Raw genomic sequence first — 72,089 nt, 5'->3', positions numbered from 1 at the left:
TAGAATTCCATGGTTCTAAAAGAATAGGTGGTCCAGACTGATGGCTTAACAGTTAAGAACACTTGATGTTCTTGCAGAGGACCAAGGTTTTCTTCCCCAGCACTCCTGTAGTGGGTCATAAGTCATCAGCCACTCCAGATCCACTGCTGACCTCTGGGAAGGCCATCACTCCTGTGCAGGAGCCACAGACTGTAAATATATGCTGTAGCTGCACAGCCTCAATACAAGCAGTGGAGTGATTCCTGATGTATGAAGTGGACCAGATCCACATATACACAGCAGGACAGACCTCAGATGTGGACAGTGTTGCAGACCCCAGACACGTATACAGGGAAAAACTCCTGACATGCACACCAGGACAGTACAGTGGACGGGCCTAAGACATGTGCAGTGGGGCAGACCCTGGATATGTTCAGTGGACCCAGGTGGTCTGTAATCCCAGCATTTCAGAGGCAGAAACAAAATACATCAGGGATGGACTGCTAACTAGACTAACCATGACTAACCTATTCTTCAGTGAGAGTTCTGCTGTCTGTCAATAAAATGAAATTGAGGAGGAAATCCAACATTAACTAGAGGCCTCCAGGCAGGTGAATACACACATACATGTGATTATGCAGTCATTTCTGTTCTCTCAATTAATAAGAGCCCACCAGGTTAACTGTAACAATTTTAGGGTATGGATCATTTCTTGGCCAAGATCTATGCTAAGTGTTTGATTTGGGAATACAATCCTTGCATTGAGAACTTAAATATTTTCATTGTTCCATGCTGTAAAGGAGGTGCTGATGACCACCGAGTGTCAGTGACAATTTGCATAGTCAGTTGCCGTAGGTGTCAGAGGCAGGCCTAAAGGCAAGCAGATGTACTCATCACCAGAACTTGAGTCTCCTCCATGCTGCTCACAGCTGAACAAGAAGAACATCAGAAAATTTGAACCAAGTATCTGCTCCATTCCCGTAAAGAGGGACAGGCTAGATTCAAGCCCAAGTGCCCAACTGCAGAACTCACAGTGCCTCCTGACTGCTGTGCTTTCTCGTTCTTAATCCTTTTGATGTACTGTTAATTCCTCCAAGTACAACTTTGAACACACTGCCTTCTAGGGACACTATGGGCTTCTACCTACAGGCAAAGTTTTCGAAAGTTCGTGGCTAGGAAGGTTATAGATAAACATTAAATTCAAACAATCTGGTAGGGTTTCAAGATTTTATTCATACTCTCAAGATATAATGTCTGAACAGTTATTTAAAAGTAATTGTACCTTACAAATATTAATTATTCTGGAAGTGGCATTTTTGTCTTGAATATAACATGGTAACCAACCCACAGTACTTTCTTCTTAAACAGGACTAATGAATGAGAAATACTAATCCTGGGAGATAAAAATCTATTAATTTAAAAAGTTATTTTCCCCCTGGACTGAGAACATAGGAACTTTAAGAAGATGTATTTAGTCAACTACAAGGAAAATAGCGTTGCTGACTTTTAAGGATCTGGGACAGGATGTTCATTTGGAATGATCTGCTGAAAAGCAGAGAAGAACAGGGTAACAGTTTCTTCAAAAAAAAAAAAAATGCTTAATGCGAGAACTGGCTCAAAACCATGATAATTGTGGCTCTTTTTTGAAGCCAGCAAATGCAAATCATAATCTCAGTATCAGCTTCTCAAACACATGTGGTTTTAGCTCGCTTTACCAGACCCCATCTGGTCCTTATTGCTATAAGGTATATTCAAGCACTACTGTTAACCACCCCAGCATTGTAAAAGTGGGGTAATATAAGCCTAACAAGAAAGGACTCTGCTCAAATTTTAAAAGTGATACATTACTACTTTCGGTATCCTCTGAGGCTCCCACTGAGAATCACTAATTCCTGAGAGATCACCAAGCCAAGCCAATGCTTTATAATATGTCCCGGCCAGATGTTAGCAATTAAGAGTGTCTCCCCATTGCAAATAAATGTCATTACTTCATCTTGTCTAAGTAAGATGATGTCTCTCCCTGTGATAAGAAATAGTGCCAACTATCTTAGTCCAGCAGATCAAATTCTATTACTAATCCATCAATTGAGATAATGGCGAACAAATCTGTGATTTGGATTTATAAAAGTTTGATGTACGTAACACTCACTGAATCACAGAGTCAAGATGTCATATCATATATGTTAAGGCAAGGCAAGTTTGCAGCAAGAGAGCCTTCTTATCAAGAATAATCAGCCTAACAGTGTGGAACTTACCCCAGTTACTCATATAATGCTGTGGGAAGATTGCAGTATCAGAAAGGGGTGGGGGGGAGGACTGGTACTCTCACGCATAGCATATAGATAGGCCATGCTTTAGTATAAACAGATCTTTCAATATTCCAAGGGTTACATAAACTTGTCTCTATTTTTCATCTTGAAGACAGGCAAAACTTGGTTCTACATTAAAGATTAATATTCCATCATCCCTAATTATTGTTGGAAATAATTCTATTGTAACTAGTTGGTAATTCAACACAGAATTTCTCTCCAGACCACCAGTCAGGAATTGGCATCAATGAGAAAGAATTCAGTTATTATCTATGTGATGGCTGCCCACCCAAATAAAATGGGTTAGGAAAATTGACTGTTTTGCACGTCAAGGTTCAGGACCATGTGTGTCAACTCTTATTAGTATTAAGTCTTTGTCATTTTTCTCTCTTCTATCTTATGGAGATTTAGGCAGCACTAAGTCCAAGAAACACATGGAGATAAAGCATTAGTTTTCTTCCTGTGTGGTCCTATTTTTCAGATAATCTCAATCCCAAGGGGGGAAAAGCCATTAAGAATTGCCATGGGTATATCATTCCCAAGGATATACCTTCACTGATCCAATGTGTTGGTACAAGAAGAGTCTAGTCTGGATCTTCAGAGGATAGAAGAACTGGAAATACTACAACACTGCCCACACCCATCAGCCATAATGCAACCAGACAGAATTATAAGCAATATCTATAATCAAAGTCCAAAACTACTTTCTAAATATACCCATACCCACTTCAAAATAGAGGCACTGTCATTATAAAGATAATAAAAAAAATTCTTTGATGTCATTTGGCACCTGTTTCACAGGAAGACTAAATGACTGAAAATCTAGGCAAACACCCACTGTGGGAGAGGTTATAGGTCCTAATGGGAGGGACACTGAATATTGTTGTTTAGATATTATGTCAATATTTCCTCGTATTTTGATTATATCTAGCACCTCTCAGCCTTAATCAGAGAAGTCTCTTTCTAGCACATCTAAGTAAGAATCTCACCCGCACATGGTGACGAAAATAAGTGCTGGATGGAGTCTCGGCCCTAAACAGGTCATTTATACCATCCTCCCAGGGGCTCAGAGAGAGGGAATCAAAAGAATTGACAAGCCAGAAAATAAGGAGAAGGGATGGGAAATAAAATCCTCAATCAAGACACATTCCAATCACAAACTCGCAGCAGCTGTTAATACTTATACTGGGTCTGTACAAGAATAGGTCTTTCAAAATTCATAAATGGATGGAGGAAGGGACTCCAGGTCCCTTACACTTTACTGTTAAATTATTTGTTACTGATAGATGCACAGCAGAGGAAATCATTATCTTCATCTGTGTACCCACTGATGCCTCCATTAGGTTCCAATACACAGTTCCACTCCAGTTGTCACACAGATGGCCCTGGTTAAGCCAAATGGATCACAAAATAAAAGCAAGTCATGAATCTGGGAAAAGGACTGGATAGTGTGAAGATGGAGACTGTGTTCAGGGCTGGGAGGGAGACAAGAGTTGGCAAGAGTAGGATAGTAATCAGAACACATTATATACATGCATGAAGCTATTGAGTAGCACAATTAATTAAATAAATTAAAGAAAGGAAAGACGAGAGAGGGGAAGGCAATGAGGAAGACAAATCTATTTTATAGAATTTCTAAACAGATTTTTCATAGATGGGAGATTTCTTTTTGCTAATAACCTTATCATAGATGTAGGCTTCAGACTGGATACAAGAAAAGTTTATAGACTCCATATGATAGTAAATTCCAAATATTTGGTTCAAAGTCTTGTTTTCAAGACTTAAACAGTAGGCCAGGAATAGGGGGTCCTTGGAAAAGTCTGTTACATTGTGCCTCATTTGCCATTCTTCCGCCGACTCTGGAAATATGATACAAGTTTTCATAAAGATAAGCTCTTTATGATGTAATATATAAATGTTAGGTCTAAAGATTTTAGGTATCATTAAGATTTAATCTTCTTTTTAAAGGTGTTGATCAAAAGATACAAACTGTCAAATAAGAAAAACAATCAAGAGAATTCTGATACAAAAGGCAATCCAGTTAATAATATATTGCAGCCTGAAAATTTTCTGGGAAAGTAGGTGTTAAATGTTCGCACAAAATAGTTGGATGATATGTATGTTAATTAGTTTAATATAGCCACACCATATATTTACATATGGTATAAATACACATGCATATATACATGTATATATGTATATATACATAATATATACATATGTTTTGCACAAAACATACACTTGTTTAAAAACATATTGTTGTGAAGCATATCTTTTAGATACACAATCATTTCAATGTCTTCTATTTGGTATTAATATCACCATTTTTAATAAGTGGGTAAACTGAGGCTCAGGGTGGATCAGAAGGGAAGCAATAGATACATAGCCAGCAAGTGTAAAGAAGGATTTAAACTGGGTTTTCTTGTTCCAGACTTTGTATGCATTACTCAAGTCTTCTAACCTTTACAAACATAAAAAGATTCAGGAGAGTGCTGTCATGTTCTTGTAATGTTTGCATTCATTTTCTCATTCTTTTAAATTTTGATATTTGTTTAATTTTATTTTATATGTATGAGTGTTTGCCTGCATGTATGTCTGTGTACCATATGTGTGCAGTGCCTGTGAAGGTCAGAAGAATGTGTCAGATCCCCATAGATGGAGTTACAGATAGCTGGGCACCAATGTGTGGATGCTAAGAACAAAACCTAGTTCCTCTGGAAGGTAAGGCAGTCCTCTTAACCACTGAGCCATCTCTCTAGGCCCTCATGTTCTCATTCTTGAAGTATAAACTGGTGACAGAGGTATACTGCTCTCTCTGGTGATGGAGTAGACAAAAACAGAAAGAAAAAACAAAAAAATGAGAGGCATGTGCTACTTGAAAGTTATCTGGTACAAAATGGTAGGAGTGACTCTCTAATGAGAAATTAGGTCTCTCTAATGACCCTCACTGAGAAAATAATCTTTGAACTGGCGTGGATATGTCCATAATGACATGTAACTTGAAGAGCTGGGCATTCTAGGCAAGGGAGCAACAAGAGCAAAAACTCAGAGATAAAAAATGAGCCTGAGAAATAATCTCCAGGGATAAGTTGATAAAGTAGGAAGGTTACAGATACAAGAAAAATCATACAAGCAAGGGAGTGATCTCAGGGTATGGCGATGAGAAATGTCCATGAATTTGAGGTAAACTTGGGCTTTACAGCAGGTTCAGGCCATTCTGGGCTACAGAGCTAGACCCTGACTCAAAATCCAATACAAGAAAGAGAAAGAGAGGAGGGTTGAAAGGCAGAGGGGGGATTCTGACACACAATAGTGAGAAGAAGCTAGGAAGAATGTTGAGGGAGATACAGCAGGACCTCAAAGATGGTGTACAGCACTCTCTGCCTCCATGGTGCCTTACGAAGTTGAGAGATGCACCAAGATACATTTGGCATATGTGGAAGCCTGTGTATTTTGCTGACAGAGGAAACAAATAAATAGAAATCATAAAAATGAGTGAGGAGAGAAGGCAGGATGCTGGGAAAGACAAAGCACAGAGACTGAAATGAGATGGATATGGGACAGATATATTATTGACAGGAGTGAACTACCAAAAAAGATAGTGACCTGAATAGTTTTTCAATTTCTGAGGTTTTTTTAAGAGTAGATATGTCATCCCCTGAAAGGATCAGATTATAGTAGATCTTTACATGCTCATTTGAACTTTTTGAGATCAAGAAATAAATACTGTTGATACATGTTAAAAAAAACTGCTTTAAAATCAAATGAGTTGATATATAATCTTTAAATTATTAAAAATAAACTCCATTTTAACTGGTCATGTAGATAGATAGTAAATGTATATAAACACAAAGTTTGATCTGGAGAAGTTGTCTATTAAACTAGAATTTATTGAACTCTGATTTCATTTGTGACATATGCTGGTGACTTCACTGAAGCTGTCAGCATTCCCCAGAATATGACAGTCTTTGGAATTTCTCTGCTCTCAAGCCATTGGTTCCTACTTCTGCCAGAGTTTTAGAGCAGATTTCATCCCTGAAATTAGAGAGAGGGAGAATGACAAATGTTAATTCCATTAAAGAGTCTCAATTTGTCCTGTCATTCTAACAGCTTGCTTATAACATATATTTCTGTATTGATTATCTTCCTGATTCAATCAATCAGAGTCATCATCTGTCTCCTCCTAGTCCTTTTGAGGTTATAGATTACTCAGTTGAACAAACAATTTTTCTAATATAAGAGCAGTCAGCAGATATTTTCTGTAGAAGATCAGAAATAAGAGCTTTGTGTCTATGAAGCCAAATGTTCCTGGCCACGAGTCAACTGTAGTATTGTAGAAGAAAGCATCCATAGACAGAACCTGGATACATGTGGCTATTTTATAATTGAATGTTATTTACAAAAATCAAGCAGAGGGTCATATTTCATACATGGGGTACAATTTTGCTAATAACTAAAATGGAACATTTGTCTGATTGTACATGGTTATGTATCTGAATGTTTTCAAATACTTGAATATATATAGAGAGAGAGTGTGAGAGAGAGACAGAGAGAGAGAGAGAGAGAGAGAGAGAGAGACAGAGACAGAGACAGAGAGAGACAGAGAGAGACAGAGAGAGACAGAGAGAGCAGAACTAGACAGCTAGGAGCCTCTTCTATCAATGTAAGCTGTGGCTCATTCACATGAATGCATAGTGGTTTGTTTCTGTCATTTCAAGATCAACGCATTCATTTGTCTGGGATGAGTCTCTGAGTTAGTGTTTGAGAAACCACTCTCGCTCATTACATGTACCCTACTGTGGCGCTCTCTCATCGTTTCCCTGAAATGACATCAGTGTGACCCACACAGGCCACAGTGTTCCATACCCCAGGCACAAACTGACTAGCTCACGGCTGGGACAGAGTTGACAAGAAATCTGATTATGCATATTGAGATAGATAAGCCTGCCCTTCTGAACGGCCAGGCCACAGAGATGATGTAACTTTGGACTCTTTAAAGTCATCTTCTGAGGACACATGATGTCATCTGCTATAGCCGTGAAGGAAACTGATGAAATGAGATCAAAGAAGGAACCACAGGAACATCCAGCGCTGTTATGCATCTCAGAGCAGGGTCAAGATTCCAGTTATAAAAGTGAAAATAACGTCCCCCCACCCCCTTTATTTATCTCCTTCAGCTGAAGAGGATTCTCAATGCTTGCAAGCAAAAAGGCTTGGAAAAATAAAATTTATTTATAAATACAAGAAATCCCTAATATAAGCAAACAATTTCAAACATTAAGAAATGCTATATTCATAATAGCCCAGCAACTAAGTTATTTGAGATAGGAGAAATGAGTAACTTGACACTCGGGCATGTCATTGAATATAAAGAATGCCAAACTCCTAGGAAAATGTTCAATGTGTCCTAATAAGGCATCCTGAGTTCATATGTTAAAACTCTTGGTAGACAAAAACAGCTCTATGTCACAGGAGGAGAGAGTGAAAGGTTTTAAGATGTCTTTGAAGTATATAAATTGTGTGTGTGTGTGTGTGTGTGTGTGTGTGTGTGTGTGTGTGCAGGTATAAGTATACACAACCATGTAACATGATATCTTGGAGACAGATGAGAAACAAAGATTTTAGTTGAATAGTAATGTATTTGTATGTCAAGTTGACAATGTGGGCAATTGTGCTAGCTAGTTTGAGGCCAATAGGACACAGTATAAGTTATCTAGGAGGAGGAAGTTCAGTTGAGGAAATGACTCTATCATATTGGCCTGAAAGCAAGTCTGAGGAATATTATCTTGACTGATAATTGATTTGGGCAGGCCCAGCCCACAGTGACAGTGCTCCTGCTGAGCAGGTGACCCTGAGCTATTCAAGAAAGCACACTGAACAAGCTACGGTGAGGAGGTCTGTAGGAAGCATTCCTCTATCGCTTCTGCTTCAGCTCCTACCTCTACATCCCTGCCCTGCTAGAGTTCCTGCCCTGCTTTCCCTCAGTAATGAACCATTACAAGTAAGTATAAGATAAACTCCTTTTTCTCCAAATTGTTTTTTGTCATAGTAGGCCCAAGGCCCTACAAATAATAGACTTCATTAGAACCTGGTTGACTTCACTGAGCCGTTTACAAGAAGATGGTGTCTTGCTCTGGGCAGGGCTCTTTCTGAGCCCTGAAAGCAAACCAATCAAGAGTTACAGGGGTGGCAGTGGTATAGACTACAGAAGTGTTGACAGTAATAGTCATGGAAACATGAGAAATAAAAAACTGTGTGAACATATGGGTTAGAAGTTTGCTTTAACCATCACCTGAAGAGGCTTCTTTTCTGACTTTTTTGAAAGCCTTTATCAGGCTCCCAAATGGCAAATGGAGAGAAATGGCAGTGGAGAGAAAAAGAATCCCAAGATCTATATTTGCCCTTTGTAAACAAAGTAGTTACTCATTTGTCATAAGCTTCCTCAGTGTTTCCCAATTGTTTTCACTGAACATGAAAGGTAAGTCTCACGTTAAAGTACTGAGGACCTATGGCTCTCTTGCCTCTAAAGTTCCATCATATTTGAAGGGACAAGAGCTTGGCCAAGGCTTCAGTCTCAGCTCTACCCTCTGATAAATAATGTCTGACTTCCAATTCTCTTTCCTCAGCCACTTGGTCCAAATGCCTACCCTACTCTCTGTTAGCTCTGCTTCAGAACCAGTCCTGTCTTTTCTTCATGCTGAGAAGGCAGTGATGCCGACTGGAAAGAAACCACAGGCAAATGAGAATTTGGCCACTAAAATTTAAAACTGCGTGTCTCTCTCAGAGATTTACTTCTGGAACTAGAATTCCAAATACTTTCCTTGCCATAACACTCTACTGGGGTTATTTTCCTCTCCATTGAACATCACATGCCTGAGATTACAAATGGCTTTTGTTTTATTCCCCTGCCAAAACTGAAGAACTTACAAACTAACCTAACAAAGGGTTCTAGACAAATATCCTAGCTAAGTTCATAAGTTCAAGGAGCATTTCAGCACAAACAAACCAGAAAGAGATGCTTAAGAATACATTACAACCCAAACACAAAGCTAATAACCTTACAAATGCATGCAGTAGATCAAAAGCATTCTTACCATTAAGCTAATTTAAATAATCTTTTCTCTGCTGGGAAACTAGCAAATGTTTCTGTCCTAGAAGTCTCATTGCAAATTTTCTTAAGAAAATGATCATCATGTCTCTAAGATGCTCTGTTATTTTTATAATGTGAATGTCCTTGTATGAATAGCAATTGCTCACTGGAGTAGATATCATTGTGAAGAAAAGGTAGTCAAGAATGTACTAAAATTCACAGCACACTATGAGAGCCAGTCCACCTGATACTGCATCTTTAAACCCATATTGATATAAAAACTGTGTTGTGAGCAGTATTTTTTTCATGGCTGTTTTAGGAGTACTATGCTCCCAGCTCCAATTCTATTCTAGCATTTACTTGAAAGTAATTCTGAATGTATATTTTCATTGTATCAATAAAATGGATACAAGTAAGAAGTAATATCACGTACCTACTAGTCCTGGCATAGAAACAACGAAAGTGAAACAGGCTTGTCAACCAGAAAACAAGCATTTAAAGACACGCATTTAGAGGCAGTGAGCCGTAAGATAGATGCCAGGAGCTCCTTAAAAACAGGAAGTTTTGAAAGGCCAGAGTAAATTAATGAGTTAATAAACTGCTTTCAAATGCACTACTAAGACTGTTGGACAGTGGTCTTGTCACCACTTCCATGACTTCTTGCCTCCTCTGGGCCCTTCTTGCCATCCATAGGACCTACAGAATAGCTGGTATCTGTATGGTGTTCACCCTGAACTGGAGAGCATTCACTCTGCCTGCACTCTCCATGTCATTTGTCCATGTCAGAGAAAATGGGGCCAGTGGCACACCAGCCACTGACCTAGTAAACCAGATCCCTGGCTAGTTGTGCTCTACACTAGAGGACCTTGTGAAGACCCCTAAACCATTCTACCGTTGTTTATATCTCTCCCCAACCATCCAGTGTTGACTATACAAGCTAATCAGAGATCTCTGATCCATTTTGCCTCCTAGAAGATGCTGATAGTAAAATTACCCAAAAGACATAACACCGAGAAAAGAAGAAGCTGAGGCCTGAACTGAAAAGGTGACCCAGCTCTTGGATTGCTGTAACAGGGTGGTTTCAAATGTTACTCCAAGGAACAAGTACTTATAGATAAAAATCTGGGTATTGTTGGTTGGCAGAGGTTCTCAGTATAATGTATTGGCTGTGCTCTGAATTTATTGTGTGTGAATGGGAGCCTTGGGTTATCAGAATTGCTCAGCAAAGACATGTTGGTCACTGGCTGATCAAATCAAGTGGCTCTTAAGGGGAGATGCTTTTTCCCCAAACCTTTTACAGGTTGATAACATATAAAAAACATCTGAAGGCCCATACACACCATTTATCACATACTAAGTACTAAATTCAGTTACAGAAAACAAAGACCAGTAGCTATGAGGCACTCTCTTACGCATCATACATGCAGGCTGCCTAGTTCTGAGGTACTGCTTTCATCCTTCCACAGTCCTCAATTTGGAGCTTTCCTTCCCATTGTCCTTATGGTAGCACTGCCTAAAAAAACAACACATTGCCAGCCTTGCTCATCAGGAATTCATATCGTGTCCATCAGTTTTCCTCTGCATCTTCTGCTAGACAAGCTGGGAAATGACTGGTCATTTATACCCAGGGTCATGTGTAGAAAACCTGCCTAAGACTAAAGCTAACCAAAGGAGATAGGAGAAAGAGAAGGATACCAGTGGCTTGAGCTGATCCCATACTCAAGCCTCACCTGAATCCTGAGCAACATTTTTATTTTTCTTAAACAGTATGCATCACTTGCAGTCCTAAGTAGATACTACATAATAAAAAATCACTTTAAGCCATACTTATTGTCATTCTTTATTGTCTGTTGTGATATAAAATGGCTTGCTGTAGAATAAGTATGAGCCTAAATATTTAATGTTTCAATTAGTCCTTAAAATAGTAAATGAATATTACAGTGGTAGCCCTCATTTCCTCACATGGTGAGATTTACAGAACTGTGCAATATCACACAACTAATCATTTTCAGAGCTACAATCTCTCCACACTCTTCATCACTGTGCAGTTTCCTTGTAGAGGCCCTTCTAAATGCTGGACTCTTTCCAAAACTTCACAGCTAAATCTCAGCAATAAGAAAGTGTGGTTGCTTCAGTCCTTCTTAGAAGGGGAAACAAAATACTCACAGGAGGTAGAGAGTAGAGGGACTTGGGAGAAAAAGAGGAAGGCAGGGGAAAAGGGGGCAGTATCAGGTATGGAAGGAAAAGGAGATGATAGACAGAGGGTTGGGAAATTGAACAGAGGTGTGTAGCAATGGGGGATGGGGAACTGGGGGTAGCCATCAGAAAAGCAACAGGGATCCAACAGGGATGACATTAGCTGAAATACCCAACAAACGGGGATGGAGAACCTGTAGAGACCATATCGAGAGGATAAGGGATGGGGCCACCCACTCGTCTCCAAATTTTTAACCCAGAATTGCTCCTGTCTAAAGGAAATACAGGGACAAAGTGTGGAGCAGAGACTGAAGGAAAGGCTATCCAGAGACTACCCCAATCTACCCCATATACAGACACCAAACCTAGACACTATTGCTGATGTAAAAAAGTGCTTGCTGACAGGAGCCTGGTAGAGCTGTCTCCTGAGAGGCTCTGCCAGAGCCTGACAAATACAGATGTGGATACTCACAACCAACCATTGGACTGAGCAAGAATGTGAACCCCAATGGAGGAGATAGGGAAAGGACTGAAGGAACTGAAGGAGTTTGCAACCCCATAGAAAGAACAACAATATCAACCAACCATATCCCCCAGAATTCCCAGTGACTAAACCACCAACCAAAGAGTACACATGGAGGGAACCATGGCTCCAGCTGCATATGTAGCAGAAGATGGCCTTGTTGGACATCAAAGAGAGGAGAAGCACTTGGTCCTCTGAAGGCTTCATGCCCCAGTGTAGGGGAGTGTGAGGGAGGGGAAGTGGGAGTGGGAGTGGGTGAGGAAGTGGGGGAGCATCTTCATAGAAGCAGGGGGAGGGAAAATGGGATAGGAGGGTTGTGGAGGAGGAACCAGGAAAGGTGATAACATTTGAAATGTAAATAAAGAAAATATCCAATAAAAAATAAATTAGAAACTTTTTTAAAAGTAAAAAAAGAATTTTCTATCTTCTGATACACATATTCCACAAAGCTCTCCTATGGTGTCTGTAGGAAAGTAAAGGGCACAGACACGTGCACTGTAAGCCTTCCTTAGGGTCAGGTTGGAATCCTGACTTTATCCTTTGTTGACTTTATTGACCTGAAAGCACATCACTGTTTTCTTTTCTGGAAAAAAAAGACGGTTTTCAGAGTACTGTGCATCTCGAAAGTTGTGGTTCAGGTGAGATGATGTGCATGAAGAAGCAAACATCAGCCAGTGCTACTGGGAAACCCACCACGATCTTCAGAGCATTCAGTTCCACAGGAGTCCGTGGTGTCTGCTCATACATCTGGGGCTGTCTATAATTATTCAGGACAAGCACTAGATCAGCCCTCGCTGAAGCCCCTACCCATCTCAGTCTCCAGTCACTGTGTGCTGGCATGCTGGCACAAAGGCCTAGTGACCACACTCCCAGTTCCCCCTACATAAATCCTGAGATGCTAATCCACCTCTGGGAAACCAACATGCCTCCTCATCTCATGAGCAATGTCTTGTCTGTCTGTTGGTTGCTTCTATAACTGACTACACAACAGGCTTGGGGAGTTCTGAGGAAAATAAATTTATTTTGCTCATGGCTCTGCTTGTCCTCTCATGAGGACCTTTCTTCTGGGTCATGCCTCCTGAGATGGGGCAAGAGAGCTCTATTTCATAACAAAGCTGCTCCCGAGAAAAGCTATTAATCTACCACAACATTAATTTCTGTGTGAGTTAATTAATTCATAAGAGCAAAATCTTCATCTCCCAAAGGTCCTGACTCACCCCACCTCCTCATAGAAGGGGGATCAAATGTCAATGTTAGTCTTAGTTGAAACATCAAAATTGTAATATTATTATCCAAGTCACCACTTCTATTTGCATTTTCCAAGTCCTTTGCACTGTAAAAAAGGCAATGTTACATGGGCTATACAGTCTCTAGAATTTGCTTAGGATACAGGATATTAATGAAAACATAAAGCATTATAATTTAACAGAATAAAGTGATGTAACCTCAGATAGGTCTTTAACTCCTAGATAGAACCATAAGGAACAAATATCATATGCCAATCATCTTCTATAACTATTTTCATCCTGGCTGACATCCAAGATGCCTCTACCTTTATTCTTACATGAGTTATTCACAGTTCAGTCTTTAGCCATTGAATTACTCTTTTTGATGAATCTCTTCCTGAAAATGCAGGACCTGAATGCTTTCATAGTAAATACCCTCTAAGAATGTACTGTACAAACCTCATTCCATTCCATACTAGAGGATTCTGGAATTAATTACCAACTACTCTTAGCTTTCTTTGGTTGCTAGGACCACCCTGTCACTGTCTTAAGTGAAGTTCTGCTGAAACCACGTCATCTCTTTCTATGTGCTCTAATACATATTAATAGCTGTGGGTTTGAAGAATCCAACTTGCATTAAATCTTGGTAGAATTTGGACTAAGAGTAAAAGGTCTGGATTTACCAACATATAACATATTAATTTTGTAATATTAAAGGTATTGACCATTATGTAGTTAGATATGTACATAATAATTGCATATAATTGTGAACAAATGACTAAATTACTGTTGCTTAAACAAATAGTTGGAAATATCATCTCTATGGTCTATGACACATCTTAGATGTTATTCCAATGTACCTTATACCAGCCCTATGGGAGAATTTAGCCTATTCAGGTTACCTATAGGATGCTATTCAGTTAGTAAGTGAGGACTGCCCACAATACTTACTTGAATCAAAATCTTCTTTTCCACCTTGATGGCCCTTTCTGTCGTATCAGTAAAGCTACAAGCCCATGTACTCCAATAGAAAGGGAATGTGTGCTATAGAGGCCCTGGGAAAAAAAGCCCAAACAAACCAACCAGTGACTGGGCAATTTCACTGAAAACCTTCTATCTTACTTAAAAGTCCATGACATTTTCCCTTTGTAGGAGTCCAAAATATAATTACATTTCATGGATGTGTATTATTTGGTTCTGTGATTGCAACTATTATTTACCTCTAGGTGTTCTAATAAAAATCTGGTAAGAAGAGTCATAGTTAGACTGTGTCTCAGCCTCTATCTCCATCATAAACTCAAGGTACATTCCAGGTCAGGAAGCATTTTCTGCATCTGGCATTTTCAGTGTGGGCCATTGAACATGGAGGTATTTTCCAGGAATCATCAGCTCCAGTATGATGATACATTTAAGAACCCCAGACCTCCAAGACTGCACCCCCACAATTAAACCTCCTTTAAAACAAAAAAGAGGTGGTTTTATATATAGGTTTAAAACTAAAAGCTGGTATGAAATACAGATTGTAGAATACTTCTGTTTCATTGACTTATTTTGCTCTTAGTGGGGAGTCAATGGAAGTGGCTCGCAGGGATCTCTTCCTCCCAATGCCTGAGGGAAATTACCTTGCAGAAGAGACTCTGCTGTGTGAGGAGACTCCATCCATCCCTGCCCTAGAGTGGGAAAACTTACAGGAGGCGGTTAAGAGGAGAACCAGGTTCACCTAACATCTCTACGTCCTTTGTTCACTGTACTCCTCAGAGCTACCTGCACAGAAGCACCAGTGTCCCTTCCCTGCCTTATTCTAAAGCCTCACACAGACATTGACTATGAGTCCCAGATCACCTACGACAAAGGTGCTTGGAATTCTTTGGTTCCATTTGAGAAACCACCAGGCATATTTGACATTCTTCAAAACACGAATTATTGTAAATTAAGATGGTATTTGGTCTCTTGTACTTCACAGTTCAGTTCTCAGCGGTGAGGGGAGGACTGATGTTTAGATTTCTATCAAATCCTACTCATCCCCTAGGGGAGTGAAATCTGTGGACCAAACAGTACTTGGAGACATGTTGGGGAGCTTGAGATTTGTGACTTTCATAATTTTGAACCTGCTGTATTTGAACAAACCTAGGGACTTTGAGTGAACCAGGAGATGAGGGGAATCCTGAGTTGTTAATAGACCTTTGACACCTAGTTAGGTGAATTAGGTCTGTTTGTTTGTCACCTGGAATTCTTGGGTTGGTAAGTCACTGCAGCTGGTGGGGTCTGTGTCTACAGATAAATTAGCTGGTGCAAGGGTCAGGGCTGTGCACACAGGCATAATATAAACAAATTGTAGGCTTATTTGTGTAAAAGTCAGTAGAGGCACAGGCCTTGGGGACCTGGGTTAGAAAGATTGCCTTTGCAAAGACTAGGCCCATAGGCTTATTTAAAGATACATATATATTCTCTTAAGCTTTTCCTGGGACAACTTACTTTAGACAGGGATCAATTACAAGGCAAAGAATATATCTCCATATACTTTTTGTTTTGCTTTTGGTTTTTCAAAACAGGATTTCTTTGTGTAGCCCTGGCTGTCCTGGAACTCACTCTGTAGACCAGGCTGACCTTGAACTCAGAAATCCGCCTGCCTCTGCCTCCCAAGTGCTGGGATTAAAGGCATGTGCCACTACTGCCTGGCTCCATATCCTTAACTTATTCATTGGTGAACAGAAAAATTCCACTACCTTCAGAAGGGAGGTTACAAATTTTATGATCTATGAAGACTTAGTGCAGCTCAAGCCTCATATTTATAGCTCTGGGCTAAGAAGTTGGTGTCCTATCATGCTTCCCAAATCCCATTCTGCTTTAAAGGCAGAGGAAGAGTTATTACACTACCAATCTTATTTATGGTGTTTCTGTACAGGTTCAGGAGTTGGGGGCGGGGGGAGGAAAAAAACTCCAATCAAAGAAAAGGTTTAAGAGGAGAAATGCTCAATACAGTAGAGTACACCAGCACTGGAGAAGACCGAAGTCTGCCCAGGCATGAAAGCACAGTTGCTGACATTTGAGTATTTGAAGACAATGTAGACAGGGTAGACTTTAAAGGCACACAGTCCACTTCTGCTCAAGAAGAACATTAAAAGATATACATGGTGCCTCTCGTCCATGTATAAGGTGGCCGAGAGGCACCTTAAGAAGTGCTCAACATCATTAGTCATTAGGGAAATGCAGATCAAAACAACCCTGAGTTTTCACCTTATACCAGTCAGAATGGCTAAGGTTAAAAACTCAGGAGACAGCAGGTGTTGGTGATGATGTGGAGAAAGAGGAACACTCCTCCACTGCTGGTGGGGCTGTAAGATGGTACAACCACTTTGGAAATCAGTCTGGAGGTTCCTCAGAAAACTGGACATGAGACTTCCGAAGGACCCTGCTATACCTCTCCTGGGCATATACCCAAAGGATTCCCCAGCATGCAATAAAGACACATGCTCCATTATGTTCATAGCAGCCTTATTTATAATAGCCAGAAGCTGGAAAGAACCCAGATGCCCCTCAAAGGAGGAATGGATACAGAAAATGTGGTATATATACACAATGGAATACTACTCAGCAATTAGAAACAATGAATTCACAAAATTTTTAGGCAAATGGTTTGATCTGGAAAATATCATCCTAAGTGAGGTAACCCAATCACAAAAGAATACACATGGAATGCAATCTCTGATGAGTGGATATTAATTAGCCCAGAAGCCCTGAATACCCAAGGCACAAATTGCATAACAAATGACGCCCATGAAGAAATATGAAGAGGGTCCTGATCCTGGAAAGGATTGATCTAGCATTGGAAGGGAATGTAAGGACAGAGAAAAAGGAGGAAGGTGATTGGAGAAGGGATGGAGAGAAGAAGGTTTATGGGACATATGGGGAGGGGGGATCCGGGAAAGGGGAAATGTAAACAAAGAATATAGAAAAAAAAGATATACATGGGCTCTTAGGAAGCACAGATTCCACTGTGTGTAGAGACTCAGAAACATCAACAGCAGTTTGCATTTAAAATTCAGGAAGTAGCTGTAGATTACAAAGACAAATGAGCCCGCAGAATCAAGTGACTTGTCCATCAAACAACCCTATTCATTCCCAATATTTTAAAATAAAGGGAACAATGAAAATTAAGACCAGTGGCACCTTTCTTTCCATGTGTACTAGAAGACTACCAGGTTCCTGACCATAAGCTATGTCAGTTACTCCATGGAATGTTGGTCATATAAGAACAAATGAAGGTAGGCTAAGCACGGTATTCCTTATGTAGTGTAACCTCTAAAGCTCTTCTCCCTGGGGGAAGCACCATCATAATGGAACTGAGTAGAGAGACCAAGAAGGTATCTTGGTCCAGCCACCTTCCTATCCACTCCTCCTGAACTCTCTGTTATTTAGGCCACCACTGAATATCTGATGTTATCAGTAAGCTTCTACTATTACCTGTTAGCTTATTTCCTGTTGATGAGTTTCAATAATCTTTATGTCACCTGGGCTCTCTTTGAATGTTTCCTTCTGTTTCTGAGCAACTCAGCTCACTGTCCTAGGGCAGCCAGACTATGGTTGGTGCCCAACAATTCCCATCTAAATCACTGGTCTATATAAGAACTTCTACTGGGAGATGTTTTCATTTAACATAAGAGAAACCTAGAATGGAAGCTGCTAACTGCATTGGGCTGATTTCTATCCTTCCCATGAAATTTGCTGGTTGAAATTCTAAGCTCCAGCACCTCCGTATATAACTTGATTTGAAGATAAGGTAACAGAGTTTTCACTGTAGCCCTTAGAGTCTGCTGGAAAATTGTCTTAATTCTATTCAAGGTCATCAGTGAAATATCGTAGATGGTCAGGAGCCAAGACTAAATACCTCCATTAAAAGTCAAAAATCAAGAAAGCAGGGTTCTTCTTCTCTTTGTATTACCCAGTATTTGTAACTTCAGCTGCAATGTGGATTAGGATTTGCAGGAGAAATTAATAACAGACAAGGATTTATAATTCAAGCTCTGGACACTCAATGTTGAGATTTTGATGTTAGAAAATTCTCACAACCCATGTTATTCTCTGGTAAGCTAATTTGTAGGTGACTAGGTGCCATTTAGGAACACAATATTGCAGACAGTTAAATTTTAGCCTTGGGTAGAGCTGGACATGGTGGGAGACAGCTGTAATTTCAGCAGTTGTAAAGGAGAGACAAGAGGATTGGGAACTTGCAGTAAATTTCAGCTGTATAAGAGCCTTTAAAGAAGGGGAGGGGGACAAGGAAAAATGGGGAATCATAAAATTTGGCTTTATGGATATAGCTGTCACCTGAGAGGCCCTGCTAGTGTATGACAAATAGAGGGGGCCACTCTCAGCCAGCCATTGAACTGAGCACCAGGTCCCCAACGGAGGAGCTAGAGAAAGGACCCAAGGAGCTAAAGGGGTTTACAGCACCATAGGAGGAACAACAATATGAGCCACCCAGTACTCCCAGAGCTCCCAGGGACAAAACTATCAACCAAAGAGTACACATGGAGTTACCCATGGCTCCAGATGCATAGGCAGCAGAGGATGGCCTTGTTGGGCATCAAAGGGAGGAGAGGCCCCTGGTTCAGGGAAAGCTCAATGCTGAGGTGTGGGGGAATACCAGGACTTGGATATGGGAGAGGGCTGATTGGGGAACAGGGGGAGGGGAGTTGGGTTATGAAACTTTTGGTGGGGGCCAGAACCAGGGAAGGGGACAAGATTTGAAATGCAAATAAAGAATATATCTAACAAAAAATCAGATCATAAAAAAATAAATAAATAAAATTTGGCTTTAATAATAAGCCATCTTGACCCACATCCAAATACTCTATGCCAATCTACACAAAGTCTAGAGTTTACCCAAGGACAGATATTGAGAAGTGAAAGAGCACTATCACAATTTAGACATCACAGCATCATGCTAAGCCACTCTCTAGATTATCTAAAGGGTACCATTTTTAAAAGCCAAGAGCGATCCCACTAGACCAGAATGTTTTAAGGGACTGCATTACTGAGAGACAATTTGATTAGACATGCTTCTCTAATCCTCTCTACGAACAGTAGTAACACTCTTCCTAGGAAGCCAAATTGACTCTGTCATCCCCTGCACATGCAGCAGCTGTTTAAATTCACAGCCAGCCTTTGAGGAAGAGTTATAAGTCATTCAGAATTGCCTGTGATCGATAAATGTGGAGATGTGCCCCATCTCTGGAATTGCTTTGTCCAAATTGAAGTACATCTCAAAGAAACATCAATGACCTCATTTCATGCAAGTCAAGTGTTGCCCTACCCACTGAGCACATTTTACTCTCCTTGCAAATGTTCCCCCGTTAAGGAGCCAGATGGAGGTCTGCAGGAGCTGGCCTGCTATAAAGGTGAAGAATCCTCTGGGTGCATCAGCTGACACAGAGCAGAGTGACAATCCACCTGAAGTAAATTTGCAAGTGACACAGAACTGTCCCTGGATGTATGTTTGGCCAGTACTGACTAGCTGAGCTGTCCAGGTACCTGGTTGAAAGCCTCATAAAAGCTGGCTCTCTCTAGAAAGAAGTGGCCAAGGCTGCACAGCCACAAACTTCAGTCCCATCATTTCCCAAAGCAAGACAGAAACAAAAGCCAAGCCATGTTTGTAAAACACCCAGTGTGAATATTTTGTGTCTGAACATTCAAGAATCTTCAGTAGGACTGAATGTGAGTGTAAAGGAGAAAGGTGACACAAACAGGGTTAGCCATTATCTAGTGGGGGCCATTGTGATACAAAGCAGGGCCACCATCTTCCAGTGGGGCCAGAAAAACTCCTCTCCTAAGAGTGAAGGCAAAATCATTTGGAAATAAGAAGGGGATAGGGAAGAAATAGACTTTAAATATGCATCAGTAGTTGTGTGTGACACATGCCTATAACCCTAGCACCTGGAGCTAAGGCTGCAGAATGCAAAGTTGCAGATGATCTTTGATTATCATCTATGGAAGCAGGCACTTGTAATCCCAGCACTTAGGAGGTTAAATCAGGATTTCCAGTGGAAGACAAGATCTCCCATATGCTGGGAGAGCCTTGAACTTCCCATGTAGCTGAGAATGACTTTGAACTTATCTTCTGAGTATCACCACGCCTTGTTATTCTGATTATCTTGTAGTTGTATAAAGTGCTAGGTCTCAAAATTGGGACTATACAAATGGTAGGCAAGCCATCTAGTAACTGAGTTATAACTCTTATCTTACAAATACTGAGATGATGGGTTATGAGAGGATAACTCTTTTAAAATGTCATATTTTAAATTTCTTCTTTGATACTAAATTTTACTTATTTGATATGATATCATTAGAATTATTTTAATCACCCATTGTGTTGGAATCTTTTCTAAGGTTTCAAGATGAGTAGAAATTATAAAATATTTTAGAGTCTTAGCTAATTTGATCCTTTTGTATTTTCATAGCTTAATATAGAAACAAATTTTACAAGATTTCAGATACTAAAGAAAATTTTCTATGTGTGTGTTTATGTTACCAATCCAACAATTTAGTCAAAAATTACCCATATGATGTCATTTATATTTAAGCAACTTCGTTTTCAACTGAAAATTTTGAGTGAATTATAAAAATTTACCATGTTGTGCTAGAGAGATGGTCATCCACTAAGGTCACTGATCTTTTTTGGCCTTCTCAGACAACTTCACTCATATGTGTGTGTGCATACACACACATACACACACACACACAAAAATACACACTCATGTATACATAGAAGTAAAATAAACCTTTAAAAGATATCTCATGTTTATGATGTTTTAGTAAATTCCATATTAATTTTAAGCAAATATTTATTTATGTGTATTTGATTAGAATTTTTGCCAAAAAATGTATAGTAATTTTATTGAATTTTGAATCATTTCCTATTGTAAGGGTTTTTAAATATTACTTGAATGAAATTTTCCTGTAGCTCTTCATTCTATATGTTAAATCACTAATATTCATAAGGTAGAATTTTTTCTTTTAAGATTCTGAATTATAGTATTCTTCCTATTTTTGCACTAAACCTTTATCTCTTTTAATTTAAATTCATCTTTTCTTACTAATTCCTATACTTTGAGACTTTGACTTTCAGTTAGGAGGTTTAATTAATTTGCTCATTATTATAATCACTTAGTTACAAGCTGACATCTTTTCTTCTAATTACTCATTTATATATTTTGTTATAGGAACATGATGTATTGTTTTTATACATCATGTTTTGCTAAAAATCAAGCTAAAAAGGTCTATATGTGTTCTATATATGGATGATAATTTTAATAGTTCCCCTGCATGTTTTTCCAGAACACTCCTTAACCTACAGTTATCTATTAAAGGTCATAAGTTGATGCTCATCTTTGATCTTCTTTGCATGATGTAGATTAGTGTACTTTTTTTCTCCTACATCTATTAATCTACTTGAAATTTTAGATCAAGGATGTTCTACTTGTCTCCTGGCATGGAACTGTGCCATGAGTTTTCAGACTTTTTTCTTAATCCACATTTTTCTTCCTTAAAATGAGTGTCACGCCTTCTCATCCCAACCTTCAGCCTCATCTGTAACATTGCTATTTCATTTTCCTATCTGATCCAGGATCCTAAAAGAAATCAGCACTGAGAACTGCTAATGAGTGTCTATTTCAAATCTGATAGCTGTGTGGGGCTATTTCAGATGACCCAGTTCTTCTGGCTACCGCCACGCTCATAGTACTATTCCCTCTCAGCAGATAAACTTCTCCCCTACTTCTCTGGCATTCCAGCTTGCTTCGGTTGTTGTGATAAACACCATGATCAAAACCACCCTGGAGCGAAAAGGGCTTATTTCATCTTACTGGTTTATCATCAAGGGAAAACAAGGCAGGCACTCAAAGTAGAAATTTATAGCAAAGGCCACAGAAGAATGCTCTTACTGACTTGCTTTCATATTCAGCTGCCTCTCGGGCTGACCTGGCTAGAGATGGTGCTGCCCACAGTGGGCAAGGCTCTCTTTCATTAATCAACAATCAAGAAAATGCCCACGGACATGTGCACAGGCCAATCTGCTGGAGCCAGTTCTTCAGTTGCGATTTCTTTCCCTCTGATGTATTAAGTTGAAAACCAAGGGTAGCCATTGCATAGGAAAAGAGAGAAACAGCAGAAATGTTTTCTAAAGGCCTTGTGATTGTTTTACTTTCTTATAATTCTTTGGTGTGTAACTTCATACTTGTCTCACATTATTTATCAAAACTGTAATTATATATGCATATATAGATATGCATATATAATTACATGTAACTGTAATTATAACTGTAATACATGTATGCATATATGTGACAAACCACTGAATTTTAATATTCACTCTCAAATAAAAAAGATTACATTTAGAAAACATTCTACCTTATATGTAATATCAAAAATAATAAAATAATATAGTATTATTTTGTTTGAGATATTCTTTGTTATTTTCTAGAAATAGGGATCAGATGGCCTTGAATGTCATATAATCACATACATCCTTGCAATGTCTCTCCCTGTGCCTCCATCTCCCAAGTACTGTGATTGCCAACATGAGCCATCATATCAAACTATAGCACTTGATATTTGTGACAGCCACTTATATAATTATATGACTTTCTGAATAAACTGTTTCTATCAAAGTTTAGGTAAAGCTACTTACTTACTTTCAACTACTTGTACTGTGATCATCCTATGATGATCTTTCTTGCCTGAAAGTCCTTATGTTTTTATGTATATGCTTTGAAATACTTCCTAATGAAATACATTGACTGGAACTTGCTTGTAAGCAATGCAGCACAGGAGCAATTGGCTTGGATTCCCAATGAAGCTAAGCTGAATGTTGAACTATAATTGTAGAAGCTGAGGGAGGACCATGTGGGAATCCATTATGTAGTTTTGAAATTATCATCTTAATAACATATTAAGCTTCTAACAATTTCATAAATGCAGATGAAACCAATTGAATAAGCAATCTCTGTCTGTTCTAATGTCTAAGATAATTTCTTCTAGAGCACTTGAATGGACCAGCGTCCATCTTTGAATAATCTTTATCAGGTGCTGCTCTGAGAAGTAGACATTCAGAGAAGATGAACATCAGCTCATAAAAGCTGGTCCTGAGAACGTGACTACCATGCTCCTTTGCTTGAGTGTTTCTAGATACGGGGACATTTTACATGGCTATGTGGATTACTTGTAAAAAATGCTTGGAATGCCATAGAAGTTCTTTCCGACTTACATACAGATAATCAGGCCCACTTCAGTTCTGCTGACAACTGCTCTAAACTATAGAGAGCAGTGGGACTTGCTGAATCAAGTCTTATGACTGAGAATCATTGGAGGAGTTGTAAGAGGCCATTTATTTCTGTTACTGTCATATGCCACTTTGGTTGCTATACTGAAGGTATTTGACATACCCCCTTTCATCTAGCAAAGACTTTCTTCTGTAGCCCACAGGCCTCAGATCTTTAGTTGACTGAACCAATACATGGTACACAGTGCTGTGAGAAATAATGCCAGATGATATTTCTTTATCATCTCATCCCTCCCAAAATCTTAAATTTGTAGAGTTTGTGTTTTTCTCACACTCCTACTATTAATTTGATTTTTAGAAATAGTATTAGATTATCCCGGCAAACTATATTCTATCTAGAGGTGGGAGTAAGAATCTGTATTTCTTCTATTTTCAAAAAGGATGCTTTGAAAAATGAAAACACAAAGTTTGGAGTATCTAAGGAGTCATCTTAGTTTTTTAACACTTAATACAACAAATATTAAGTAGTTATGGCCTTTAATAACTCAACATTATTCCTGACACCATTTGTACCAGGAAGCTGGGAAACTCCACAGCCTTCTGTGCATAGCCCACCAGGAGAGAGTGATCTCCCAGCAGCTTTTTCACTTCTGAGCACAGAGGTGAGATCTCCACCTTCTCTCTGGAGGGGACCTGTTAGGAGCACACAGGGTCTAAGATCAGTGGAGCAGCTGGGAAGGATGTCTTCCCGCTGCCATTGGCACCAGTGAGCTGGGAGAGAGAGATGTTCAAACGACCTGCTCTTCAGTGTGTGCTAATCCCCAAGATTTCCTGGCTTTTGACTCTTTAGGCAGATGTGACCATGTTTTTTCCTCCTTGCATACTTGGAATACTCTCACTTGTTCTCTGTGAAAACTTCCCGTTAGTAAATCTATATAATTTTGTACATAGAAAGCTGTATAATCACAATACTAAAAATATGCAAGCTATATTATACAGATACAGAAATGTTGATACAATAACAAGACTTTTCATCATCAACAGCTTTCTGATATGAAATGTACACATCAGTTTAGAAATCCCAGTATCCTTTTGATGGTGTCCTTTGCCTTACAGAAGCTTTATAATTTTATGAGGTCCCATTTGTCAATTCTTGATCTTAGAGCATAAGCTATTGGTGTTCTGTTCAGGAACTTTTCTCCTGTGCCCATGTCCTCAAGGGTCTTCCCCAGCTTCTTTTCAATTAGTTGCATTTTATGTGGTTTTATGTGGAGGTCCTTAATCCACTTGGAGTTGAGCTTAGTACATGGAGATAGGAATGGATCAATTTGCATTCTTCTGCATGCTGACCTCCAATTGAACCAGCACCATTTGTTGAAAAGGCTATCTTTTTTCCACTGGATGTTTTCAGCTCCTTTGTCAAAGATCAAGTGACCATAGGTGTGTGGGTTCATTTCTGAGTCTTCAATTCTATTCCATTGGTCCACCTGCCTGTCACTGTACCAATACCATGCAGTTTTTAACACTATTGCTCTGTAGTATTGCTTGAAGTCAGGGATACTAATTCCCCCAGAAGTTCTTTTACTGTTGAGAAAGAACAAAACAGCAACCAATGAACTGGGAAAAGATCTTCACCAACCCTACATCTGACAGAGGGCTAATTTCCAATATATACAAAGAACTCAAGAAGTTAGACCCCAGGGAACCAAATAACCCTATTAAAAATGGGATACAGAGCTAAACAAAGAATTTTCACCTGAAGAAATTCGGATGGCTGAGAAGCACCTTCAGAAATGTTCAACATCATTAGTCACTAGGGAAATGCAAATCAAAACAATCTGAGATTTCAACTCACACCAGTCAGAATGGCTAAGGTTAAAAACTCAGGAGACCTCGCAGGTGCTGGCGAGGATGCGGAGAAAGAGGAATACTCCTCCACTGCTGGTGGGATTGTAAGATGGTAAAACAACTCTGGAAATCAGTCTGGCGGTTCCTCAGAAAACTGGGCATGACACTTCCAGAGGACCCTGCTATACCACTCTTGGGCATATACCCAGAGGATTCCCTGGCATGCAGTAAGGACAAATGCTCCACTATGTTCATAGCAGCCTTATTTATAATAGCCAGAAGCTGGAAATAACCCAGATGTCCCTCAGTGGAGGAATGGATAAAGAAATTGTGGTGTATTTACACAATGGAATACTACTCAGCAATTATAAACAAAGAATTCATGAAATTTTTAGGCAAATGGTTGGAACTGGAAAATAATATCCTAAGTGAGAACCCAATCACAAAAGAATACACATGGAATGCAATCATTGATAAGTAGATATTAATTAGCCCAGAAGCTCTGAATACTGAAGACACAATTAGCATATCAAATGATTACCATGAAGAAGGAAGGAGAGGTCCCTGATCCTGGAAAGGATTGATCCAGCATTGTAGGGGAGTACCAGGACAGAGAAAAGGGAAGGGGGTGATTGGAGAATGGATGGAGAGAAGAGGACTTATGGGACATATGAGGAGGGGGGAACTGGGAAAGGGAAAAGCATTTGGAATGTAAACAAAGACTATAGAAAATAAAATATATATATATATACCAAAAAAAGAAATCCCAGTATCTTTTAGATAGTGTTGTATTGAGACAAATGAATTTTAGAATACATTGGTGAGAAAAAGTTTAAGTATAATCTGCTCAACATTAGATTATTTTCCACAGCATTTATATTTATATAGCTATACAAATGTATATAGTAAATGATGGCATATGGGATTCCAAATAATTTACATAAATACTGGACCATCAAGAAGGTAAAGTATGTATTCTGCATGGTGACTTCCTTCCAAGAAAGGCGGTGTGGGACAGGGAGGCAGATGTGAACACTGTGTTGCCATGGAGAAGCCTAAGGACCACTTCCTTCAGTGGGTGCTCAAAGTCAACATGAGCAGTGACTGGTCATGCCTTCCCTTGGTCTGATGCATGTGAACTGTGGGCTAGAGAGATGGCTCAGCCTCTGAGTGTTCACTGCTCTTCCAAAGGACCCAAGCTCAGTTCTCTGTGCCCACCTCTAGAGGCTCACTGTTGTGTGTAACTCCAGATTCAGGAGATCTGATGACCCTTTTTACTTCCCATACATGCCTGCACTGTTGTATGCACATATCTTCAAAAAGCATACACATAAAAATAAAACTCATGAGATCTTCTCAATTCTCACAACCTAAGCCTAAAGATGATTAACGCATCAAATTGCAGTTGAGATTATTTTTGTACATATGCAATGAATATAGATCATAATAGAAGTCACCAAAATTACATAACTCTCTCATCAAAGACAAATCCAAGAATGTATGCTGTGTAAATACTGTAGGATCCTAAATTGGACTGTAGAAATTAAAAGGGACACAAAAAACCCACCCTTATTTAAAAACTGTATAAATGAGAATCATTCATAGATTTCAGTTGATAATAATCTGCCAATATGACTGAACTCATCAACTATGATGTATGCACCCTATCAGTATAATAGAGGATATCAATAGCAAATTGCTTATAATAAAAAAAGACTCATTCTTATGAAGAGAAATTGGGATGAGGATATAAGAGATCCCTTTATAGTAAAATTGTAGTATTTCTTTAAAGCAATTTCAAAGTATAAGCTTTATTTTTCATGATGTCATTTTCCAAAATAGTTTGCTCTTTATTTTTGAGAATGTATTTTAATTACATGTTTCTCTTCCCCTTCTTCCATCCAAGCCCTCCTTTGTATCCCTCTCTACTCTCCTTCAAATTCTTGGCCCTTTTTTCATTTATTTTTATTGGTTCATGTATGTGTTTGTATACACACATTTGCTCCCAAAACAACCTGTTGAGTACGTATAAAGTAACTTTGCTGTGTGCAGTCTGGAGCAGGAATTTGGCACACATACAGTCAGAGCACCTGTCAGACTCTAGATCTCATCAATACATTTCTTCACAAGTCAGTGATGCTTTAAATTTGTTCTCAGTCTTACCTTTCTCTGTCTCTTCTTCAGTATCAAATCATTGTTCACTATGTCATTTCAATTATAAATAAAAGTTATTCTGATACCTATAAAATACTTTTACACTTCTTGTAGATTTCTAACATATTTCTAAGTAGAAGGTCACATGGCAAGTTCATAGCCATGCTCATCAACCCCAAGTCTCATTTCTGACACTGGTATCTACTCATCCAACTCTGTGTGAACCCACCCATCATCTCCTCACACCAGCACTGTTGGAAGACTGGCAACTCACTCTGTGTGATTTGTCAACCGTGTGTTTACTAATGGAACAAGGACATTCACTGAACAGGCCCTGGGTATGAGCAATCCTGACATTTATGTAAATTTCATTATCTCCAAACTATTTTTTCCAGAAAGGATAAAGCAGGTGATCATCAAAAGAAGCCTCCTGAGGAGGCATTAAGAGATTAAAATTGAATGTGACAGCCAGAACTTCTTAGTAGGATTTTCTCCATACTTGCTCAGAAAGATTTTTTTTTAAATTTATAATAAGAATGTTATGTTGGAGAGATGGCTCAGTGGTTAAGAGCACTGACTGCTCTTCTGAAGGTCCTGAGTTCAAATCCCAGTAACCACATGGTGGCTCACAACCATCTGTAATGAGATCTGACTCACTCTTCTGGAGTGTCTGAAGTCAGCTACAGTGTACATAGATGCTGAAAGGTATCTGCACAGTATACAAGTTTACTAGTATGTTAGAATGCTTACTGAAGTAGATGAGTCAGCTTCAACATAGCATTAATACCTCCATAGTCTATGACCAGATCTCAAGGAAAACAAGGTTTTGGTTTTGGTTTTTCATTGCTTATCCAAGAGATAATACATTTTAGTTTTGTTTGTTTGCTTTTGTTTATTATTTTTTGTTTAAGATAGGATCTCTGATAGCCCAGGCTAGCCTCAAATATGCTATGGATATTCTTGCATCCAAGTATATCCATACATACATAGCAAGGATATACTTGCTATGGTAGCAGAGGATAAACTTGAACTTCTTATCTTCTTGCCTATACTTCCTAACTGCTACATTACCAATCTGTATTACCATGCGTGGTCTATGCAGTGCTGGAATCAAACCCAGGGTTTTGTACAGACCAAGGACTCTCTCAACTGAGCCACATCCAGAGCCCAAAGATAGCAATTCTTTATAAACTGAAGGGGTCATTCTCATAAAAGTTCAATAAGACAAGTATCTACTACACACTACCTATAATGCATTTTCTGTAACATATGAGGCTGCAAAGTCTAGAGGTTGGGTTTGAATTCCTCCACAAGTGGCAATTACGAAGATAAAAACAGTCTTTTGTAAATATAAAGCCTAAGTCACTACTAAGACTTTAATTGTATCTGTTTACTAATGCTGCTTTTGTTCTTCAATATTATTTCATATTGAAGAAAAATCTCCTTCTGCAATATCATATAATTATGAAGCAATGGTTATGAGAGTTCATTAGGTTGTGAACCTCTGTTTCTTGATTTACAAAGTTCTCTTGTTTGGTTCATTTTCAACAGTATCCCCCCCAATCACATCTTGTAGTTTCCAAACTTGGTATATGGACCAAAAGACAAACTCTCACAACTTAAAATATAAAGAGTAAAACTTTTATTTTATCTTTATTAGTCATTGAAAGAGAAAAAAATGAGATTCAGAAATAGAGATGTGGGGAAGGTGGAGGGAGGGAGGACAGGAAATTGGGGGGATCTAAGAGGGATTAAGAAGAGACAGCAGAAATGACGGTTTGCAAATGGGAAGAGTCAAATCACTCCAGAAATATGAGTGCCTGGACCCACGAGTGGTACTGTGTTAGCTTCAGGAACTCCAGAGTTTTGGTTACACAGACATCATGAACTCTTCTTTAGTGAGTCTGTATAATCTTGGAATAAAAGCCAATATCATTCAGATTTCAAACAGCTGTACTTCTACAGAGCCTGATCACTTATTTAATTGCTACTGTATTTTGTGACCTTTTAACATATGGGGGTGTACACAGGCAGAGAATTATTGCCTATAAAATTACTTTTAGTGGTAAAGAAGATAGTTATGTTGGTAAGGGGTTTGTCCTTCAAGAATGAGGACAAAAGCTTGATCCCTATATCTCTTATACAAAAGGTAAGAGTTTGCACTTGTAACCCCAGTACTGGGAGAGGATGGGGAGGGAGGGAAAGAGAGAGAGAACTATTTCTGGGGCTTTCTGGCAGCTTAGTCAAAGCAGTGAGCTCTAGGTTCAATAAAGCAATGACTCAGAGATTAAGGGCACTGACTGCTCGTCCAGAGGACCTGGGTTCAATTCCCAGCAGCCACATGGCAACTTACAACTGACTGGAACTTTGAGATCTGACACCCTCACACAAATGCAAGCAAAACACCAATGCCTATAGAATAAAAATAAATTGAACAGAGAGAGAGAGAGAGAGAGAGAGAGAGAGAGAGACCTTGTGTCAAAAGAATAAAGAACTCTTCAGTCCTATTCCATTGATCCGCTTGCCTGACATTGTACCAATACCATGCAGTTTTTATCACTATTGCTCTGTAGTAAAGTTTAAGGTCTGGGATACTGAATCCCCCAGTTCTTTTACTGTTGAGAATAGTTTTAGCTATCCTGGGTTTTTGTTATTCCAGATGAATTTTATAATTACTCTTTCTAGCTCTATGAAGAGCAAATCAAAACAACCCTGAGATTTCACTTCACACCAGTCAGAATGACTAAGGTCAAAAACTCAGGAGACAGCAGATGTTGGCAAGGATGTGGAGAAAGAGGAACATTCCTCCACTGCTGGTGGGATTGCAAGATGGTGCAACCACTTTGGAAATCAGTCTGGTGGTTCCTCAGAAATTTGAGCATGACACTTCCGGAGGACCCTGCTATACCATTCCTGGGCATATACCCAGAGGATTCTTCAGCATGCAATAAGGACACATGCTCCACTATGTTCATAGCAGCCCTATTTGTAGTAGCCAGAAGCTGGAAAGAACCCAGGTGTCCCTCAACAGAGGAATGGATACAAAAAATGTGGTATATTTACACAATGGAGTACTATTCAGCCATTAGAAACAATGAATTCATGAAATTTAGACAAATGGATGGAGCTGGAGAACATCATATTAAGTGAAGTAACCCAGCCTCAAAAGATCAATCATGGTATGTACTCACTGATATGTGGATATTAGCCTAGAAACTTTGAATACCCAAGACATAATCCACATATTAAATGAGGTCCAAAAAGAATGGAGGAGTGGGCCCTGGTTCTGGAAAGACTCAGTGCAACAGTATAGGGGAATTCCAGAACAGGGAAGTGGGAAGGGGTGCATGGGGGAACAGGGGGAGTGAAGAGGCACAGGGAGTGGGGACCCAAAAAAAGGAAATCATTTGAAATGCAAATAAAAAATATATCAATAAAGAAAAAATTTTAAAAAATTTAAAAAAAGAGTAAAGAACTCAAAGTTGGGTGGGCATGGAAGTGAGAGAAGAGAACAGGCGTGAGAGTAGTTGCAAGAGGAAGGATCAAAACCTCAAAGAATTAATTAAAATATTATTAAAAATTCAAAGTAGAATGTGTTTAAGAAAGGCATGTAATGTCAACCTCTGGCTCCCCCACACAGGAGCACACAGCTATACATGTGTTTTCATATACAAAGTACTTATAAACATACAGTTAGTTTGGGGATTTAGAGAATTAAATCAGGTAATATATGACTGAAATGGAAGTCAGATTTAACAAAAATCACATAGAATCTTCTGGCTCTCCTTTATTCAATATTTCCAACAACAAGTTTGGCCAAAGCCCACTTCTACCAAAATTTCAGATTCTATAAAGTTAAATAATGAGAGCAAGTGAGAGTTTATAGATGACAAGTTGTAAGAATCTAAAATTCTAAGCTCTTTGCGGCACTCCTTATGCATATAAACATGAACACTTCTTCGAGAAGAACTATTTCCTGACTATTCTCTGCAAAATTCAAGGGTGCAGCTCTCTACCCTAGAAGAGCATTTCCATTTTATTATCATTCAAAGAAAAGTGAATGCATCCATGTTCCCTCACCCTTGTCTGGTTTAAAAAAAATGCCATGTTATATTGGGTAGACTTCCATTTTTAAACGTTCATTTATTCATTGAGTTTTTTATTTTACATATATACTGTGTGTTTTGATTATTTCTAAGCTTTCCAGTCACTCCAGTTTCTCCAAGATTCCCATCCCCCAAGTCTTTTCCTCCCTCTCAAGATCATGTCCTCCTTAAACACACACACACATACACACACACACACACACACACACATACACACATACACACACACACACACACACACACACACACACACACACACACACAAAACTCATCATGCACCCTCTGAGTCTAAAACTGGTTCTACCCAACTGAGCACAGGGAGCTGAACTCAGCTCCTCATGTTTGCAGAACAAGCAATTTATCTGAGGAAACATCTCCCCAAACCATGGAATTAATCAATCAAATCAAGGAAAAAGTAGGATAAAATATATTATTTTCTTTCCATCTTCATAATTCTTTTAACAGCTGAATGGACCCCTCAATGTGTTTTCTATGGTCAAGCAATGCCTGTGTGCACAGAGCTCCATATTTGCTCAGGTTTCTTATTCCAGCTTGCTCATAGGTTCTTCAGTGTGTGTGTGTGTGTGTGTGTGTGTGTGTGTGTGTGTGTGTGTTGGGGGGGCGGAAACAAGAAAGAGAAGGGACTGACAGGTCAGGTTAGTGTTACAGTAGAGTATCAAATAACTCAAAGGCTTTTTAAAAACAAATGTCTCAAGTAAGCCTTTTAATTTTAATTGTTATATAAATATTTCCCCAGCTCTCTCAGTTTTAGTGACATGGAAATGTTTTAGTTATCTGCGGTGGGTGAGTAGCTGACTTATTGTACTTCTCTAATCCAGCCTTATTTTTTCTGAAACACGCAAACATACATGCATAAACACACGCACACATGCATGCACCCACTGCTACCCTGTGAGCATCAGAGTATATCTTTGTGATTAACTGTGCACAAGTGTATATCTCTGTGTCCATTTGCATTAGATTTCTGATTTTACAATGCCATCCTCAATGCCATTCCTTCATCGATTTTGTCTTGCATTTTTCTCTTCTTGGGTAAATGATTTTTGGCTTTAATATAATTGGGTTTTATTTTTTTAATTTTGAGCCACTGCAAGCCCTCAGGGAGGAAGTATCTTAAGTTAATGTCCTTTGTGTGTAAGCAAATGGTTGCAGGCAGTGAAGAACAAAGAATATTTTGAGTTTAAAACAATCCTTTATGTAAGCAAGTCTAGTTTCATCTTCTTTAATTTATTATAGAATCTAGTAACTCTGTGTGAAGTGCAAATTCTTTCCTACACAATTGTAATATGAGAAAACCAAACTTAAATTTTAAAAAAATGGGGCCAGAATTCAAATGCGTCAGGGATATTGAAAAATCGAAGGAGGGACTAGGGGAGACTTACATATTAATCACTACTCACTAGAAACACAGCCTGTGGCTTTAGATATTTGCAAAGAGGGTTACATAAAGTTAATGCAGTTATAATGACTCAGTACTGTCCAGGGATTTGAAGTTGGAAGAACACATATGTAACAACAGTTTTAATTAGCAGCATCCCTGATTAAACTTGCAGTTATCCATGGGCTATGAAAAGCCAATCCATCTTCCCTGATGGCCAAACTGATAAGTGAATGGGCATAGACAGGGGTTATAATTATCACCCAAGTATCATTCAAGACGTGTACCACACGGATGCCTTTGTCACTGCAAGCTATTTTTCCTTATAAAAATAACTTGCTAATTTTTTTCTATTTTGACACTTTTTAAACTCATAAAAACTGAAAGAATAGCACAAAATATCCTGATACTCTTCCTTCATGGCTCTTTTAACTTTCTTTCTTTTTTTTGTTCATTAGCCTTCACTTTCCCCTCCACTTCCCCATCTCTCCTCTCTTCCTCTCTTTCATTCTCTTCTTCCTTAATCACTTAGAGCAAGTTATGCATGTGATGTTTCTTTATCCTAAACATAGTATTTATTTAAAAATTAGAATACATATTAAAATCATCAATATCAGGAAATTAATATGGATGGCATATACCATAATTCCACAGAGCTTGTTAGATATCACCGGCTCTATAATACAAGCTTCTGAGCATTGACCAAAAAGTCCAAGATGATTCATCGCATCCACTTCTCTGATCTTTTTAATCATATTTGATTTGCAATGGTTTAACAGGGACTTTGTTTTCTTTGTATTTTCATGATATTAATATTGAAAAATTCACATGAGCAATTTTATAGCCTGTCTGGCAGTCTGTGTTTACAGGATGGTAGGTCTTTGTAGTTAGACTCCAGTCAGATTTTGTTGGCACAAATACAATAAAAATAGGACCAGCTCTCTACAGTGCTTAGTATTTGGAGATACTGGCTTTCATTACTGCCACTGTTTTTGTTTTTGGGTTTGTTTTTTTTTTTTTTTTTTTTTTTTGGTATTTTTCGAGACAGGGTTTCTCTGTGTAGCCCTGGCTGTCCTGGAACTCACTTTGTAGACCAGGCTGGCCTCGAACTCAGAAATCCGCCTGCCTCTGCCTCCCAAGTGCTAGGATTAAAGGCGTGAGCCACCACCGCCCGACCATTACTGCCACTGTTAATTTACCATTTGATTAAGGTTTGTTTCTACTGAAAAAAAAAATACCAGCTTGTCTCTCTATCATTCTTTTATTTATTTTGTATTTTAAAGTTTTATTGCTTACTTTGGTTTTCGAAATGCAGCCTTGCGAGTGTTACCCAGACTAGTCTTACTCTCGTATCTTCCAGTCATCCACCTGTATCACTCAGAGGGAACTGTGGCTGTTTATAGCCAGGTATAACTAAGCAAGATTGCTTTCTGGTGCAAATAATAATTTGTATCTATCACTTTTAATCGTCCTTACTCTAATTCCATTTCTTAATGTTCATATTCTCCTCTGTAGCTTTTAAGGATACTCCCAATAGGTTGTTTATAAAACAATAGTTTTATTAAATTCATTTTTCTTCTAGATTTTTTTCCATCCCATTTTTATGCTTTCACTCCACTATGTTCATGAAACATGAAGTACATATTATGCAGTGTATGTGTGTCTTCACATTGAGTCTCTTTTCAGTAGCTCTTTGGTTCTGGCTGTCATTTTGCTGTTTTCAAAAGTCATCTCTCACGTTCTTGAAAGATAGCCTACAGCAGATTCTTAAGGATGGAATCATGAGTGTAAAATGCCTTGACCTCTGAATGTGCAGAGCCACGTTTCTGCAGAGTTGATATTTGAGAGATGATACTGCCAAGTTTACCATTCTTGGTTTCATTTTCAACTCTCAGTCCTGGCAACGGCTCTTCGATTATTGGGACACCTAATAAGAATCTCAATTTTTCACCATGAAGTCACTGTACATTTTATCCATTTATCTTCTTTAATCTTAATAATCTTTAATCATTCTTCCAAGAAATGGCTCCAAATTGATCACTTTGTTCAATTTTCCTGGTAATAGGAATTTGAAATGTACATTCTGGTCTTCTTTCTAAAAGTAATATTGGATAATAGTTTTCTCTCAGCACATAAAAGATGCTGCTCTTTCCAGCTCCATAATTTCTGAGACATCGCCTTCTGTTTGATCTATCACACACTTTTATGCAATTTGTTCTTTTTTCTTGATGAGACTAAGAGTTCTTCTTTGTGTTGGCCTGTCTAAGAGCCGATGTCTCCAGCCTATATGGACATACCTTTCATCATAATCCTGAAAGTTCTAACCCTTATGATCTTCTCATCCTTCCACCTGCCCCAGCATCCTTTCTTCACATCAAAGCACTCTACTTATACGTGTTATCTTCCTTTGTAATGTTCCCTGTCAAGTCTATGGCATGCTATTTGCTACTTACATTGTTTTCCTTTTTTGTGTTCAAAATGAACTCTCTCTGCTCATGTATCTCCTCACCAGGGCTTTTCTTCTGCCATCTCCATTCTGTAACCTTGGAAACCAGTTTTTCTTTTATTGATTGGTAATACCATACATGAGGTTTGATCAGATCCACTGCCATCACTATGGCCTCTAAGTTCATCTTTATCCTCCGTCACCACCACATACACACACTACTTTTCTATTCCAACTTCATGTCCTTTTATTAAAACCACTGAGTCCTCTTCAATGCAATGTATACATGCCTGGGCAACCATCTACTGGAGCTTGTCAGTGGTTATATCCACAAAACAGACTATCCCAGAAAACATCAATTGCAATATCCCTGGTGGTTGAGAGACTGTGAGCCCCTCATCTATATATGCAAGGACTTTGGCTGACATATTCTTGTGCATGGCCCTGTCATACTTGAAAAACACTGCTGGGCTATAGTCGCTGCCTCTGGTGCTTAGAATATTTCTGTCCCCTCTTTTTAGATCAGCCTGGAGCTTTGTGGGAGAGGATTATATTTTGATCTCAAAGTTATTTTAGAAATTTTCTTAGTTTTACCAGGCACTTACCTTGGTTGGAGGTAGACTGAAAAGGTATTGCTAAGGCTTTGTTCACATTTCAAATGAGAATTGTTTAAGGGCTAATTTCAGCTGATAAAATTCCAGCCACTGTGTGGCTTGGAAATGTAAGCAGTGAGTCACTCTCTGGATATTTACTTTACCTGGGAAGATTATTTTCTGTAGTGGTGATCATTCTCCCAATTAAAACTCTGGTGGGTCTAAGCAAAATCACTGCCATTTCTAGCTGGACCTCTCTCAGGCTAAAAGAACGAATCAGGTGATTTATCTTAAACACTTCTACTTCCAACACAGACCCCATTACAATCAGTCTGCTTTTGCCTCTCTGTAGTCATTACTTTTTGCAGTTTTTCAGAGTTGCAGTTTATGGTTACTTAATAGTTTTTCTTTTTTTAAAAAAAACATAAATTTTAATTTTATTTATTATCATAACACATATGAAAGAAGAAAATATCATAAACAATTTTAGGATAGCCAATGAAACATTGTCAAGAAAGAATAACAAAAGATCAAGTGACCATAGGTGCGTTGGTTCATTTCTGGGTCTTCAATCCTATTCCATTGATCCGCATGCCTGATATTGTATCAATACCATGCAGTTTTTATCACTATTGCTCTGTAGTAAAGTTTAAAGTCTGGGATACTGAATCCCCCTGAAGTTCTTTTACTGTTGAGAATAGTTTTAGCTATCCTAGGTTTTTTTGTTATTCCAGATGAATTTGATAATTGCTCTTTCTAGCTCTATGAAGAACTGGGTTGGAATTTTGATGGGTATTGCGTTGAATCTGTATATTGCTTTTGGCAAAATGGCCATTTTAACTATATTAATCCTGCCGATCCATGAGCATGGGAGGTTTTTCCATTTTTTGAGGTCTTCCTCTATTTCCTTCTTCAGAGTCTTGAAGTTCTTGTCATATAGATCTTTCACACGTTTGGTAAGAGTCACCCCAAGGTACTTTATACTGTTTGTGGCTATTGTGAAGGGTGTCATTTCCCTAATTTCTTTCTCAGCCTGCTTATCCTTTGAGTATAGGAAGGCTACTGATTTGCTTGAGTTGATTTTATAACCTGCCACTTTGCTGAAGTTGATTAATATTCTTAATCATCAGGGAAATGCAAATCAAAACTACCCTCAGATTCTACCTTACACTAGTAAGAATGGCTAAGATCAAAAACTCAGGTGACAATGTACAGAGCAGAGACTGAAGTAAAGGCCACACAGAGACTGCCCTACCTGGAGATTCATCCTATAAACAGTCACCAAACCCTGACACTTTTATGGATGACAAGAAGTGCATAGCAAAGGGAGCATGCCATGGTTGTCCCCAGAGGGGCCATGCCAGAGCCTTACAAATACAGAGGCAGATGCTAGCAACCTACTATTGGACTTGGCATGGGGTCCCCAATGGAGGAGCTGGGGGATGGTCTAGAGGAGCTGAAGGGGTTTACAGCCCCATGGGAAGAACAATGATTTCAGCTACCCAGACACTCCAAGACTCCCAGGGACTGAACCATCAACCAAGGGGCACACATGGTTCCAACCAAAAATGTGGCAGAAGAAGGCCTTGTTGGGCATCAGTGGAAGGAATGGCCCTTGGTCAGGTAAAGGCTCAACAGAGGCCCCAACAAAGGGAAACCAAGGGGGGGAAGTGGGAGTGTGTTGGGTGGAGGCAGAGGGAAGGAGGAGGGGGAAGTGTTGGGGGTCTTAGGGGAAGGGGGATATCGGGAAAGGTTTTACCATTGGCAATGTAAATGAAGATGATATTCAATAAAAAATAAATAAATAAATAAATAAAACTCAAGTGACAGCAGGTGCTGGCAAGGATGTGGAAAAAGAGGAACACTCCTCCATTGTTGGTGGGATAGCAAACTGGTAAAACCACTCTGGAAATCAGTTTGGCAGTTCCTCAGAAAATTGGACATAGTACTATCTGAGGACCCAGCTATACCATTCCTGGGTATATACCCAGAAGATGCTCCAACATGTAATAAGAGCACATGCTCCACTATGTTCATAGCAGCTTTATTTATAATAGCCAGAAGCTAGAAAGAACCCAGATGTCCCTCAACAGAGGGATGGATACAGAAAATGTGGTACATTTATACAATGGAATATTACTCAGCTATTAAAAACAATAAATTCATGAAATTCTTAGGCAAATGGATGGAAGAAAATATCTTCCTGAGTGAGGTAACCCAATCACAAAAGAATACACATGGTATGCACTCACTGATAAGTGGATATTAGCTCAGAAGCTCAGAATACCCAAGATAGAATTCACAGGCCACATGAAGCTCAAGAAGAAGGGTAGACCAAAATGTGGATACTTTGGTCCTTCTTAAAAAGGGGATCAAAAAACCCATGACTAACAGCCAACCAATGGACTGAGCATAGCATCCCCAATGGAGGAGCTAAAGAAAGGACCCAAGGAGCTGAAGAGGTTTGCAGCCCCATAGGAGGAACAATAATATGTACCAACCAGTATGCCCAGAGTTCCCAGGGACTAAACCACCAACCAAAAAGTACACATGGAGGGGGACTCATGGCTCCAGCAGAGGATGGCCTTTTCAGACATCAATGAGAGGAAAGGCCATTGGTCCTGTGAAGGCTCGATGCTCCAGGGTAGGGGAATGCCTGAGCAGGGAGGCATGAGTGGGTGGGTGAGTCCCCTCATAGAAGCAGGGGGAGGGAGGATAAGATAGGGAATATCCAGAGGGCAAACTGGAAAAGGGGATCACATTTAAAATGTAAATAAATAAAATATTCAAAAAATAAAAAAGAGAATAAAGCAATAGTAATTCAGGCATCTGTAGTCTATAGAAAGTACTAGTAATTGAGGGAAGCTTATGAGGGTATAACTTCAAAATTCTATCTTCAGCTCCTGTAGCAAAGAATTGTTTGGAGTGGGAGATAAGAAGTAAAGGGAGACTTATGAAAAATGAAAATGGTGTGATTCTCCTCTTGGTTTTTATTATTTAATATCATGTAAAAAAAAAAAAAGAGTTATTTCTACTGGCACATTTTCTCCTTTCCATTCAGTTTCCAAAAGATACAATTCAGCTTCTTTTAACTCACTCTCCCTTGAAACATTACTTTCCTAAGACTGACTTCTTAGATTTCAAATGTGTTTTAGTGCTCTGTAGACTGTGCTCTGAAGCATGATACAGATTCAGTTTTTTGCACCAGTACAGAATGTCTATTTTGCTATACTTTTTTCAAAAGCTTAATCTTAGGCCAGCTATCCACCCTGTACATATCATTTGCATTCACTCATTCATTCATTTGTTGCATTACATTATCTATAAGCTTTGTCAAGATAGGTTGAAGATGAACTACACTATTATTTATAAGTGATTTGAAAATTGGGTATTTCTTTTCTAATCATGCTAATGCTTTGGGATTTTTCTAATTTTTGTTTCTTTGTTAGTGACAAATGGCAAAGTTGAATGTCTTCTACTGCTTCTACTACTGGGAGTTGTATATTTTATAACTGACAAAAAATTAGTACTTTAATCATAGTCCTTAAATAGAGTATCCCTAAAGACTTGTTCAGTTGTGTTTAGTTAGTAGGGAAATAGCTGTAGAATGAAGTTAGAGGTAAATCTACTGTCAATTCAACTCAGACCAAATTTTTTCATTTTTGACCATTTGGCCTTTAAATGTGAGTAAAGTTTATTTACTGATGTTATCTGAGATTGGATTACCCAATCTCTAAACCCATCAGCATGGCCTTAATCAACAGTGCAAGTGTTTTAGAGGAAGACCCAATCAAGATTCATAGTTTCATGCATGCGAACTCCCCCAGACACTCGGCTTTGTGAGTACCCATGCCTCCATTTTACTAGACTTCTTATCTGTGGACTGACTCACAGTTGAGAATTTGATAAAGACCTCTGTTATTCAAGATGACATAAGCCCCACCCCCAGATATATTGAGTTATACAAACCAAACAACTATTTTAATGACCTACCTTTTGTCCCTGGTACTCTATGATAAACAAATTATAATTATAGCTCATTTTGAGTTGGGACATTTACTTTCCTATCTTGAGTCTAAAACGTGCATATTTTTCCATCACAATTCGAGGCTCACAAGCTGTTTATTAACATCTGACATATTTCAAGAGCTTCAAAATCAGAAATTCCATTGAAACTGTATTTATTCCAGGCAGCAGCAAGAGCCCTCAACATTCTGAGAATCATGAAAATACTCTTTAGACTAATGCTCCCACCACAGCAGCTTTCTAAGTACTTACAAAGAACATTTCTTCTGTGCCTCCAGTAATCTATAGGAGGATAAAGAATGAATCACCCACAATAAATCCACCCCAGTTTTTCTCTTTGTTATATAAAGTCTAAAATTTCTTTAGAATGGCCATCAAGCACACCAAACAAACATCAAAAACCACTCGTGATGCTATATAGTATAGACTCCAGAATCCCTCACATTTCTTAGTTTTCCAAATAAATTATTTTAATCAAGATTTATATTATTCGTGTTTGTGCTAGCACTCTTGAAAGCCATTCCTACACATATATCTCTGGTCTTCATTTTGTTTCTGCAAATAACAATGAAAAACTCTGTGTTCTTTGTGAGGAAAACACTTTAAGATACCTTAATCATTATGCAAATCTTTCTCCACCTATGGGTCTTGTTCTAGTATTTTGTCTTTTGCCGTTATAAAATGCTGACCAAAAACTGCTTGGGAAGGAGGGATTTATTTGGCTTACATTTCCACATCACAGTCTGTCACTGAGGGAAATCAAAGCAGACACTTAAGAAGGAACCTGGAGGCAAGAACTGAAGCAGACACCACCGAGGGTTGCTGCTTATTGGCTCGCTCCTAGGCTTCTGTTCGTGTGCTTTTCTTATGCATCACAGGCACAATTTCCCAGGACTGTTACTACCCACATAGGGTTGGGTACTTTTATATCAATTAACAATCAAGGAAATGTCCCCCAGGCATGCCCATAGGTGAAATGGATTGAGGTAATTCTTTAATTTTGGTTCCCTCACCCTGGATATGTCAAGTTGAAAACAAAATTAACCAGGACATTTCACACCTTGTCTACTTTGGCACAAAAAGACATCACCTTAGACCATAACCCAACATTTCTTATTTGTTCCCAAGATGCCATATTAATGTCACAATATAAAATATAGTACAAATAACTTTTCAAAATTCCTTAGGGAATTAAAACATCCCAACAACTAAAAATATCAAGTTATTTTTACAAACACAAAATATCTTAACCGTGGGTACTATAAAATAAAAATAAATAAATAAATATTTTCTAGCTCCAAAAGTGGGTAATTGGGGCACAAATCATACCTAAGCATTACCAAAGTCTGGAAGTTCAGGTTAATGTTTGACATCTGGGACTTATCATGATCTTCTGAGTCTGAAAAGGCATTGGCAGCTCTACCTCTGGCGCCACAATGCATGGCACACACAGCCTACCTGATAGGCTCAGTCCAGCTCTACTCTATATTTGTTGCTGTTATTAATGGGTATCACGTCATTCTAGAACATCAATATCCTGGAACCTCTACTGATATTAAAGCTGCACCTTCACCAGTGTCTTCTCCCAGCATCTCATGGTGCCACACCTCAGGTACCCACCATGACTCTTTTAGTCCTGTAGCGTCATAATACCAAAACCAAGATTATGGATGGGACTCTTAAATATTATCAGTTTTGGCTAACAGCTTGAGACAGACTTGGGTCCATCTGTATCACGGATTCTGCATGCTGACCTAGAGGAAATTCTTCCCAGATTAAACCTCATGATACTGAATTCTTAGTCATAGCTGATTCTTCAGCCTCAGCTAACCAGCATCAACTATCCCAGTAAAGGAAGAAAATTTCGCCTTCACAGATTTCAGTTCAAACATTTCTTTTTTTTTTTTTGATAAAGAACATGTTTTTAATATAAGGCTTATTTATTATAATATACCATATATTATATATATTATATAACCATATATTACAGTAATACTATAAATATATTTGTATTTCCAAACTTTAATGCATTGGCACTTTAGGAATTTTACAACTTTTTTTTTAATATTTTTATTTTCTATATTCTTTGTTTACATTCCAAATGATTTCCCCTTTCCCGGATCCCCCCTCCCCATATGTCCCATAAACCTTCTTCTCTCCATCCCTTCTCCAATCACCTCCCTTCTTTTTCTCTGTCCTTATATTCCCTTCCAATGCTAGATCAATCCTTTCCAGGATCAGGACCCCCTCCATACTTCTTCATGGGTGTCATTTGTTATGCAATTTGTGCCTTGGGTATTCAGGGCTTCTGGGCTAATTAATATCCACTTATCAGAGATTGGATTCCATGTGTATTCTTTTGTGATTGGGTTACCTCACTTAGGATGATATTTTCCAGATCAAACCATTTGCCTAAGAATTTTGTGAATTCATTGTTTCTAATTGCTGAGTAGTATTCCATTGTGTAAATATACCACATTTTCTGTATCCATTCCTCCTTTAAGGGGCATCTGGGTTCTTTCCAGCTTCTGGCTATTATAAATAAGGCTGCTATGAACATAATGGAGCATGTGTCTTTATTGCATGCCGGGGAATCCTTTGGGTATATGCCCAGGAGAACACCAGTCAGAATGGCTAAGGTCAAAAACTCAGGAGACAGCAGGTGTTGTCGAGGATGTGGAGAAAGAGGAACACTCCTCCACTGCTGGTGGGGCTGTAAGATGGTACAACTACTTTGGAAATCAGTCTGGAAGTTCCTCAGAAAACTGGACATGAGACTTCCGGAGGACCCTGCTATACCTCTCCTGGGTATATACCCAGTCAAAACATTTCTATGAACAGACCTCATAGAATCTTTAGCCCCCTGTGGAACTTCATACTCTAGGCTTCCATAGTCTATCCTCTCTCAATATTTCTAGCTCTGATAATTTATTAAGCTCAGAGGACTTACAAACTTCTTTAGACTGGAGCCCTAAAATCCTTCCACAATCCCCCCAAACATGACCAAATATATGGCAGCAGTATCTCACCTTCTAGTAGCAATTTTTGTTTTAAATTTCTCATTTGTTGTTTTGATAAAATACTTTTCACAAGGAATTTGGATAGGAGAGAATGTAGTAAGTGGTGAATATAGTTCAGGATGCCATGAGTATGATGGATGGACTACAAGAGACAGCTCTATTTTATTGTTCTAGGGGTAGGGTATAGAAGGGCTTTTATGGGTACAGTAGAAAGGACTGATTGGTCTTAACACAGCACCTAATTACCATATGGTCAGGAAGCTAGATTGAAACTTGTGTGGAGTCACACAGCACTTGCAGGAAGCTCTGTGCAGTTATCCTCCAAGTAAGGTCAGGCATATGTGTCCAGTGACCCTCTCCAGAAAAGATGAGACAAAAGGAAGCCCCACTGAGAAAGAAAGTCCTCCATTTTGCACCAAGCTCAGAGAGCTATCCAGACATGATGGACTGCAGCCTTAATAGCAGGGTTCTCTGTTAGATCACCCTACCCTGCATTCTTGACTTAAATGTGTTCTTTATGCTATGTTACAGAAATACTTTATATTGACTTCCATGGATACCTCAAAAGACACAAATTTAAAAATTATGCTGGGACTATATATTTTGGCTGCTATATTCTCATCCTTTACACCAGAGAAAACTAGATTTTTATTGTTTCTTTATTCCTCAACCAGGTAGCAATTTGAGATACCCCTGTAACTCTGGAAGAAAAGATAATTCTCCTTTATAAAATCTCAGAAACATAAATTGGGGATCTCTGTTAGAATAAGAAGAAACACTAATTTGAATTAAAATTTTTCTTTAACAGAAAAGATACTGAAAATCCCATGTGCACTTGATCCATTGTTCTATTTTCCTCTATTCATATCTTCTTATGAGTGTAAATTTAGCCTTTGTAGTTCCTTCTTTGGAAGCACTGGGTTTAACCACATGGTATTCATAAGTCAATCAGATAGTCATAAAGTGCATACAGGCAGAGATGAGATACCACTTCACAGCTTGGCCTCTCTTCTTATATTTTCATTCTCTACCTTCAGATTGACCTGCTTCCAAATAACTTCTGGTCAAGGAAGAGTTTGTAGAGCTTGTGGCACCTCCACTCAACCATAATTGGAAGCCAATCCTTGTCAGGTCTAACCTAGAACAACCAATTGCCTGTCAACCTGTTCTCAGAAGAGTTTGAAATATGCTTAGGCTGAACAGTGAGCTTTGGTTTTTATTGTAGAAGGTTTGTCCTGTAAAATATTTATCTATTGTTTTCAAACACACACACACACACACACACACACACACACCTCTATATGGCCTTTTAAGGAATAAACATCCCTACAAGAAACAGCTACTACCCTACAATGCTCTATGTATGACATCCAGGTCTACAGAGCTTCTACTATGGCTTCCTTATCATATTCCTTACAATAACAGCCCCAGGAAATAATTTCTAGAGAAGTTTAATATCATTCACCACTATTCTTTCACCCAAACTCATTTAATTAGTCACCCAACATCCCAATTTGTATTCCAACTGCCAAAAGTTGGATTAAAACAATTTGTCTGCATGTGTCTTATGTAAATGTCATGGTCCCTGCCAAACATAAAACATGTTTAAATGATGGGTAGACACAAAATGACAAACACCCATTGCGTCCTTTCTTCTGATGAGTAGCTGTGATAAAATGTCGTATAAAGTCCCATTGTCAAGATAGATCACAGGTAGTCAACAACAGTGACAGCAATAGACGCCATATAGTAACTATGTACCAAACACTGCTAAAGAGCATGTTTTAATCATTTTCCTTATTGTCTTGCCAGAACTTCTGACAAAAGCAATTTAGAGGTGGTAGAATTATTTTTACCTCATAGATTTTCCAACTTTTCCTGAAATTCCTTTGCCAACACACCCAGTTATGTCTCATGGGTGATTCTCAACCCAATCTGATTGACTAGAATATAACAAGTGCCTTTATGTGACAACCACATGCCATGAGCAGGAATAATTAAAGTGTACAGGTTGGGTAGGCTGATCATATTTACAAAGCCCTGCTAATGTAGCAAAGCCAGGAGACAAAGCAGGGCAGATATGCAGATGTACTTTTCCTGCAGCATAAATGACATTTCCAGGGAGCAAAGAGTCCAACATTTTATGGTGAGACTTTATGACTTCATAAGCAACATCTCTAACTTACCCTAGGTCTTAATTCCACAGATAGTTTTTTAAATACCTTCTAATTTATTCTTTGACAAATCCATACATGTATTTTGATCATATTCATCCCACTCCCTTCCCTTATCTCTCTTCCATTCCCTCTGGAGGTCCCCTTCTTCTAAACCCCTCCACCTTCTGTGTCTATGGCTGGCTATTACCCTAAAGAAAAATGACTTCTCTGCTCCAGCAAGGGCTACCAATATCTCTTCAGTGATAGTTGAGCTTTGTGTGCCCTTCCTCGTCCATACAGGAACACCGACAGGCTCAATTTTATGTAGTTCTTGTGCTGGAAACCTCAGTTTCAGTGAGTTCATGCATATGATATTCAGATCATATTCATAAGATAAGATTTCACAGCAATCATCCTCACCTCCAAGTTCCCACAGGCTCTCCCTTAGCTGTGGTTGGGGGGTATCTAGATGCCCCCTTTAGAGCTGAGCATGCAGGAGTCACTTACTTTCACGTGTTGACCTGTTGTGAGTCTCTGCATAAACCACTACCCACATCAAATGAAATTTCATTGATCTATTCTAATTTATAATGGTTCAACAACATTAGTGTTGAGAGCAATATTAATCTATGAGAAATAACATACTTATTTAGAAGGCATTTTGACAGCATATTCTCTCTGCAAAACAATAGAAATGGGTTTCCTCCTAATTCATGAGGCTACAGTCCCCTAAGCTACGGACATGTTTACCGTATGATGGGCAATCAATACACCTGGGAAATTGGTATTGTGGCATGCAGGGTTCACTGATGGAAAAGATCATTGATGTCGTTTCTCCTTCAGCAACCTGCACAGAACTTCCAGCACTGTGAAAACCAGCCAACAGAGAGGAAATTCCCAAGTCTACTCCAGCTGGACTTTTCTATGTTCTGAAAACAAAGCATATAGTATCTTCTGCAATAGTGTTACAGTATCTCATTCTAGTGGGCAAGCAAGAACAATGGAAACAGCCTATATTGTTTATATTAGAGGAACTCTATAGACTCCACAACCAACAATTCATAGGGAGGTATCCCACACCTGACGTTAGTATTTTGATTAATAGCTCATCATTCACATTTTCTGGAAGCACCATTGCCCACATATGCAAATTACCATTTAAGCTCCTTTTAAAATTCCAGTTTCAATTATCTTACAAAGTAGAAGATTTCTATAAGACTTCTCATACATCTTTAGTTTTACTTAACACTTCTTGTTTTCTACCATTCTCCTCATCTCACTTCTTACACCTTCCCATCTTCAGCATTTCTCTCCTCTATCTTCATATAATTTATACTCTCCTATTACCATGTATCATTTATTCCCACTTGTCCATCATTGACCCTGAATATGCAGTCTCCTATTTTAAAAGTTCTTACCTATGTCTAGATTTATTTCAATTAATTAGTTATAATTGATTAACTAGTGTTCACAAGTTCTTTCCCTGCATGTACACATGTTTACCACATATGTCTTCACCATATGCCATAGGGTGTCAGAGCCCCTAGAACTAGAGTTACACATGGATTGTGAGTCTCTGGGTAGGTACTGGGAACTGAACTGAACAAGGGTCCCCTGGAAGAACAGTCATGCCAATACTCTTAACCATGTTATCTCTCTCCAGAAACTGTGGCTATATTTTTAGATGAACTCTCTACATTTTCCATTAGTAGTTTCAAGGTACTGAGTCTTATGTTGAGTCCTTGATTCCTTTGCAGTTGATATTTCTGCAGGGCAAGAAACTGGGCTCTAGTTTAACTCTTGACATACAGTTGAATGTCTATGAAGAACAAGCTATCTGAATCTTTAAAATTGCTTCATGAAATCACTCCCAGGATGACTTTAACAGTTAGATAGCAATGTGTCCATTGTGTGTGTCTCTTATTATATCATAGATTTTGCACAATCTATAAATAACTGAGTTATTTGTGATTACTCGTGCCTTTCCTAGTACTTCCTGAAAACCAAAACTAGAAATAAAATGCTTTTGCCGTGTTCTAGCTTCCTACCTTCCCATTGCCCCCTGTCCTTTACAAAGAGAGGTTTGTTTTGAGGAATTCTTTATTCAGTAAACACTGAGTCCTTACTCAGCTTTAACACAGAGAACGTAAGAATGAGTGCATACTACTTGGCTTAGAAACATTGAATGAAACCCAGTTCTGAACCACCTACGTAGTGGCTGGAACTGTTCTCATATGTATTATTAATTTTTTTCAGCATCTGAAGCCTAAAACACATGGTGTCTCCAGGGCTTGAAGTCAGGGTGTTTCTAGCAACTTTATAAATGATCTTTCCTCAGGGAACTCATCTTATTGAATAATGGAAACACTGAGTAGGTAAGGAGACAGCTGACTTAACATGCTACATAGTTAGAGAACACCATGGTCATATCATAGCAGTGCAGAAAGTCAAGTTTATGCAAGTTTGGGATTTCTCCTCTTTCAGGTATTACCTTACACCTTGACTGCCAATTCTGAAAGAGGCAGGGAATTGCTGACGTCAGTGTGGAGAACTGGAAACCGACTTTCCTTTGAATTGCACGACTCCTTCTCAGCTGTACAAGCAGGAAATGAGATCATTCATATTCATTGGAGACAGACAAGAGGACATGTCATAGGCAGGAAGAAAATATGCCATGACCTGCTTAAACTCAGAAAGATTACTTGAGCCTTTAGCCTTTTTTAGACGTGCAAAGAATATATATTCTTAATATTGTGAGAATGGAGGAGTATGAGGTATCATAATTAAATAAGTAAATAATTTCAAAATATTATATGAGGAATGGCATAGAAAAATTACTTTATATCAAAATTAAAATAATAGTTGAAATACTGTAGATATTATTTAAGGTCTACTAGATGGCTAGCAGGTAAAGCTCCATCCAAGCCTAGTGACATGAGTTTATCCCTAGAAGCTATATAAAGGTAGAAAAAGAAAAAGTTGTCCTCTAACCTGCATGTGCTCCTACTCCTTCCAAGATACAATAGCTAATAATAAACATTGTATTTTTTATAGATGATCTAGATTAATCATACTTAGGACCCCAAATAAAAACAGGGAACTGAAAGTAAAATGCTTATTTTTTCTTGAATAACATTTTCACTATGACTATATATCATTATATATTTTCCATTTTTTACTTTTTATTTAAAGTGATATATATCAAAAATTATGTTCTTGGACCACATTTATTTTCTTCTGTGCTATAAGTAACAAAGCTAAGTATATTTAAAGAAAATAGTATTATTTTTCTTCAACATATATTCTATTCAGTAGAAGGGACGCATTGAGAGCAATATTTCATGATGCTCTGAAGTAAGGATTACTATGAAGGCAAAAGAAAAGTTTGCAAATGAGTTCTTGTCTTCTTTACTGTGATTCTGCTCCTGCAATTGGTCAAGTAAACATATTCTTCAGCAATATTTGAAAAGAATGTGTTTTTGCTTTTTATCCTATTCAGTACATTTACTTCCAGTTCTTTGGTATCAATTTCCCAGAAAGCAATTGAAATTCTTCAGTCACCAGCCAAACTGTATCCTCCTCTCTTGATAATTTAATAATCTATTCTATGATGACCATAAAAAAAACAGTCAAGTGTGCCATTGAACGTGAATAATGGAAGTCTGTATAGAAATTCCAGTTCATTATGAGACATTCTCTGCAATATGGTTTACAACCACTAATTAGTCATCTTGGTTATAATTTTATCAATATTGTTAGGTGAAAATGTTAAGGAACCCAGGGGGTGGCCTGAGACAGGAGCCTTCTGGTTTCTGTCTGCAGCTGGAGAAGATCCTCTGCCACAGGGCTCAATACCCAGTCGGCACAGGGAGATAGTTAACCTCCCAGGAGTGTGGACAGCCTGTGAGTGCATCCGGAGACAATCCTCTGCCATAGGGATCCATACCCAAATGACACAGGGAAATAGCCAGCATCCCAGAAGTTAAGACAGGCCAGTGAGTGCAGGTAGGAACACCATGCTACACAGAAGAATCCTCCCTGAACCCTCAAGACACAGGAACCCAGGGGCAGCCTGGGACTGCAGGCTTCTGATTTCTGTCTGCACCCAGAGTTGACCCTGGGCCACAGAGCTACAAACACAAATACCTCCAGGAGAGAGCTGGTCTCCCAGTAGTGTATGCATATCTGTGAGTACAGAGCTGAACCTGGACCACAGCTCTACATTCCTAAATTCCTCACAGAGAGAACTTGTCTCTCAAGAGTACCAACGCACAGGCTTGCAGGACAGACAAGCCACAGGCAAAGACAGAAAGACCAGCTAACACCATAGATAACCAGATGGCTAAAGGCAAGAGCAAGAACACAAGCAACAGAAACTAAGGCTATTTGGTATCATCAGAACCCAGTTCTCCCACTACAGCAAGCCCTGGTTACCCCCAACAAACCAGAAAAGCAAGACTCTGATTTAAAATCACATCTTATGATGATGATGATGATGATGATGATGATGATGATGATGATGATGATGATAGAGGACTTAAAAAAAGTCATAAATAACTCCCTTAAAGAAATACAGTAGAACACAGGCAAACAGATAGAAGCCCTTAAAGAGAAAACACTAAAAACCCTTAAAGAGTTACAAGAAAACACAACCAAACAGGTAAAGGATTTGAACAAAACCATCCAGGACCTAAAAAATGGAAGTAGAAACAATATAGAAATCATAAAGGGAAACAATGCTGGAGATAGAAAACCTAGGAAAGAAATCAGGAGTCATAGTTGCAAGCATCAATAACAGAACACAAGAGATAGAATAGAGAGTCCCGGGTGTAGAAAATACCATATAAAACATTGACACAACAGTCAAAGAAAATACAAAATGCAAAAAGCTCCTAACCCAAAACATCCAGGAAATCCAGGACACAATGAGAAGACCAAACCTAAGGATAATAGGTATAGAAGAAAGTGAAGATTCCCAACTTAAAGAGCCAATAAATATTTTCAACAAAATTATAGAAGGAAACTTTACTAACCTATAGAAAGAGATGCCCATGAACATATAAGAAGCCTACAGAACTCTAAATAGATTGGACCAGAAAAGAAATTCTTCCTGTCACATAATAATCAAAACACCAAATGTATTAAACAAAGAAAGAATATTAAAAGCAGTAAGGGAAAAAGGTCAGGTAACATATAAAACCAGACCTATCAGAATTACACCAGACTTCTCACCAGGTTCTATGAAAGCTAGAAGATCCTGGGAAGATCTCATACAGACCTTAAGAGAACATAAATGCTATCCCAGACTACTATACCTGGCAAAACTCTCAATTACCATATATGGAGAAACCAAGATATTCTATGACAAAACCAAATGTAAACAATATCTTTCCACAAATGCAGCCCTACAAAGGATAAGAGATGGAAAAAGCCCACACAAGGAGGGAAACTACACCCTAGAAAAAGCAAGACAGTAATCTTTCAACAAACCAAAAAGAAGATAGGCACATGAACAAAAAAAAAATGGCAAAAAAACCCCAGGAAGCAACACTTACTATTCCTTAATATCTCTTAACATCAGTGTGCTCAATTAGCCAATAAAAAGACATAGACTAACAGACTGGATATGTAAGCAGGACACAGCATTTTACTGCATATAGGAAATACACCTCAGTATCAAAGATAAACACTACCTCAGAGTAAAGGGCTAGAAAGCAATTTTTCAAGCAAATGATCCCAGGAAACAGCTGGAGTAGCCGTTCTAATATTGGATAAAATCGATTTTTGATCAAAAGTCATCAAAAAGGATAAGGAAGGACACGTCATATTCATCAAAGGAAAAATATACCAAGAACTCTCAATTCTGACCATCTATGCTCCGAGTGCAAAGGCACACACATTCATAAAAGAAACTTTATTAAAGCTCAAAGTACACATTGTTCCTCACACAATAATTGTGGGGGACTTCAACACTCCACTCTCATCAATGAACAGATCAGGGAAAAGAAAAGTAAACAGAGACAAAGTAAAACTCACCTAAGTTATGGACCAAATGGATTTAACAGATATCTATAGAACATTTCATCCTAAATAAAAATAGTACACCTTCTTTGCAGCACCTCATGATACCTTCTCCAAAATTGACCATATAACTGGTCACAAAACAGATGTCAACAGATATAAGAATAGTGAAATAATTCCATGCCTCCTATCAGATCACTATGCATTAAAACTGGTCTTCAATAGCAACAAAAACAACAAAAAGCCTACATACACATGAAGCTGAAGATCACTCTTCTCAATAATAATTTGTTCAAGGAAGAAATAAAGAAAGAATTTAAAGACTTTTTAGAATTCAATGAAAATGAAGCCACAACATACCCAAATGTTTGGGACACAATGAAAGCAGTCCAAAGAGGAAAGCTCATAGCTCTGAGTGCCTCCAAAAAGAAACTGGAGAGAGCATACACTAGCAGCTTGACAGTACATCTGAAAGCTCTAGAAGAAAAAATAGCAAATATACTCAAGAGGAGTAGATGGTAGGGAATAATCAAACTCATGGCTGAAATCAACCAAGTAGCAACAAACTAAATAAAAACTATACAAAGAATCAGCCAATCTGGGAGCTGGTTCTTTGAAAAAAATATATAAAGATATATAAACCCTTAGCCAGACTAACCAGGGGACACAGCGACAGAATAACAAAATCAAAAATGAAAAGGGTGACATAAAAACAGAAACTGAGGAAATTCAAAAAGTCATCAGAACCTACTACAAAAGCCTTTACTCAACAAAACTGGAAAATCTGAATGAAATGGACAATTTCATAGAGAGATACCAGGTACCAAAGTTAAATCAGGATCAGATAAATGATCTAAACAGTCCCTTAACACCTAATGAAATAGAAGCAATCATCAATATTATCCCTACCAATAAAAGCCCAGGACCAGATGGGTTTAGTGGCAAGTTTTATCAGACCTTCAAAGAAGACCTAATACCAATACTTTCAAAACTATTCCACAAAATAGAAACAGAAGGAATACAACCCACTTCATTCTATGAAGCCACAAATTCCACCAAAGAACTTCTTAAGCTAATAAACAACTTCTGCAAAGTGGCTGGATACAAAATCAATGCAAGCAAATCAGTAGCCTTTATATATTCAAAGGATAAGCAGACTGAGAAAGAAATTAGGGAAATGACCCCCTTCACAATAGCTACAAACAACATAAAGTATCTTGGGGTGACTCTAACCAAACAAGTGAAAGACCTATATGACAAGAACTTCACATCTCTGAAGAAAGAAATAAAAGAAGATTGCAGAAGATGGAATGCTCTCCCATGATCATGGATTGGCAGAATTAATACAGTAAAAATGGCCATCTTGCCAAAAGCAATATACAGATTCAATGCAATCCCCATAAAAATTCCAACTCAATTCTTCATAGAGCTAGAAAGAGCAATTCTCAAATTCATTTGGAATAATAAAATACCCAGGATAGTGAAAACTATTCTCAAAAATAAAAGAACTTCTGGGGGAATTAGCATTCCAGACCTCAAGCAGTACTACAGAGCAATAGTGATAAGAACTGCATGGTATGTATTGGTACAGTGACAGGCAAGTAGATCAGTGGAATAGAATAGAATAGAATAGAATAGAATAGAATAGAATAGAATAGAATAGAATAGAATAGAATAGAATAGAATAGACCCAGGAATGAACCCACATACTTACAGTCACTTGATCTTTGACAAAGAAGCTAAAATCATCCAGTGGAAAAAAAATAGACTTTTCAACAAATGGTGCTGGTTCAACTGGCAGTTAGCATGCAGAAGAGTGCAAATAGATCCAGTCTTATCTCCTTGTACAAAGCTCAACTCCAAGTGGATCAAGGACCTCCACATAAAACCAGATACACTAAAACTTAAAGAGGAGAAAGTGGGGAAGAACCTTGAGCACATGGGCACAAGGGATGGATACTCTGGTCCTTCTTAGAAGGGGGAACAAAATACACATAGGAGGAGATACCGATACAAAATATGGAGCAGAGACTGAAGGAAAGACCATCCAGAAATTGACCCACCTGGGGATCCATCCCATATATAGTTAACAAACCCAGGCACCATTGTGGATGCCAACAAGTGCTTGCTGACAGGAAGCTGTCTCCTGAGATGCTCTGCCAGTTACTGACGAATACAGAGGGGGATCTCAGCCAACCATTGAACTGAGCTCAGGGTACCCAATGGAGGAGCTAGAGAAAGGACCCAAGGAGCTGAATGTGTTTGCAGACCCATAGGAAGAACAACAATATGAACCACCCAGTACCCCCAGAGCTCCGGGGACTAAACCACCGAGAAAAGAGTACATATGGAGGGACCCAAGGCTCTAGCTACATATGTAGTAGAGGATGGCCTTATTGGGCATTAAAGGGAGGAGAGGCCTTTGGTACTGAGAGGGCTCCATACCCCATTGTAGGGGAATGCCAGGGTAAGGCAGCTGGAGTGGGTGGATTGGTGAGCAGAGGTAGGGACGATGGGTTAGTGGGTTATGGCAGGAGACCAGGAAAGAGGACATCATTTGAAATGTAAAAAAGAATATATCTAATTAAAAAAAAGAAAGTTAACAACTTTTTGGTAAAGTTCTGTCTGAAATCTTGTAATTCCTTCATGTTTTTTATCCTAAAGAAGTATTCCAAATTTATTTTTTTAAAAAAAGCATTGATTTTATTTCCTGTTATTTCACATTTTAATTTTGTTGATATTCTTTTTTAAAGACTTTTTTAAAGTCTTAAACAAACCATGGAAACCATCCAAGAATAATCTTAGGTCTCTCATTTTCTTAGGACAATTGGGGCTCCTAAGGTTCATGGTTACATTCACTTTAGGGACCTCTGATGATTAGGATCTTGTTTAGCATCTGCTGTGAAATGATCTTTGGCTAAACTTCACCTGATTATCACTCAAGGTTATTTAAAGGACTTATGATACAAAAGCAGAATATGCTCATTGAAGATGTTATCAATATGATCACATGTACCTGAAGTGTTCTTTGAAAAGATCTCTGCTAGGCACATAAGCACCTGTGTGTTGCCTAATAATCTTTATCCAAAATATGTTCATGTGGAAAAGCATATTTTAAATACAGTTCACAAAATGTACTACAATGTGTCCTGAGATGCGGTCGATAGGAGTCGATGGCCTGCTAAAGAAGTCTGGTAATAAAAGAAAATGAAGAGCTCTTACTTGACGTTACAGGCACTGCTATGATGTGTCCTTCCTTCTTGGGGAGAAAATGGAGGAGTTGGTCTATGGAAAATAAAGCACGAGCAGCCACTATGGTTATTCAAGATCCCGTGTCCAAAAGCATGGGATCTCATTCTTAAAATGAATGCTTTCAAGTCACCCTCTTAAAATTCTTCAGAATTTCATCTTAGGGTTTTAGTTTTATACATGGCATCTATTAAACAGAAATCAAAGTACATTTGATCTCCTTCCTCTCATTCATGTTTGGATTCAGGCCTCTTATCCAAGTTCACTCTCCTCTCTGATTCACTCCTTAGTCTCTTTTCTCCTATTCATGCTTGGTGTCTTTGTTCTTCTTCATATTTAGTTGCTTTCCTTTGATCCGTGTTTGTTCTCTTTCCTCCCATTCACCATTCAATCTCTTTTCTCTCATTCGTGCTTGATATCTCTCCTCTCTTTGATGTTTCATCTCATTATTCATGTTTGTGTTCTTTCCTTTCATTCCTATTTGGACTCTCTTTCCTATCATATTCAGCTTCCTGCCTGTCTGAGACAGGTCTATGCCACCAACTCACTCAACCTTGTTCAAAAATCTTTCTGACACTTGCCCAGAGTTAGGACTTAAGTGTGGATGCTGAGGGAGTAGTGTTTGGATGTGGGCGCGTGGTAAAAGGCAGTTGAGGGCCTCTGATGCTTCATGAAGAGCCTAAGCTCACAAAAGCAGAACATTGAAATGGCAAATAAAGGATCAACAGAGACAGAGGAGGAGATAGAAAGAGAGAGAGAAATGAGATAGAGAAGAGAGAAAAGAGATGAGAGAGGGAGAGAGAGAGAGAGAGAGAGAGAGAGAGAGAGAGAGAGAGACGACTGCAGACTCTAATAAAAAGTATTTTTCCTGCTTGCTTCTTAACAAGGAAAACTGCAATTCTAAAATAATTTTATATTAGCATAAAAAGTGTGAAGATAATACAAAGGTTTCACATACCCAGTGCCTAGTTAATGAGTGGTGGAACTGGATGCTTACCCAAGTTTAGAGGGTCCCAGGACTGGGAATCATAGACACGGATGGAACCACCATTACTTTTCTAGGCTAAGGCTATTACATGGACAAACTGCATGACATCAAGTCCTTATCAGTTTCTCCACCTAATGTCATCTAGTACCACTTCCCCTTGGAACTTTTCTGTCCCTGAGCCCAGTACCTTCATGACCTCACAAGAACATGACCTATGCAATGGCTAAGTTGCTAAATTTTAACAGGTCCTAAGATTTAAGGTCTGTGCTGCTAGAGTAGCTCAGTAGGACAGTGCTCGCCTGGCATCCATGGGGCCTTTGGTTCAGTCCCCAGCACCGCAAAATTAATAAAGAAGAAAATATAAAGGCAAAAGATTGAACTTCCTCTTTTGATGATGAAAAAACTCATTCCTAGTACAGAGTATCACCATCCTTGCTTCTTACTGTGCAGGATTCTGAGTCAAGAGGACCTTAAGTTCAAAGCCAATTTGGCAAAATTGGCCAGACTGGACTCATTTTAAGAGACTTTTCAAAAACAAATTAAATAACTCAGCTTTGCCCAGTACTCTATCAGAGGAGGATGTGCCTTTGAACCAGGGAAAAACAAATGTTCCAGCTCTGGGAGACTCCTTAGAGAGAAATCCATGCAGAAGTTTCCTTCCAGCATCTAAACTGACTTTCTTCAGCTGAAAATTATTCTTTTCCATCTATCATCAATGTGTCAATGTCGTCGCTATTGTTTGAGCACCTTCAACAACATATCCAGTCATCAGTCTTAAATTTATCTGCATTTGACATCTGTCCAAACTTAATAAACCAAATCCAGACTCTGCTTACTGGAAAGCCCCACATTCATTTCTACCAGTCATTATTAGTATTAAGAATCCTGAACAAAGTTGTCCACAGATGTCCACAGCTGGACCGCCTCACATCTGAAACCTCTTACCCGGCTGTCGATATCACAGGAGAGAAGCAGTGATTCCACCACAAGACTGAAAGACAGCTCAGCACCCATTCCGTGTGCAGTACAGAAGAACCTATAGTCACAGCATCCCGGCTCAAGATTTCTTGAGAGGGAAAAAAACCACCAGTAAAACCTGACAATGGATAACTCCCAGCCCCACAGACTGTTCAGTTCACACCTGTTTCAAGACTGAGCTCCCTCGTGGTGACAAACATAGCCAAGATGTGAAATGGGGTGTTTCTTCAGTGGGGGGGCTGGGTGCTTTGAAGTTTTCCTCATATTTCATTTCCCTCCAGGGCTCTATATCTTATGTTACTTTAAGTTGTACTGAATTTGAATCTGGAATTCATTATGGGGGGGCATTGAAAAATCATTTTAAAGCAGGTAGTATTCAAAATTAAAACCATGTTTTCTCAGGCTGAGGCAGCAGAGCCAAGCAGAGGTATAGATACTCACGTGCAGCTGTTCTGCCCAAGTAGCCTTTTATTAATTTTTGAGAATTCCTTATGTTTAATATAACACACCCTAAGTAGTTAATAAGTATACACATATCACTTCATAAATAAAGGACAGAGTGGCTTCAGAGTCTCAGATAATACTTTTAAATTGTATTTTTGTGGAGAGACAAAGTACATAACTTTGACCTGATAAAACTAGATTATAAATTCCACTAGGCCAGGGATATGTGTCCATCTTGTTACCTAAAGTACTTGTTAGCTCATCAAAATAGTAAATGAATGTCTGTGAGAAAGGATCTTTATACCTGTACCAAGTAGTGACAACTTTAGAAAATGGAAAAAAGAAACAAACACAAATTTCTGGACCACTATTTTTTTAAATGACAAAAGCAACCATATGCTTTTAGCAACAAAATCAAACTAAACAGAAGGGTCCAAAATGAGATGTAAATATCTGCCTATTGTTCCTACTCCCTAGAAATAATCACTGAAAATAGTTTGGTATGCTTTCTTTGTGTTGCTTCTCTTTGATAACTCAAATGCACATATTAGAATATATAGTCCTCTCAAATTAACCAGTGTAGCAGTATAAGGCAAAACCAGAACAGGGAAGTGGGAAGGGGTGGGTGGGAGGACAGGGGGAGGGAAGGGGGCTTATGTGACTTTTGGGGAGTGGGGGGACCAGAAAAGGGGAAATCATTTGAAATGTAAATAAAAAAATAAAAAATAATAAAAAAAGAAAAAGAGAGAAAAAAGTGAAGGAGAATAAATGCTAGTCTATAACTAGGAACACACAGAGTAAAAAATGTGTATTTACTAAGTAGCCTTGTAAATGCATCCACCTTTTCCTTTCGCTCTAAAATGTTCCCAAGACATTTCTTCTCCTTCTGCATAATATATCTTTTGTGTGTGTGTGTGTGTGTGTGTGTGTGTGTGTTCTGATATGATTGAGGTCATATGAAAGGTCTGATTACTGAGAAAGAAAAGGAGACATCTAATTTGGGACTCACACTGCGTGGCCTTGGAATGGAGGACCAGGAAATCTCTCCCCAAAGCAAATTCTTTAAAATGAAAATGTGTGCTGTGCCTTTCTCTTTGCACAGCATACTCCTGAGCACATTGGGGCAGAGTGACTTAAGCACATTAAGTCACCTGGAACCTTGTTTCACTGAGAAAGTGGTATCACACTACAAACATAATTTAATAGGAAAAAATGTCTGTCACTACTCTGCTTGCTTTTGGCAACTCAAACATAGATATTTCTAGCATGAAAATGACATATGAGCTGCAGAGAAAGCTAAGTAGTAGAATGCTCTTAGCAATCCTGAGACCAGAGATTCAACCCTCAGAAAACAGCAAAAACCAAAAACTCCATTCAGAATGTGTCAGTGTTAAAATGGGTATTTTACATGTTCATTAAAGGCTTATTCTCTTCTGGAAAAAAAAATGTCTCAGAAGTAACAGGAAAGCATGATAGTAAATATTCAGGTGAAATGAAAAAGTCTGTCATCAATGAAATGAATGAGAGAGAATAGCTCATTCTAAAAATACAAGGACTTTTGGCCTCGGAACCATTTCATTCTCTGAGAGTTACGGAGAATGACCCAAGACTTTTGTTTCTCTGGGTTGTATCTTTCAATACTTAATGAATACATCACCCCAAAAGGTCATTAAGAGTTTGTTAATACAGTTAAAATCGATGACAAACATACTAAATTTAATGAATAGCAAAATATAAATGCTTGATACTGCAGACAAATGTAAGAAGAGTGTCTCTGCATATCCTTTAAATCTTTTTATGCTGATGTGACAGAAAAATGTAGCTTTATTACACGTTCTTGTGTTTAATCTGTGGAGAACCAATTGTTGCTTTGCCTGAAGTATATGAAGGGAATTTGTCAAACAGATAAGTAGTTGGAAGAGAAAAAAACATTTTACTAACACCAGCCCTCAGTTTCTATGTTCCAAATCGGTGGAACATTTCAGGAACAAAACAGTTTTGTCTGTATGACATGACTGGTCATTTCCTCTGAAACACCATCCTGTGCCAACCACATCAAAGCAGTAATATAATGTTAGGTATTACAAATAATCTTGAGATCAGCACATACTTATAGGTCATGTGTAAATTCTATGCCATTTTATATTTAAAACTAAAATAGAAGGGACTTGGAGATCAACTGAGAGTCTTAAACCCATCCTATCCCACATAGCAAAGGAACACTATAACCCTTTAAAAAGGGTTGTCCGTATTCTTCTTAATGTTTTAAAACTGCAAACAGTTACTTCCTTCAGGTTGATTGTAGTGTTGAATATGAAGCCATAGAACTGGGCTTTTGCACAGGACCAGATGGCTTCAGTGCAGAATTCTATCAGACCTTCAAAGAAGACTTAACACCAATACTCTTCAAACTATTCCACAAAACAGAAACAGAAGGAACACTACCCAACTCCTTCTACGAAGCCACAATTATGCTGATACCAAAACCACACAAAGATGCAACAAAGAAAGAGAACTTCAGGCCAATTTCCTTTATGAATATTGATGCAAAAATACTCAATGAAATTCATGCCCACCGAATCCAAGAACACATCAAAACGATCATCCACCATGATCAAGTAGGCTTCATCCCAAAGATACAGGAAAGGTTCAATATACAGAAATCCATCAATGCTATCCACTACATAAACAAACTCAAAGAAAAAACATATGATCATTTCATTAGATGCTGAAAAAGCATTTGACAAAATTCAGCATCCTTTCATGCTAAAAGTCTTGGAAAGAACCAGAATTCAAGGCCCATACCAAAACATAGTAAAAGCAATATACAGCAAACTGGTAGCCAACATCAAACTAAATGGAGAGAAACTTGAAGCAATCCCACTAAAATCAGGGACTGGACAAGGCTGCCCCCTTTCTCCATATCTTTTCAATATTTAATTAGACAACATAAGGAAATCAAATTGATACAAATTGAAAAGGAAGAAGTCAAACTATCACTATTTGCAGATGATATGATAGTATACTTGTGACCCAAAAAAATTCCACCAGAGAACTTCTACATCTGATGAACAACTTCAGCAAAGTGGCTGGTTACAAAATCAACTCAAGCAAATCAGTAGCCTTCTGATACTCAAAAGATAAGCAGACTGAGAAAGAAATTAGGGAAATGACACCCTTCACAATAGCCACAAACAACATAAAGTATCTTGGTGTGACTCTAACCAAACAAGGGAAAGATATATACGACAAGAACTTCAGGTCTCTGAAGAAGGAAATCGAAGAAGACCTCAGAAAATGGAAAAATCTTCCATGCTTATGGATTGGCAGGATTAATATAGTTAAAATGGCCATCTTGTCAAAAAGCAATCTACAGATTCAACGCAATCCCCATCAAAATCCCAACTCAGTTCTTCATAGAGTTAGAAAGAGCAATTCTCAAATACATCTGGAATAACAAAAAACCCAGGATAGCTAAAACTATTCTCTACAGTAAAAGAACTTCTGGGGAATTACTATCCCAGACCTCAAACATTACTACAGAGCAAGTGTTAAAAACTGAATGGTATTGGTACAATGACAGGCAAGTGGATCAATGGAATAGGATTGAAGACCCAGAAGTGAACCCACACACCTATGGTCACTTGATCTTCGACAAAGGAGTTGAAAACATCCAGTGGAAAAAAGATAGCCTTTTCAACAAATGGTGCTGGTTCAATTGGAGGTCAGCATGCAGAAGAATGCAAATTGATCCATTCTTATCTCCTTGTACTAAGCTCAACTCCAAGTGGATCAAGGTCCTCCACATAAAACCTGACACATTGAAACTAATAGAAAAGAAACTAGGGAAGACCCTTGAGGACATGGGCATAGGGGAAAAGTTCCTGAACAGAACACCAATAGCTTACACTCTAAGACCAAGAATTGACAAATGGCACCTCATAAAATCACAAAGTTTTTGTAAGGCAAAGGAAACTGTCAAAGACAACATAGCAAACAACAAATTGGGAAAGGATCTTCACAAACCCTAAATCCAACAGAGGCCTAATATCCAATATATACAAAGAACTCAAGAAGTTAGACCCCAGAGAACCAAATAACCTTATTAAAAATGGGGTACAGTGCTAAACAAAGAAGTTTGACCTGAAGAAATTCAGATGGCTGAGAAGCACCTTAAGAAATGTTCAACATCATTAATCATTAGGGAAATGCAAATAAAAACATCCCTAAGATTTCACCTCACACCAGTCAGAATGGCTAAGGTTAAAAACTCAGGAGACAGCAGGTGTTGGCAAGGATGTGGAGAAAGAGGAACACTCCCCTACTGCTGGTGGGATTGCAAGATGGCACAACCACTTTGGAAATCAATCTGGTGGTTCCTCAGAAAACTGGACATGACAATTCCGGAGGACCCTGATATACCTCTCCTGGGCATATACCCAGAGGATTCCCCGGCATGCAATAAGAATACATGCTCTACTATGTTCATAGCAGCCTTATTTATAATAGCAAGAAGCTGGGAAGAACCCAGATGTCCCTCAATGAAGGAATGGATACAGAAAATGTGGTATATTTACACAATGGAATACTACTCTGCAATTAAAAACAATGAATTCATGAAATTCTTAGACAAATGGTTGGAAGTAGTAAATATCCTAAGTGAGGTAACCCAATCACAAAAGAATGCACATGGAATGCAATCATTGATAAGTGGACAGTTATTAGCCCAGAAGCTCTGAATTCTCAAGATACAATCAGCATATCAAATGATACCCAAGAAGAGGGAATGAGAGGGCCTTGGTTCTGAAAAGACTTGATCCAGAATTGTAGGGGAGGACTAGGAGAGAGAAATGGGAGGGGGTGATTGGGAAATGGGCGGAGGGCTTATGAGACCAATGAGGAGGGGGGAACCAGGAAAGGGGAGAGCATTCAGAATGCAAACAAAGAATATAGAAAATTTTAAAAAATTTTAAAATTAAAAAAAAAAAAAGAAATAGGCTTTTGAACTCTGGTACATTAAAGTCCACTGGCCTAGCATACCATACCCAATTCTCCCCATGTGTGACTTTGTAGCATCTTGTATTGGTTATCTGGTCCATGGACTGATGAAAATCTTTTAAATGTTAACACATTTTATTGTGTGATATTAAGAAATCATATACCGCATATTCTTACATATGGCTTAACTCATCAGATATGACAATAGGTGTTCAGATGGTGTTATGCTTATAGTGGTGAATAAATGTTTCCAAAATTATAATTTTTCTATTAATTATTTCAGTTACCTTTGACATGTATGAAATATCTTTTTTGACATTGGCAGACTCATGATTCATTTCTGATGAATCATTTCTGAGATATTGAAACTTTAATAACCCTATTTCTTTTGTCAGTTATTTTTTCCAGGAAAAGGTCATATTTTATGGATATGAAATTCCATATTTGTATACAAATTCACATTTGTATATTCATCAAAAAATACCTCACATTTACTTCATAATTCCTTGAGTAGAATGTTAGGAAGGTATATACTCAAAGGACAAACAAAAAATATTAACTAGCTATAAAAACATCTTTATTGAGAATATTCTCACTAAAAGTGAGAGATTGTTGTGCATCTGTGGCAGAGAAGACTATAACGTATTGCTCTCATTCTGGCTACAGCACCAGCAGTTTAGCCCAGCAATGCTCTTTTACTTTCAGCCCAATGTCAAAATAGATAATGCAAATGTCCTAGCAATTTTCATTTTGTAGATACCCTACAACATTTTCAAGAAATACTGGAATATTTCCAGTAGTACCTTATAAACCATAAAGGCACATACTATTCCCTACAGTGTTAAAAAAAAAAATGCCTGGTTGGGGGAAGTGCCCTCTTGGAGGCAAGGGGGAAGAGGAATGGGATGAGGAATTGTGTATGTGTGTGTGTGGGGGGGGGGAACCAAGCAGAATGTAAATAGAATAACTTATATAAAAAAGCACTATGTAATAAGTGCAGGGATAAATTACATCATATGTATACACGATAACTTTAAAAATGTCATAATTAAAGAAATAAACATGTGGCATGCAGAACTTCAAAAATGTATGTATATACAAACACATTACAAAAGGAAGATAATGCATATGGTAGAATGTTTGTATCTTCTCCAGATCCTATACTGAAGGCTAAGGACAAGGTCATAGCACCTCAGTATGGGCCTTTTGGAAGCAACTGTCCTTAAAAGATATTCTAAGAGGAAAAGCTCACAAGAGAATTTGTGTCTTATAAGTAGAGACATTAGGAAGGTTTTTTATCTTGTCTTTTACAATTCCCTCTCTTCCCCGTCACACCATTTCTTCCTTCCTATCATTACCCTTCTCTTCAACAGGACACACTAATACGGCAAGAAGGCAAGCATATACAAATGAAGAGGCCAAGCCTCCATTAGATCCTGACCATGCAGAGACCTTCATCCCAGACTCCCGGCCTTCAGACCTGTGACACTGTGACAAAATGTCATTGAGGCCATCCTGTTATGTTACTCAAGACATAATTGATACAGAGCAACCTTCCTTCGCTTGGAAATCTGCTACAGCAGATAAATTGTTTCCAGAATAAATACATAGCTAGGACAGGTCCAGAATAGATAATCATGTTCCAGACAGGACTGTTCAGAAGGCATGGACACAAAATGGATGCCAAGCAGACCTAAACACTATTCAGACAAACTCCATTAGAATTGAACTTGAGACTAATCTGCTGCAACCTTCTGGTTCCACCAAGATCTTCTGGCACCAGACACTGGTCTAGTTGGCTCAAAGACCTCAACTAAATATTATAAACTAAGTAAATTAAATGATACTCATTTCATGATTCTGGAAACTAGAAAGTCCAAGAAAGAAACAAAGAAAGAAAGAAAGAAAGAAAGAAAGAAAGAAAGAAAGAAAGAAAGAAAGAAAGAAAGAAAGAAAGAAAGAAAGAAAAAGAAAAGTTACCAGATAACTTGATTCCTAGCGAGGGATCTCTTTCTGGCTTCAAAGAGCTCTCTGCTTCTTATATCTTCACATGACTGAAAGAAAGAAAAGGAGGCAGGGATCTCTCCTATCTCATCTTATGTGGCTAACCCCACAAGAATGATTGCGATTGTGGATTTATCCTCCTGAGCTCCAAAACTTAAATATCTCCCAAGACAGTGACTATGACTATGCCCCTAACCATGTTAGGCTGTAGTTTCAAATAATGTATAGATTATTCTTAAGGACAGGAGGGAATAGCATGGAGTGAAGTGACCAGAAGTGATACTCTGATTTCAGAGGAGGCTGTGAGAGCTCATGGGAACTTGTGAAACTCGCAGATAAAATGCCGGCATTATGAATGCCAGGCATGTCCCCAGATCAAGAATGCACTACAGATAGCTTCAGAGAGGCAACTGTCTTGCCAAGGACAAAAGAAAGCTGAGCTCATAAGTGGCCATGTTCCCTGCTGTGGCCGGATACATATGATTACAAAGAAGAAAGGAAAGAGAAAATACTGTAGGAGACCATACTATCTTGTGAAATTACTAAAATGCTATTTTAAGAATAAGAATAAAATTGAGTTCTGTTTCTTAAATCTCAGAGAAATGCCTATTGTGACTGAATCATTTTTGTCTTGTTTCATTTAACTTCTTAGTGTAGCAAACACCATTCTTCGGTCTTACAGGTTAGTTTCTTCAGAGTGCACAAAATGTTCTATTCACACTGGTCTCCTCTAGTAGTGGACACGTGGTAGGTTTCAGGGAGTGCTGTCTTTCTGTTTGATCTCCACCTCTTTTACCCTCCTTTCCTCTAATATTTCCATTCACCACTGGAACACTCAAAACAAATATTAAGTGCACCTTTAGTAAAAGGCCTGGTGATTCCTCAGAAAACTGAGCACATCACTTCTGGAGAACTCCTGGGCATATACCCAGAGGATTCCCTGGCATGCAATAAGGGCACATGTTCCACCATGTTCATAGCAGCCCTATTTATAATAGCCAGAAGCTGGAAAGAACCCAGATGTCCCTCAGTGGAGGAATGGATACAGAAAATGTGGTATATTTACACAATGGAATACTACTCAGCAATTAAAAACAATGAACTCATGAAATTCTTAGGCAAATGGGTGAAACTGGAAAATATCATCCTAAGTGAAGTAACCCATTCACAAAAGAACACACATGGAATGCAGTCACTGATAAGTGGATATTAGCCCAGAAGCTTTGAATACCCAAGACACAATTCACATATCAAATCATTCCCAAGAAGAAAGGAAGGAGAGGACCCTGGTCCTGGAAAGGCTTGATGCAGCATTGTAGGGGATTACCAGGACAGAGAAGTGGGAAGGGTTGATTGGGGAATGGGCAGAGGGAAGAGGGCTTATGGGACATATAGGGAGGAGGGAACCAGGGAAGGGAAAATCATTTGGAATGTAAACAAAGAATATAGAAAATAAAAAAAGTAAAATACTCAAGAGAATTTCCATATTGACTTTACTCACTTATGTGCCACCCTTTCCTACTTTTATATCCCATACATTTTGTAAGTGATATAGTGCTTTTATTAATGAGGTACATAAAGTCTCTTTTGGAAACAAAACAATTTATAAACAAATAAATAAATAAACCCAAGTTTGCTTTCTATAGAAAATTGCCTGTAAGCCAAGTTAACATGGACTCTGAAACCAGAATATGCATAGGCTCAAATCCTCACCATCTCACTTGGTTTCTGGAAGATTTGGGGCAGGTTTTCTGAGTGTCAGACTTCCTATATGTGAAAAGGAATTAGTAACAATGCCACACCTAAGGTCACTGGAATTGAGTTTCCTGCTGTCTGTAATGCATAACTTTGATTAATATGTAGACAAATATGTCAGCACCACCCATTATTAATGCTGATCTTTCTATATCAAACTACATAATGTAAGGTTTGGACTTAAAAAATGATGTCCAGCAAATCAAACAGGCTGGGAATTTTCTAAAGGATTACTAATGAATAGTGAATAATTCACAATCCAAAGGGAGTCAAAGATTATCCACCATAGTGCTCTTACTTTACATATAGAAAAGAAAAGCCTGAGGTCCTGAAAGGATGGGAGGTCTGCTGCTTGTGTCACCTGCTCCTGGCCACCTACTCCGAGGAAGTAGTAGTCATTTTTCTAAGACTTCTAAGCAAAGGCCCACCCCAGAGACTATGTATGAGTGAGGGGCAAAAAGCACCAAGCTGTTCTCTGAGGCCTTTTCCACTTCTCACAATTTGTAATTCTGCTCATTATCATTGTCTTTGGGCAGCACATGGTTGGTGCTAAATTAGAACCATTTGTGATACGGTAAATAGATAGCTAAAGTCAGAACAACAGATGTAATGTTTCCTACAGCTAGACTTTCACCCTGTCTGTGCTCTTTCCAAATCTTCCCATGGTAGAAATATCTTTGAAGTCACTCGGATTCTATTGGCTAAGGAATTAGCCTTTGATCTCCCACACAACTCAGGACACATTCGAGCAAATACAGTCTCTAGTGTGCTTGAATGCAGCCAGCAAGCCATGACACATGCTAGCAAAGTCACCACCCACTTATGGAAGGAACAAAGGATGAGGGTTCAAGACCAGTTATACCATTTCAAATCCAAGTCATTAATTCACTCAAGAAGAGTTTTAAATGAGAATGGAACCCATAGCCTCATATGTTTAAATACCTGGTGCCCAATTGGATATTACTGACTGGGTACAATTAGGTGGTATGGCCTTGTTGGAGAAGGGGTATCACTGGAGATGGACTTTGGGGTTTCAAAAGCCCTCACCATTCCCATTTGCTCTCCTGACCTCCATCTTGTGGATGAGATATAAGCTCTCATTTACTGCTCCAGTGCTATGCCTGCCTACCTGCTGCCGTGCTCCCCAGCGTGGTGCCCATGGACTTGCCCTCTGAAATTGTAAACCTCCATTAAAGTTTAATAATCAAGTTGCCTTGGTCACGGTGTCTTATCACGGCAGTAGAGAAGTAACTAAGCTTCTCATGCAGCAGTTAATCATAGCCATGCCTCCAAAACATAATGATAGCCACGGTAAGGACAAAACCAAAAATATTTGTATATGCAAGCTGGGTGTAATATAAGACTTCTGTCATCTCTAAAGGTTGAAGAATTATTGCAATGGCATGGGATTAAGCCTCAGACTGAGGAACTGGAGCCAGAGAGTTGGGGCTGTTCCAGGCAGGGGGGATAACATATAAAGGACCACAGGTGTGAGCTTGAAAGTGTGGCACAGACTGCTGCAGAACCTGGGTAGAGCTCATCACAGCTTTGTGTATGACTAATCTCAGGAGCAGGATTCTGGGCCATTTTAATATGCAAGCACCCCCATAACTCAACTGCATTTCCTGCATATGCTCTAGCACCTGGGAAAAACTCAGCAAGCTTGGTTCAGTCCCTCTCAGTTTAAAATATACAAAACCATTGCCAAAAATCTTAAGCGAAAGCTATCCATAATGTCTTTTTTCCGCAATGATGTTCCATTTTCTACTTGAAAACTACATAAACACTGCAGTTACTGTCCTCATTAACCCGGATCACACAATCACAATGATACACATTCCCACAAACTGTTCCTTTCCAGATGGCATATTTTTTTTAGTAGAAATGGCTTCATAGATTGCTTGATGTTAGTATATACTTCATAGTACATTGTGTCATCTGAGAATAATTTTTACTAGGGAATCTAATGATGTGATTCTTTTTTTGCCCACAAAAGAGCAGCAGAAGTAAATTTTGAGTATATATTTATGTGTATATATGCATTTGAAAGCCAGAGGATAACAGCAGCTGTAATTCCTTGGGTACCATCTACTTTTTTTGAGGTCTCTCAATGGCCTAGGAATTGCCAAGAAGATCCTGTCTTCTAACATTCCCCAGATGAAGAATGACTAATGTCTAATGCTCAATCTAACTTAAAATAAAGTGAGAGAAATCAATCTCTCTGTCCATCTTAGAAATGATGACAAGCATTTCTAACCATGTTATCGAAGTATGAAAAGTAGCTGGTCATCAGGCTACAGGATCCACCTGTTTCTGCCTCCCTAGCTCTGGGATTACAAACATCTACCACCAACACTTGTTTTCATTCATTTGTTTTGCTTTTAACATAGGTTCTGAGGATGGAATTCAGATCCTCATCTTGCAAGGTAAGCTTTTCTTAACTGAATCATCTCTCCAGCACCCAGAAAGGACTTTTAAATGAAATCATTATAGATATGCATGCCTGCACTTTAAATAATTTCCAGATGTAATTTCATACAATATAATCACATACTCTCTGGAAACTGGGGAAATTTCTGGAATAGCCACCCCTCATTTTGTAGTCACACCAGCACTGGAAGAATGCTTGTAACAAAAGTCCTGGGCTCACTCCCTTCCTTTCTAAATAATCCCCATCATCTTTGAACTAAAATTGCAGATGAAAAAGCAGCACAACAGAACTGTCAGATTTCTCTCCGGAATGACAATCAGATTGCAAATGTTAACATCTGTTCTTAAGGTTAAGAAGCCAAAGCTAAACACATGAAAAGGAGATGAGAGGGCTGAACAGGAGCTTATTCTCCAGGTGAACTGCACAGAGGAACTGATGACAGCTATAAGAGATCCTGGAAATTGCAAGGTTTAAAACTGAACAATGAATTATGGTGCATTGGCCAACCTCTTACTAAAGTTACCAAAATTGTCCCAATGCCACTCAAAGCTAGTTGGATTAGGTGGCATTGTGTGAAACAGCACATTGATTGCAATAAAGCAGTCTCAAAATCAATCAAAGATCCAACAGTTCATATTCAACTTTATTGAATTTTTTGTACCTTCCTTTATTTTTGTCCTCTAAATGTACACAGAACATGTAGTCTCTCCCTAGCCTCACAGTCCACATTTCCCAATGTATTCTGGATTTTTACCACTGAACATACAAGCTAAAAAATTAAAAACTAAGAGAATAGTGTTGTTAGATGCTCACAGTCCCATTAGTGTAAAAATTATTCCCGTCAGCTTAAGGGGTTTGCAGTCCTATAGGAGGAACAGCAATATGAACCAACCAGTACCCCCAGAGCTCCCAGGGACTAAACCACCAACCAAAGAGTACACATGGAGGAACTCATGGCTCCAGCTGAATATGAGGCAGAGAATGGCTTTGTTGGACATCAAAGGGAAGAGAGACCCTTGGACCTGAGAAGGCTCTATGCCCCAGTATAGAGGAATACCAGAACAGGGAATCGGGAATGGGTGGATTGGTGAGCAGGGGAGGGGGTTGGAGAGGGGGGATGGGCTAGGGGGTTTGGGGGGACCAGGAAAGGAGACAACATTTGAAATGTAAATAAATAATATATCTAATACAATTTTTTAAAAAGATTATTCCTGTCCTGTCTTCTAACATTCCCCATATGAAGAATGACTAATACTAATGTATCAATCTAACTTCAAATAAAGTGAGAGAAATCAATCTCTCTGTCCATATTAGAAATGGTGACAAACATTTCTAACCATGCTATCAAAATATGTAAAGAAGCCTAAGATATTATTTCGTTTGTGCACCTTTTCTCTTTTTTTCCTTCCCCTTCCCCGGGATAGTTTCCTTTTTATCACCATGATAAAACATTCTGACCCAAAAGCAACTCCAGGAAGAAAATGGTTAATTTGATTTACACTTTTAAGTCACAATCAGTTGTTAAAGTCAGGGCAAGAACCTGGAGGCAGGAAGCACTGCTTATCAGATCACTCTCCAGCTAAATCACTGGCTCACGCTCAGCCAAGACCATCGGCCTATGGGTGGTGCCACTCACAGTGGGCTGGGCACTTCCACATCAATCATCAATCAAGATAATCACTCACAGGCAGGGCCACAGACCAATCTGACCTAGGTAATAACTCCATTGAGACTCCAGGAGATACAGCTGTGCCAAGTTGATATCTAAAGGTAACTAGGGCACCCTTCTTTCAATAATGAAGGCTTTCTCGAGGTCTCCAAGTTGTAATTTAACCAAGAAGAAAGGTACTGCAGGGATAGGTGTGGTCCAGATAAGAGCCAGGTCAGAAGCATTTTCCTGACAATCCTAGAGTAATTTTGTACTGAGTGCCCAAAGCAAGGGCTTTCTTTCCCTTAACCCAACAGCTAGATAGGAGGTTTGGCTTGGAGGTCAGACAAGCTCTAAAGGATGGATATTTAGCAAAAGAGTCACCTAGCTCTCCCTCAATACAAATGAAGATAAGGATAATTGCTCTGTGTCTGATTTTTGTGAGGTATAGAATTAGAACATGGCATGAGAAAGCATAGCTAAGCATGGTGGCATATGCCTTTAATCCTAGCACTAGGGAAATAGAAGAAAGCAATTCTCTGTGAGTTCAAGGCCAGCCTGGTTGGCATAGTGAGCTCCAGGCCATCCAGAGTTACATAGTGAGACCCTGTTCCAAAAAAAAAAAAAAACCAACCAAACTACAACAACAAAACATGTTTAATGTTTGGAGCATGATATGCTTTTAGTTAATTGTTTCTATTTAATCTCATTTAAATATTACTATAATTCTGACTTACCATTTACATTTCTGATTGATGGAGTAGAGAAGTTTAAACACTAGATTCTAATAAATGGTCCAGGAGACACATTGTTTACATTCTCAGGAGCTCCCATGGGAATCAGCCACTCTGGGTGGTCACTCCAGCACAAGGGTTAAGACTTAAGGAAGTCACTAATGACTAGTCTAGCAACAGCTAGCCAGATAGAAAGTTCTATCTTCTCTTGTTTAATCTGCTGGCAAGTAGAAATGTCACCTAGGAGACTAAGAGAGCACATTGGAAGATGACAGAGTCTTTGTAAAGCTTGTGAGTGAATGTCAAGCTAGGGAATCAGAGTGTCCTGGGCTCAGTCACAGGTGTCTCCTGGTCCTTGTAGATTACATCGTATTTCCTTAAGCTTTGCAGCATTAACTCTTTATCCATAGTGACTGAATGATAGCTTACTGACAAGGCTCTACACGGATCCACTGACACCATGCTTGTATTATGTTGGTTCTGTTAGGAAGACCGATGCAAGTGGAGAACATCCTATTAAGCAAAATAAGACAGACTCTGAAAGAGAAATGGCTCAATTTCTTTCCTTTGTGGATCCTAGGATATATAGAAGTGTATAGAACCATATGTATGCATAGGGTTGGAAATGGAAATGAAGCTGTCTGGAAGAAGGAATGGAAGTAACAGGAGGGGGTCAGGAGGAGGAAGGTGGTGTCTGACTATGGATACATACATAATATACTTGCATGAGAGTGCCATTTTGAAACCTATCAATTTGTATAATGAATATATGCCAATAGATATATATATTGAATGAAGTCTGTCTTCTTTGATTCAACCCAACCATTTCCCACAGTCTGCAGAGTCCCATGATGCAGAAATTTTGCTGTATTGAGCACTAATGTAATAAACTGTTCATCACCACCTTGCCCCAAACTGCACCGTAAGAACATATCCTCAGAAAGACTCTTTTAAGTTCCCGATTTAATACATCTTTCGCTTTTAAACAAAAGCTTTAGGAAGTCTTTTACATTTTCAGTATCCATTCTTCAGTTGAGGAACATCTGGGTTGATTCTAGGTTTTTTACTCTTATAAATAAGGCTGTTATGAACGTAGTGGAGCATGTGTCCTTGTGGTATGGTGGAGCATCTTTTGGGTATATGCCAAAGAGCAATATCAGTGGGTAGAACTGTTTCCAATTTTCTGAAGAACCACCAGAGAAATGGGAATACAATTCAGCCATTAAAAATGAGAACATTATGAATTTTGCAGGCAAATGGAAGAAACTAGAAAATATCATTCTTAGTGGAGTAAGTCAGACCCAAAAGGACATTCAGGTATATACTTACTGATAAATGAATATTAGCCCGAAAGTACAGAAGTACAACCCACAGACCATAAGAAGTTTAACAAGAAGGAAGGCCCAAGGAGGGATGCTTTAATCCCACTTAGAAGGGAGGGAAAAAAAGTCACAGGAGGCAAAGGAAGGGAGGGACCTGGGCAGGAGAG

Source organism: Apodemus sylvaticus, chromosome 9 (assembly GCF_947179515.1).
Source record: "Apodemus sylvaticus chromosome 9, mApoSyl1.1, whole genome shotgun sequence".
NCBI classification, from domain to species: domain Eukaryota; kingdom Metazoa; phylum Chordata; class Mammalia; order Rodentia; family Muridae; genus Apodemus; species Apodemus sylvaticus.
The sequence above is the reverse complement of the archived record's forward strand: the minus strand, read 5'-3'. Positions refer to the sequence as shown.